General features: G+C 47.3%; 2 long non-coding RNA genes across 2 annotated transcripts; one reads left to right on the top strand and one right to left on the bottom strand.

Moving 5' to 3' along the window:
• Window positions 1–9,786: 9,786 nt before the first annotated feature.
• On the top strand, window positions 9,787–26,051 carry LOC115031082. The gene is made up of 3 exons (XR_003836649.1): window positions 9,787–10,166; window positions 25,312–25,406; window positions 25,638–26,051. It is a non-coding gene; the product is annotated as an uncharacterized LOC115031082 (long non-coding RNA).
• On the bottom strand, window positions 12,876–18,595 carry LOC110295203. Its single transcript, XR_002378024.2, has 3 exons — window positions 18,249–18,595; window positions 13,941–14,074; window positions 12,876–13,649 (listed from the first exon to the last, which is right to left on the bottom strand). It is a non-coding gene; the product is annotated as an uncharacterized LOC110295203 (long non-coding RNA).
• Window positions 26,052–55,972: the final 29,921 nt, after the last annotated feature.

Raw genomic sequence — 55,972 nt, 5'->3', positions numbered from 1 at the left:
AAGAAGAAGAAGAAGAAGAAGAAGAAGAAGAAGAAGAAGAAGAAGAAGAAGAAGAAGAAGAAGGGGGAGGGGGAGGAGGAGGAGGAGGAGAAGGAAAGAAGGAAGGAAGGAAGGAAGGAAGGAAGGAAAGAAGGAAGGAAGGAAGGAAGGAAGGAAGGAAGGAAGGAAGGAAGGAAGGAAGGAAAAGTCCCTGGTACTCCACCTCCATAGAAGCTCTGTATCTGGCCATGGGTTAGGGATTCATTCAAGAGCCATTTTCACTATCTTGATGTATTCACAGTTGGACTAACAGAACTAGACAATCACTGCCTCTAATCACTAAGACCTGAAATAGTTTTGCAAGTTAAAAACCAGGGAATCAGCCGGGCAGTGGTGGCACACGCCTTTAATCCCAGCTTGGGAGACAGAGGCAGGCGGATTTCTGAGTTCGAGGCCAGCCTGGTCTACAGAGTGAGTTCCAGGACAGTCAGGGATACACAGAGAAACCCTGTCTCGAAAAACCAATCAATCAACCAACCAACCAACCAACCAACCAACCCAGGGAATCATATGTGTATGGGTCATTTTGCTCTCTGTAGTGTAAGGGTCTATATTAGTCAGGGTTTTTTAGAACTTACAGAACAAGTTTATTTATATATCTATATCTACATGCCTATATCTATATATCTACATCTAATTTATCTAGCTATATCATACCCATATCTATATCTCTATGTCTATCTCTACAGGGATTTATTAGAGTGACTTACAGACTACCGCCCAGCCAATCCAACAATGTCTAGTCTAACAATCAAAGGTTCAAGAACCCAGCAGTTGTTTGGTTCACGAGGCTGGATGTCTCAGTTGGTCTTCAGTATATGCCAGAATGCTGAAGAAGCAAGTTCTAATGCTCGTGAAGGAAAGGACTTGCCAGGGAGAGCCATCAGGCCAAGAGAGCAGCTTCCTTCCCCCATGTCTTTCACATGGGTGGCCAGCAGAATGCGCGGCCCCAATCGAAGGTGGATCGTTCACCTCAAAAAGTCCAGATTAAAAGTGGGTCTTCTCAGTAAAATTATTTAATTAAGAAAAAAAAAATCCCCCACAAGTGTATGCAGCCAACTGGATTTTAGTTCATTCCAGACACATAGTCAGGTTGACAACCAGGGATGGCTGTCACAGGTTCTGTATTTACAGACAAACAAAAAAGACGAGGTCTGCAAAGGTGCAAAGCATTCCAGAAGCTGAGGCAAGAAGATTGTGGACCTGAGATTAGCCTGAGTTACATACAGAGTTCCAGACCAGCCCAGGTACATATAGACAGACCTTGTAAAGAAAAGAAAGTGAGTAGAAGAAAGTAGGAAGAAGGAAGGAAGAAATGTTGCTAAATTTCCTCCCACAGGGAGAAGTAAACAATGCCTGCTCATTACCCATAAGTCCCATCGACAAACCAGGGTGCGAGTCCACCTTGTTTGTTTGTGTGTGTGTGTGTGTGTGTGTGTGTATGTACGCGCATGCACTCATACATTTTGGGTAAAAAGGAGATTAACTCATGGTGTTCAAAAGTCTACCATGTCAGCCAAGGCCACAAAGTGAGACCCTGTCTAAAAGAAAAGGAAAGGAAAAAAAAAATCCAAAAAATATTTATTGCCGGGTGTGGTGGCACATGCCTTTAGTCCTAGCACCGGGAGGCAGAGGCAGGAGGACCCAAACTGTTCTTTACTGTAACCCCCATCAGAGACCAGCAAGACAACAGGGACCAAACTTCCAATTGCAAATCAAATTTTGCTAACTAAATTGTTTTGGAACAGAACAATCCCATATATTTTGAATTCTCAGAGGCAGGAGAATTCAAGCAGCTGTGAGAGAGACCCTGTGGCTGTAAGGTGTCTCTCTTTAATGTTGATGTTGTTATCTGAAGACACTTGTGTTGGTATGGTTGAAGGATATCAAAGAGATATCCGTTTGTGGCACTCGAGGTAAACGGTTTCTCTGTTTTCCGTATGCAGGCACGAGAGTAAAATAGTGCACTTTATATTTGTACTTTTGGAGGAACATGAAGCGGTGTAACACCACAATATAAAACACATTTCTCTTTTTTTTTCCAAGATGTATTTATTTTATTTATATGGGTGCACTGTAGCTGTCTTCAGACACACCAGAACAGGGCATCAGATTCCATTACAGATGGTTGTGAGCCATCATGTGGTTGCTGGGATTCGAACTCAGAACCTCTGGGAGAGCAGTCAGTGCTCTTAACTGCTGAGCCATCTCTCCAGCCACCTAAAGCACATTTCTTTTTTCTTCCTTCCTTCCTTCCTTCCTTCCTTCCTTCCTTCCTTCCTTCCTTCCTTCCTTCCTTCCTCCCTCCCTCCCTCCCTCCCCCCCCCTCTCTCTCTCTTTCTTTCTTTTTTCCCCCGAGACAGGGTTTCTCTGTATAGCCCTGGCTGTCCTGGAACTCACTTTGTAGACCAGGCTGGCCTCGAACTCAGAAATCTGCCTGCCTCTGTCTCCCGAGCATCTCTTATGCTGCTAAATGTTTTCTGTCTTCGGGGAATTCTGGGTGAGCAAAGACAAAGGAAATGAACTATCTATCACAAGAAACCTCTCTGCTTGCATGGATGTTGGTCTGATTCTCACCAAGAGAACCCCATTGGGGAGCGCGTGCTTCTGATAGCATCAGAACTAATTGATTGAGCTGTCACTGCCAGAAAAGTTTCCCTTGAGTTTTAGTGAGGCTCCTTTTCTTTTCCTGGTCGCACTACAGATGGTGTATTAGGGTTCTCTAAAGGAGCAAAGCCAGCAGGATGAATATGTATTAACAGGGGACTCACTAGATTGGTGGCAGTGATGCTGAGTAGCTGTCTCATTCTGGAGAGGCTGGGAGCCCAAAAGCTTTACAGCCCGCTAGGCTGGAGGCTCCAGTCGCTCCGGGAGGAGTCCTGTCTCTGGTCCATGGTGGATGTTTGAAGATGCCAGGCCCTAATGACAGCAGCAGCTTCAAGATGCTAACATGGTGTGGATGGACTTAGCGACATTACATGAAGACACAGCAGGCAAAATTAGGTTTTCTTTCTCAGACTTCCTTTTATCAGGACTGCCAGCTGAAGGGGATCCCCTATATTTAGGGGAGGTCTTCCAACTTTAACTGATCAAGAAAATCCTTCATAAATGTTCCCAAAGGCTTTCGAGTTGATTCCAGATGCAGTCAAGCTGACAATCACCATGAAGTATGGCAGGTGGAACTGGGTCTCACTCGCCTCAAAGCCAAAGGAGTTCCTTTTCGTTCAAAGGTGGTGTGGGTGTGGGGCTGCAGAAGCCCCAACCAGATACAAATATGATCAAATGCATCTTCCCTAACCCTAGCAACAGCTATGCCCGCAAGCCAAGACATGTAAGCATTATTTTCCTGCTTCTTTTGAGGAATCAGTTGTTGACATTAAACTTGGAAATAGAAATAAGTGGAAATAACACACACACACACACACACACCATGTGTGATGGTGGCGCATCCCTCTATTCCCAATAGAGTTCTAGGACAACCAGGGCTATTTGAGAGACACTTTCTCAATAAGCAACAAACAAACAAATCTCCTCACGAGGCTGGTGGAAGGCTCAGTGGTTAGAGCACTTGCTGTTCTTGCAGGGTTCAGTTCCCAGGACCCATAAGACTGCTCACAGCTATTTTTAGTTCCAGTTACAGAGGATCTGACCTCTTCTTCTGACATTTATGGTTTCACACAATTACCTAGGCTCGGACACTCACGTGTGCGTATAAAATAAAATTTAAAATATGTTTTAATAAATAAAAAGGAAGTCATCCAGTGTATGGCAAGTCTTTAACCAGCTTTCGTTTGTGGCACGTGTTAAGTGGTTATAATTATTGTAATCTGATTATCTGGGAACACTTGTCTTTAATGACAAGTAGCTCTTATTCTTCAGTGTGCACACATATTAGCAGGTAGAAGCAGAGAAGAGTTTAACTTTCCTAGTTGCTCAAAACAATCTTTGCTTGTGAATAAAGTCACTGCAGTTTGCTGTGCACTCGGTCACCTGCTCAGACAGTTAGGAAGAAGAACACTAGTTAAGGTTTAAAGAGCCTCATTTAATTCAGCTAATTATTAAGCTCCCAGACTCCCCACTGGAATTCTACTCGCAGTATCGAAGCCACTGTAGCCATGCCTGGCATATTTCATCCATCAATGGCCAAAGGAGCACTAGAGAGCCACCAGTGTTGCGGGATGTCAGAGTAGAATGGGAAGGAACCCCAGGCTCCACCCAGACCTTGCCCTCATTAGCCTGAGGAAGCTGGAGTTTGAAGAGGTCAGGCGTGTGCATAGTGCGTTCAGGAACATTAGGTGGGGGATTACAAGATGTGCATTTGTCTTCCTTCCTGGGCCTTGCCCATCTCATTCTCTACAGGGAATCTCCACACTCTATGAACCCCCAAATCTACCTGAGATTTGTGCATTCTGTGCCTTGTGAGCCCCTTGAACACCACCTGTGTGCCCGATGCCCATGCAGGCTACAAGAGGGCCCTGGACTCCCCGGCTTGCCTAGTAAGTGGTGGGAAGTACGGACGGAACATACAACTTGAAAGATCGGTCCTCACGCAGCTGTCTATGGAGACATACCCCCCACCCCCACCTCCCACGTGGTCCAAGCGGAAGGCAGCCCGATGTGCGCGCGCGCATGCGTGCATGCATGCGTGTACTCAGTACCCTTGAGGGGCCATACGAGGACATAAAGTTTGCCTAGTTCATCCACTTGGAAGTTGACAAAAGCCACAGTCAAGGAGCTTTCTAGAAACCCATGATCATAGCTGTGGTTAAAGCTCCCTGCAGTGCGGCTCTCTTCAGAGAGGAGAGCCTGCATCAGTCCGCGCGTTTCTGCCATCCAAACGGGGAAGTCTCTCTCTGATGTACTGACAGTGAGGTAGCTTCGTGTCCACTGTGTTTTCTTTTCTGGAGATGGCAGAACAGAGCAGGACTCACCCTGCCGATGTAAAAAGGCCATGAAATTCCTTCCTTAAAATCGTACGTGGAGTTGCCTTGTCTTTGGCTTCACATACAGAGATAGTTATTTTTGTTTCTGAGCCGAGAAGGCTGTGTGCCTGTGTCTCTTGACAAAGCAACTGCATTTCACAAGAGTCTCTCTCCCTCTTTTTTCAAAACCTATTTTTCCCCCCATGAGACATTTTTAAAAAGTGTGCTTTAACTTTGCAACATCACTTTTTCCTGGTTCCCCCAAGGCACCATCATGAGCTGGGGAAAGGAAAAATACAAGCCCAAGGGAAGGCCAAGCAACCGGACCAGAGCCACTCTGTGACTCCGATTACCGGCTGGGGCGGTTTCTTAGTTTGTTGGAAGGTTAGCCATTTAAAGAGCCGGACACATTCGTTCTTTTTGGAAGTCTCTTAAGTTGTCTCTAATGGCAGAGTGCTCGCTTAAGCATTGTGGGGTCCTCCCCGTTTAATCCTCAGCACTGAAAAGATAAATTAATAAATCCAGTCAGACTAGGGTAGGGGTCCAGCTCTGATGACACAGTGATGGTCCAGCATGCTTGAAGCCCGGGATGTCATTCTCAGTGGCACATCAAGGGGGTGGTGGCTCGAGCCTGTCATCCCAGCGCTGGGGAGATAGATGCAGGAGGATTAGGAGCTGGAGAGCCTCTTGGGCTATAAAGTGAATTCAGTCAATCAATCACCGATCAATCAGTGGTCAACATTGGATCTGAATCAATAAAATGAAGATGTACCTAAGAATTCAGACACGGTATAATCTACGTGTCACCGGAGGACTTAGGAGGTAGATAAGATGATACAAATGATAGGAGGTGAGAGAGATGAGTGTCTTAGAGTTTTACTGCTGTGAACAGACACCACGACCAAGGCAAGCTCTTATCAGGACAACATTTCATTGGGGCTGGCTTACAGGTTCAGAGGTTCAGTCCATTATCATCAAGGTGGGAACATGGCAGCATCCAGGCAGGCATGGTGCAGGAGGAGCTGAGAGATCTACATCTTCATCTGAAGGCAGCTAGCAGAATAACTTCTAGGTACCTAGGCTGAGTGTCTTAAACCCATGCCCACAGTGACACATCTACTTCAATAAGGCTACACCTCCGAATAGATCCACTCCCTGGGTCAAGCATATTCAAACAACCACAATGGAGATATCAAATTCAAGGTCAACTTGGGATAGACCAGTAAGCCCACGGAAACTCACAGTTTTGAGTCCACGAAAGTATTTTAGAAGACGGCTAGTGTCTCGGGCCCTTGTACAGGCATTTGGGTATTAACCTTCCCATGATGAACAATCTTGGATCCTTTAAAATCCTTTATCTTTTCTCATTGTCTTGTGTGTGCGCATGCATGCGTGTGTGTGTGTGTGTGTGTGTGTGTGTGTGTGCGTGTGAGTTGTACGTGCCTTGCAGGTCAGAACAACTTTCAGGGGTCAGTTTTCTCCTTCCTTCTACCATGTATGTTCTGGGGTTTGAACTCAAATCTTCACGATTGGCCTCAAATGCTTTTCCCTCAGTCAGTGTCTTGTAAGCTATGCATTATTAGCACACGTAGTCATGTGCACGCGCATGGGGGTGTGTTCTCCAGCCCACACCCTACAGCGGATTCAGCTCCGAGACACTGGACATTTAATGACCTAACAATTAAACGGTGAGACAAGTGATACGGTAATGAAATAAAAACATGTCTCTCAAGACATGACTGACAGGAAGAAAATTCCCAGGATTCTCGGCAACATGGTGATTTATAATTACATCCTTTGAGAGCTAATGAGCCCTGGCTATCCTGCAACTTGCTCTGTAGACCAGGCTGGCCTCTAATGTAAAGAAATCTGCCTGACTCTGCCTCCCAAATGCTGGGATGAAAGGCATCCATTACTGTTGGGGTCTGGAAATCACCACCCAAACACCAATTTCAGTCAAATGGAGACGGTTTACTGACTGCTATACCTCAAGACTGATCGATCAGGGCCACGTTCCAGGTTTGAGAGCTGAACTGTGACCCTGAGTTAAGGTTCTACAGGGCTTTCTAAGCCTGAGAGCTACAAATATCTGTGCCAAGTTATTTCACTAATCAGGACTCAGGGATGGGGGTTTCCTTAGGAAACATGTCTTTTGTGTACACTTATCCTGCTCCCATAGTTTGAGGGACTCAGCTGTGGCAGGGGTCTTGCCTTGTGGTTGTTTGAATATGCTTGGCCCAGGGAGTGGCATTTTTAGGGGGTGACCTTGTTGTAGGAAGTGTGTCACTGTGGGGGTGGGCTTAGAGAGACCTTCCTCTTTGTTGCCTGGAAACCAATCTTCTCCCTTTTGCCCTCAGAACAAGATGTAGAACTCTCAGCTCCTCCAGCACCAGGCCTCCCTGGATGCTGCCACGCTTCCTGCCTTGATAATGGACTGAGCCTCTGAACCCTTAAGTCAGCCCCAATTAAATGTTGTCCTTTATAAGAGTTGCCTTGGTCATAGTGTCTCTTCACAGCAATGGAGACCCTAACTAAGACACCTTGTCTAACATTCATGTCAAGGTCCACCAGGATAGGACTTGCCTAACATTCATGCCTTAACTTGCCAACCAGGATGTCAGTTATCCACATACATGTCTCTTTCTGCCAAGTAAGATGTCAATTCCTGGGGAGATTTTGGGAGTTTCGACCCCTACTCAAAATGGAAGTCTTATTCAAAATAGTTTCTTATATCACTTATGTTGGGGCATAGAGGCAGCTTATAAAAGATTATACACAGGTGCAGGAAGTGCTGTTGGGTGGTTGGTTCCTGTCCAAGCTTTTTGTGGGCAACTATACAAAGCAGTTCTACTGACTTCTATCTTGATGGGTTTCCAAGGGCGCAGAACATAACAGAATATATAATCAACGTGGGTATGAGAAAGTTTCCTAGTAACAGCAGAAACAACATATGAGAAAGTTTCCTTATAATAGCAGGCTAGCCAGGTGACAGTTACCTAGGCCTTAACATTCCATCTGGACCTTAATATTTTATCTAGACCTTAACAGCCACCACTGCCAGGCTAGATTTCTCTCTCTCTCTCTTTTTTTAAAAATTAGATATTTTCTTTATTTACATTTCAAATGTTATTCCCTTTCCTAGTTTCCCCCCCAAAAATCCCCTACCCCCCACCCCCAGCTAGATTTTTTTAAAAGATTTATTTTTCGATTTTTGTGTGTCTGAATGTTTTGCCTGCATGGGCACCATGTGCCTGCATCAGCCTGTTCCAAGATTCTGATACCCTCTTCTTGTTTCTATGGGTACTGCATGCACATGGTACACAGACACACCAGGAAGGCCAACTAACATAGACCCATACACAGAAGACGACGGCAACGACAACAACAACAATAATTGGGGTTGGGTGTTGTGGTGCTGAAGCAGAGGCAGGTGTATCTTTGTGAGTTCGAGTCTAGCCTGGTCTACAAAGTGATTTCCAAGATAGTCATGGCTACATAGTGAGCTCCTGCCCCAAACCAAACAGACAAACAAATTGGAGGTGTGTGGGTGGGTGCAGTGCTGGAGGGATGACTCAGCGTTTAAGAGCACTTGTGTTGTCCTGTCTACTACGCATAGATTTTGCCTACAGACTCGAAGCCTCCAGTGGCTCGGTAGAGTCCTACTTCAAAGACACCAAGCCCAGCTTTCCCTGATCACAATTTGAAAATTGTCATAACGAAACTCAAAGTTGAAACAAACAATCCTGCAGAGGCAGGTGGATTTCTGAATTCAAGACCAGCCTGGTCTACAGAGTGAGTTCCAGGACAGCCAGGGCTACACAGAGAAACCCTGTCTCAAACAAAACAAAACAAAACAAAACAAAACAAACAAACAAAAAGTCTGGTGTGAAAACAATCCCATTAGACAGTGGATTGGGCCCAGCAATGGGGAGGCAGACACAGGTGAGTCTTAAAACAAACAAACAAACAAACAAACAAACAAACTGGTAAACCAGCAACCCTAGCCAATCCCACCCCTGGGGCTCCTGCAGACAATCTGACAGCGCAGTATCCCAGGGCATCCAGCTTTAAGGCTAATTGGGACATAGCTTAGAGGAGCGCCCATTCCACCTGGAGAGCCCACCTCATGAAGGGCTCACCAGTTGGAACTGGTCATTTAATGAAACACTCATAGCTTTTTTTCAGGTGGGGACCGGATGTGGCATGAAGCACTTTAAAAATGTTTCACTTGATTGAGCCTACTAATTTTCCTTATCATGCAGGCCTGTCTTGTTTTGGAACGGTCTTCGGGCTAATTTTAAGTTTGTGATTATCTGGTCTTTGAGCTAAGTTTAAAGAAAATAATAATAATAATAATAATAGCATTTGAGGATTTAATAATAATAGGGTTAGGCTTGCATGCACTGAAGGGTCAAAGCTGTTTTAGAGCAGAAATGATTGCTCTCATTGCAGGACTTTCATATGCACACGTGAGCACACTAACGTCTACACACAATGTGTGAGAGAGACTTACTACCCCACATGATAATCATTCTAAGGCAAGAAGTTTGCCAGTCTCTGGGTTTCCCCCCTGCTGTGGTTTTCTCACATTGCTCTATGCAGAACGGCTATAGGCTAGCTAGACTTTGTTGTTACTATTTCCAGCATGAACACTCCACTCTGAGAGAATTGGCGTCGCGTTGTGTTCGGGGATGTTGACTTAACTAATTTCCAACAGAGTTAAAGATAACCTCTCCCTCTAAGCCTCTTTTTTTTTTTTTTTTTTTTTTGCAACGTCATCGAGCGAGGTAAGGTTAACCCACCACAAGAAAAAGGGATCACAGTCAGGGAAGAGTCGCGGTTTCACCCGTGGAGCACGCAGGAGGAGAGAAGCTTGCAGTACAGCGGGGTCCGGGGCTCAGACCATGGGAGCCTGCAGGACCCGAGTTGTGCCTCAGAGCCGTGCGAGGTCTGGACTCTGCCTTGGGAACTGGAGTTCTCCCGAGTAAAACCCACGAAGAGCATCACAGGAGGCTGCGGGATCCGGGGAAGCCCTGCTCCCCGGGAGCCCACGAAGAGACTTCCAGGAGCGTGGAATCGATGGACAGACTGACAAGACAGCAAAGGCCAGGCTCTGGGAGGTCTAGGACTCCGTGACCGCCCCGCCTCCCCCAGCCTCCCTCCCCTTCCCCCACTACCTGAGGCTCTGAAGCTTCCCGCTTCCTGGTACAGACTCCTTGGATGCTTGCTTCCTCTCTCTCCCCTCTGACTACAACCCTCGCCTCTGCCCCTTCTCCCTCCCCCTTTCCTCCTTTATCGCCCCTTCCTCTATCCTCTCCCTATTTCATCTCCACTTCTTCCTTCCCCACCCCTTCCATCCTTTCCTCTCCTTTCCCCTCCCTCTCCCTTTCCTCCCCTGTCCCTTTCCTTCCCTCCCACCTCCCTTTATCACCCCTTCCTCACTTTTTCTCCGCCCCCTCCCTCCTTTCCTTTCCTCTTACCCTTTCTCCCTCTCTCCCTCTCTCCCTCTCCCCTCCTGGGACCCTTGGCTGCGCCTGGGTTTCGCTCACACACACTTGGCCCGAATGTGGTTCTTAAGAGTTCGGGTCAGAAAGTCTTAGGGGCAAGTTTGGGCTCGCGGCTCCCCTCCGCGTCCGCGGCTGCAGACCTGTGTCTAGGTCCCAGTCCGCCTGTGTCTGCGTTGTGATGTGGCGCTGGGCAGCCACACGTTGTATTTTGGAGAAAGGCACCAAGGGAGGCGGGAAAGCTGTCTTTACAGCCAAATCTGGTATTTGCATAGCTGTGCAGGAGAAGGTGGGTGTAATGATCAGGTGGCCTCAATAAAAGTCAAGATGAGACCGCCCAGGGAAGAAAGTGGGTGGTATTTCTGCTCTTAAAATTGATAGCGGCTTTTTTGGTCTTCGGCAATCCACCTTCCCAACTTGGGTGCTTGGAGCCTGGCTGTGATGAGGGCGTGTGCCAAAAGCCTGGTTTCCCTTGGGACAGCTGGGTCTCCCAGCCAGCACGCAGTAAAACTGACTGATGTGCCAGGCACCCAGCTAATTGCCTCTCAGACTTTACTGGCACCGATCTTTGTAACAATGTATGTGTCTCCTGTAGTCTCAGTTTGGCTAGATTGACCTGTGGGTAAGCTAAGGGGATTTGGCCATGGCCACACAACTCTTCCTGGTTCTCTGGCTCTCAAATCTGACCCCAAAATCGCTCCTATGACTTTAGTGTTTGGGAGGCTTTGGGCAACCTGGTCCAGCCCCAGACAGGCTGAGCAACAACTAGCTGAGAGTACACAGGCCAAGTAAGAGTTTTGCAAAGGATGTACTCAGCTCCGCTGCCTCTTCAACCCCCAGGGTGTTGCCCCAGCCGAGTCTGTGATTGGCTACAGAACTCAAGGCACCCTGCGGTATCTGAGGGAATTCCCTAGGGCACTAGAGTATCCTTGTGCAAAATGACTGCACTGTCCAACAAGGTTTTAAAAGTTGCCCAAATGCTCACATTCAGCAAAGACAGTACTGGATAATAAGGGGTTGACCCAGCTAAAAGTCTTAAAAGTTTGCAGCCATGCACCCAGTCATCTCTGATGGACTCTAGACAGAAGACATCTTGGAACAAACTGAGATTTCTGGCCCTGAGGCTATTTTTCAAGGTGTTTGCTTTGGAGATGAAAGAGGTAGATGCTTGGCAGGAGACAAGATGATGGGCCGTTGATGGTCCTAGGTTTTTTTTTTTTTTTTTTTTTTTTTTTTTTTTTTATAACCAGCATGTAGAAAACATCTGTGTAGTCGTGCATGCCCTTAGTTCCAGCACTCCAGAGGCAGAGGCAGGCAGATCTCTGAGTTTGAGGTCAGGCTGGTCAACAGAACGAGTTCCAGGACTGCCAGGGCCACACAGAGAAACCCTGTCTCAAAAACAAAACCAAACAAAAAAACAATAAAGAAACCACCTGGTCATGTTTTGCATCTCTGCTGGTTGAAAAGCCAGCACACCCCCCACCCACACACCCCCACACACCCAGAGGAGGTTGTTCTGCCTCTCTGGTTCTGTCTACTACTTAACACCTGCATGTTCCTCTCTGGAACACACCTTCAAACTCCCTCCCCAGCCACCCCCAGATGAGCTGACTTGACTTCCAGTTGGCTAAGGAAGAGAGTGGGAAAGCTGAGCGCACATCCTGTGATGTTCCAACGGAGTGAGCGCAGAGGGAAGTGTTCAGGAAATGATATGATAGCACCCCAGGGTGCAGAATGGTGGCTTATTTATTTTTTTGGAGACAAAAAAAAAAAAATATGTGGTCTTGCTGATACTGGAACTTTCTCTGTAAAACCTGACTGGTCTCAAACTTGCTGGAATTCCCCTGCCTCTTGAGTGGTAGGACTACAGGTGGGACCTGCCATGCCAGGCCTCCCCAGGAATGCTGGGAAATCCTCTTGGCCATTAGACCCTGTCATTATTTTAAGTTAAGAACTGAAGCCATCAATGAGGCCCTTACTATACCTTGATACCCAGAGTCTTGGTAGTGGAGGGCAGGAAGGGTCCTCTGTATTGCTTTACAACAAAATTGGCCATTTCCTCCAGGGGTGGCCAGCTCTTCCTTGATTTCATTATATTTTAAAAATATATATTTATGTGTATGGGATTTTTTTGCCTGCCTGCATGTCTGTGCACTACAGGCATACCTGGTGCCTATGGAGGCAAGAAGGCTTCCTTGGAACTGGAAATTCAGACAGTTGTGAGCCCCATGTGAGTGCTGCAGACTGACCTCTCAGCAAGTGGTCTTAACTGCTGAGCCATCTCTCTAGTGCCCCGTCCTGCCCCCACTGCTTTATAACTGGATTACTCGCCCCTAAATTTAGGACATTCTCTGTCTTAGGGTTTTATTGCTGTGAAGAGACATCATGGCCACAGCAGCTCTTATGAAGGCAAACATTTAATTGAGTCTGGCTTACAGTTTCAGAGGTTCAGTCTATTATCATCATGGCAGGGAACACGGCATCGTTCAGGCAGACATGGTACTGGAGGAACAGCCTCTTGATTGGCAGACAGCCAGGAAGAGCCTCTCCTTTCCACACTAGGCAGAGCTTGAACATAGGCCCTCGAAGCCTGCCTACACAACGACACACTTCCTGCAACAAGACCACCCCCTCTTAATGGCTCCCCTTCCCATGGGCCAAGCATATTCAAACCACCACATTCTCCATTCATGAAGACCTGGTCCTCATGACCCAATCACTTCTTATTAGGCCCGGACTCAGCATTGCTACGTGGGCAGTCAGCTTCTAACATCTGACTTTGAGAAACAGTGCCATGGCAGGGATAAAGTCCTTCCCTCTGCAAGTGCTGAGGCACAAAGCCACATTCCCACCTAGCGCCTGCTGCTCTCTGTGCTGGTAGCTGGCCTGTGTATCTCCATTGATTCCTTAGGTCCATCTTTCACTGTAGAGCCTCACCCCTTGCCTGGTAGGTGGGTGTCTCTCTGGATGCTGTTCTCAGTGTCATTCCCAGGATGCCCAGAGGCTCTGCAAAAACCCCCTGGCCTTGCAGAGACAATGCCTTTGGCGCCTTGTGGGTGTGAGGCAGGGGAGCTACAGGCTGTCTGTGGCAGAGCGCACAGGGAGCTCCTTGAGGTGTTCAGCACCTCTTCCATCATCTCGGGGAGCGTGAACTACTTCTGTATGCACAGGCTGCCACCGGCCCCTGTGGAAGAAGATGAACAATGAATAATAAAATCGAGACTAAGTTCTGCGTAAGTCTTGACAGCTCATGAAGCTGAAGATGGAAGGGATATGAAAGATAATGGCATTTTATCTCTTCATCTCACAGCTGTGAAAACTGAGGCCCAAGAAGGGGGCCTTGTGAAACCTGGCATCCCCCGGCTGCCTAGGTAGAGAGGTCCACCCTTCTCCACGGCCCAAGGCTGTTACACCTGCCATCTTCCCTCCTCCGAAAACAGCTATGGAGCAATATCAGTCCTCGACATCTTCCCACCTGTGGAGCAATATCAGTCCTCCGCGTGTCTTCTTCTCCTCCTATGCTTATTGTTTCCAGCTGTTCAAATTGGTTCTCTTAATAGTTAGTGGCTCCACCAGCCACTGAGGGTCATCACTCCTGGTAGTGCTGATCTAGAGAAGAGGCAGGGGATGCTTAGAAGCAAAATTACCAGTGTCCCCCTTGGTGCCCTGGGGGCTTCTGTGACTCCAGTCCCTGCACAGTGCCCTCACTAAATGCTACCCTGCAGAGTCGCCGTGAACCACGCACGCACTTGCCCTCTGGGGCTGGGAAGCTCTGACAAATGCTGTTTTCTGATTCAGCTGGCCTGGCATAGAGTGTTGTCTGACTGTGGCAGTGTTCTGATGGTGGATACTGTGCGTTTGGATCCTGCAAAGCCCTCCAGAATTCTGTGCACCAGTGGCTAAGAAAAACTCTTGGAACCGTTTTGGTGACACAGGCCTGTAACTCCCAGCACCTTGGGAGGCCATGGCAAAGGACTACAAGTTCAAGGCCCGTGTGGCCGACAGAGAGAGTTCAAGGTCAGCCTGGGAAATTTAGTCCCAAAATACAAAGGAGAAAAGGCCAGGACTCAGGGATCAGGCTCTGGTGTGGTATGTGTGTGGTCCCAAACAAACTCTTTAGTATAGAGAAATGACAACAGAACCCCTCAGAGATGTCTTAGGATGCAGACCAGGCTGGCCTTGAACTCACAGAGATCCACATGCTCTGCCTCCTGAGTGCTGGGATTAAAGGCCTGCTCCGCCACTCTGGTCTGTGTCTTTATATCAGTTACTTTTCTATTGTTAAGATAAAGCACCGTGCCCCGGCTTACACTTCCAGAGGGACAGTGGCAGGTGGGCATGGCAGCAAGGACAGGGAGCGGAGAGCAAACCGGAAGCGGGGTGAAGCTATGGATTCCCAAAGCTCTTCCTCCAGTGACGTACTTCCTCCGCCAAGGCCACACCACCGCAATCAGCACCCAAACTCAGAACCAAGTACTCAAATGTCTAAGCCTACCTGGGACATTTCCCATTCAAACTATCGTAACCTTACAGGTGGCCCAAGTGTGGTGGTCACACCTAATCCCAGCACTTGGCCGACTGAAGCAGGAGACTCCTGAGTTCAAAGCCAGCCAGGACTGCATAGCAGGACCTCTTCTTAAGAGGGCAGAAAACAGCAAAAGGAAAACTAACCCCCAGAACTTCCGTTTGAAAGTGGTTACCTTGGGCTGGTGTAAGCATGGAGGAAAACGTGAAATATATCCTTCCTCTTGAAGCCCCGTGGCTTTGACATAGTCAGGAAGCTTCCAGACAGCTAGGAGCCCTGCCTGAGGTCTACGGAGTGACCACCAGGCCACTCAGGACTACAGAGTGAGACCCTGTCTCTTAATAAACACACAAACAGCAGCAACAACAAATCAGCTCATTATGTTGATGTAGCATTCATCTGCTATTCTAAATAAGTCGATATGCGTATTTGACTTTTGTTTTACTTTCTGTGGTAAGAATTTAACAGTTTGTTATCAACAAATTCTCTTGGGGGATCGCAAAGTTTTTAGTCGTGAGGTATTGAGATCAAAATGTTCAAAAACTGCCAATCAAGACTATTTTCAGATTTAAATATCTCGGTTGCCGCTATAATTTGGATCTTGAAGATCTCTCAGGCCTTGGTTAAGTGCCAACCTGGGGCCATTACAGGGTGATGGGATAGCTCTTAAGAGGGAGGGCCGAGTGGGCAGAAATAAGGGTTGAGGGTGTGCCCTGGAAGGGGATACTGGGATTCCAGACCCTTTCTGCTTCCAGGCAGCTATGATGTGAGCAGCCCTGTCTGTATCCTCTCTGACAGAATGTTTTTGCCTTATCCCAGGCCAAGTGTCACAGGCCAACCAGCAATGGCTCAGGTACACTGTGAGCGGAAGTTGTCTTTTATTAGTAACTCTGTTTATCTCAAGTGTTTGTTACAGTAATGGAAAGCTGATCTTATAGATGGTAGTTCAACCCCTCCCCACAAATTCCCTTCCCAGAAGCCACTGTTGAGACTGTGTTTGCTCTCCTGCACTTGGCTTATGAATCATAGATGAAGCTGCCTTCCTGTACACACACACACACACACACACACACACACACACACACACACACACATTCCATTTCTCAAGCAGAAACTCCTGCTCTACAGAGTATATGTATACTGTGGTTGACTCTGGGCAGAGTGGAGGTGGAGACAAACATGGCTCCTGTCCTCACACAGCTTGCAATCTTGATTGCCAACAGGCAACGCTAATGTCTAAGAATAGCCCCAAATCAATTCACCATTACAAAAGTATTTCAGGACTGTAGAGATGGTTCAGGGGTCAAGAGCACTACCAAAGCAACTTACGGAAGAAAGCTTATTCGGCTTATGGTTCTAGGAGGAGAGGCTATAATGGTGAGGGAAGCCTGGCGGGGGGGATTGATCACACACACACACACACACACACACACACACACACACACACGTCAGCCAGGTACTCTCAAACTGTAGAATCAGCAGGAGACTGAGAGATCATATGTTCCATAGCAAATGTGGAACAAACAGAGCAAACACGAATTGAAGCAAGTCTATAAACCCCGAAAGCCCCTCTACCCTCAGTGACAAACGTCCTCCAGGAAAAGTGCCACAGCCTCAGACAGAGCCACCTATTGGGGCCCAAGTGCTCAAACACAGGAGCCTGTGGGGGGACATTTCTCATTCAAACTACCACACATGCTAAAGAATCAGTGGCTGATATAAAGAGAATATTATATCATCTCTTTAAAAGTTTCGCAGCCTGAGGTCCGGGAGGGTCTTGCTGTGTATGGTCGTCAGGCTGATTTGGAACTGGTGATCTTCCCGCCCGGATTTCAGGAATATGCCATTATACCCAGCTCTAAATTCCTTTAAGAGACAGGAGCAATTTAACAATTTAATGTGATAGGATTTAATAGATTATTATTAAACCATCCCAATGCATTTGTTTAGGGGGGCAAGGATGGGGCAAGAACAGGGAAGACCTTGCCACCCCAAGGCAGCTACCTGGTTTCTAGAAGTTTCCGGATCCTAGCAGGGACAACATGGCTTTGCAATCCTCCTGCCCCAGCCTCTGGCAGGGGTGGGGTTACAGATGTGTAGTAGGATTGAGTTTTTTCAATGAGACAGAACTCTTTTCTTTTTGGAAAGGGTACTAACAAAAACACAGTTCAGAGAACGTCCAATACAGGGCTTTGTATGCTTTTAAAACATGTATTCATTTGTTTATTGTATGTGTGTGTGTAGCTTGTGTGTGTGTGTGTGTGTGGTGTGTAGCTCAGAGGACACAGCTTGTAGGATGAAGTTCTCTTTCACCCTGTGGGTTCGAGTCACTAGGTTTGGCAGGAAGCACCTTTACCTGTGGAGCCAGAGCTGTCTTGCTGGCCTGTATTGTTTTGTTTATCAGATAAAACAGGTTGAGATAAGAGTGCTTATGAAGAACTCTGTTTCCCCATCTAGACAAAAGGGGCCAAACACCAACCTTGAGAGGAGCTAGGCAGCTTTTAGCTCTCATTCCTACCTGCTCTAAACAGACCAAGAGCAGAGATACCCAAAGTGCGTTGTGGGAATTTGTGACAATCTCTCTGGCTTCCTGATTAGATTTTTGCAAGCTACAAACCCCAGATGTTGGAACCACATGTTCTGTTAGCCTAGTGAGGAAAAAAAAAAGTCTTTCCTGGAATTCTGAATTTTTAAAACATTTAAAAAATACAAAGAAAAAAAAAAAAACAACCAACCCCAAAACCAAACATTCAGCGCACACACACCAGTCTGAAACCAAGCAACAGATAACTAAAACCGGGGCTACATAGGACTCTAGTTCCTAACTTCAGCCAGAATCTAGGATACAGTTTCATAGAAGGGAATTTAACTATATAGTAGACAGACAGTGGTTCCTAGGAGCAGTCCAGGGATGGGTTTTGTATGGAAATAGGCTCAGTGCTCAGGGGTTGGAATGTCTCTATCAATTCTGTCCCCGGGTATCACTTAAGTACTTAGGGTGAGTTCCAGTCTCACCCTAGACGCCTGCTTCCCTCGTATGCACAGTGATGGGTGGGGTTAATCCTATCAGACCAACATTAGGTTAGCATATACTTGCTTGCTTATGCGTTCGTCTGCTTTGGGAGCCAAGGTCTTAAAGACTCATTGTGTCTACTGTATCCCCAGCACACGGGGTGGCTAACTCAGACCTCAGCAAGGATTTTAAAACTCACTGTTAAGGAAGGAAGAGGGTTTAAAGAAATGCAAAGCCCCTCTTACCTAGAGACAAAGATCCTTGCTTGGCTTGAGAGCTGGGGGTTTTCTTCCCTTGAGTTTTCAAGCACTGGACACCAGAAATCCTGTTGCTGCCTAAAAAAATCCCTCACTGCTATTGAGGTCAGGGTGACCCGGACAGGACCTGGAGTTCCTGCTCACCCACTCAATCACTCCTGCAGGGCCTGACACCCAGTAAATAACCTGTACGTATTTGATTTAAGAAAAAAAAAGCACCCCACCCCCACCCCACCCCCGAAACAAGAGCCAGGGTGTTTGTAGGCCAGGAAATCCGTTCCTCTGCCTGCGTCCCAGCCTTTTCCATGCGCCTCCATTTGCTGAACTCACAGTGGATTCAGAGGCCAGGAAAGCGACACCTGCCGGCGGATGGCCGAAGTGCGGCTCGCCCGAGCCGGCTTCCTGCAGGCCAGACAGAAACTGGCCCTGGGCCAGGGCGCCTGCACGTGGTTTGCCTGTGCAAGCCCGTTCTTGATTCGGCTGCACTGGGCACAGCACGATCTCCTTCTTTGAAAGATCTTCCAAAAACTTCTCCACCAGGCATGTCTAGGGGAGCCCACAGGTCTTCTGGCTTTGGCCCTGGGTAACATCTTTAGTCAGCCTGCACCCCTCCCCCCAGGCCTACTGTTAAAAGGGTCTGGTGTGCCGTCTCTATATACCGCTCAGTGAATTCATTAATTTTAGCTCTACTAAATGAGTGGAGTCCCCTTTCCTGGCTCATTAGATCCCTCCCTGTGCTTTCTGTTCTGACTTGTAGTAGCAGAGAACACAAGCTTGTTTCTCCGCCATCGCTGGTCGTTTTTTAAAAGGTTCCCAGTCAGCAGGATTGTCCGCTGAAAAGCTAGTGTGTGGTAGCAGTGCCGTTCACAGAGGCTACTACAATTCAGCAAAAACGCATCACTTATAATTTACTACTTGCCTGGGCGAATGCGGGTCTAGCCTCAGCTTTATAATTACCCACTTTCATTGTCACCCAGGGCTGGAAGAGCAGCTCCTTTAAGGCTGGGAGACACCGGCCATCTATCTAGAGCTGCTGGTTTGGGGCTTGTCCCTCTAAGGAAGGAAGAGATTTGCGTTCTTGCAAGGCTGGCAAATGGGCAGGTTCTTCTAGCAGGGACGTTAAGGTGCCACCTACTGTCTAGGTGGATGGGTAGGATAGCCTGGGCTATTCTCTGCAGGTCAGAAAGTAAGTGGAGAGCTAGAAGTTAGTATGTGGGTGGTTGTTCTTCTCCCAGCTGCTGGGAACTTGTTAGAAGTGGGGATATCAAGGCACTGATGGGAAGACCATTGACTCTGCACTGAGCTTGCGTCTGCTCAGTAGGTCCCGCCCTTCTAAAGGCTAAGTGTGAAACCCTGGGAGTTCCTGCAGGTGGTTCTGGTGTTCTGTCAAACGTGACAAGGGGCTGGGTGTAGCTTAGTGGTACCGGACAGCTGCAGAGGCAACCAGCAGGGCTGGGGGGGGGGGGTATTCCTATAATCCCAGCATTCAGAAAGCTGAGGCAGGAGGATCGAAAGTTCAAGGCCAGCCTGGGCTCCATTGTTAGACCCTGTCTCAAACATCTGAAACCCCAAAGAGATAAGTTTACTAGCCTGTGAATTAGAGAAGGAAGCAGGGGGACTAGTGGGCAGACTCCAGGGAAAAGCTGGGCTGAAGCAGTAGAGTGTACCATCACCGTGCATGGGTGTAGAGAAGGGGAACCGGCTTGTGTGAGAGCGTGCTAAGTATACGCTATCTGAGCCACACTGAGTGCCAAAGTACAAAAACCACAATTAACTTAACGAGCTTAATTAGCTTTATTTTAGGTGCTGTGAGTTTAATGTGACTACAGGTAGGACATCCACAGATGGAGGGATCGCGTGAAGCCACTAGAAGTCAAAGCAAGAAGCATAGGTGTGGAGAGGACGCCCCCTCCCCCCACCTCCCCGTCCCCCCACTCCATGGAGGGAAGAGACGAGAGCAGTGTCTGGGTTCCAGTTCACTGGGGATGTCTGTGTTGCCGAGAGGAGGAGAGACAGCTGGGGAAGTCAACTTCTTGACTTCCCCGACAGGCGACCTGGGCGGAGAGGAAGAAAGAAAACCCTGTGTAGCATCACTGAGGCAGAGCGGCAAGACATTCCAGTAAGAGGAGTAGGGGAGAGCTGCCCTGAACTGTGCTTCAAACCAGCTGCCACCCAAACCTGGCTGAGAAAGCAGGCTCTTTTGTTTTGTTTTGTTTTGTTTTTTGTTTGTTTGTTTGTTTGTTTGTTTGTTTTCAAGACAGGGTTTCTCTGTGTAGCCTTGGCTGTCCTGGAACTCACTTTGTAGATCAGGCTGGCCTTGAACTCAGAAATCCACTTACCTCTGCCTCCCCTGCTGGGATTAAAGTCATGTGCCACCATGCCCGGCAGAAAGCAGGCTCTTAAGAGACAATAGAAAGGGTCCTGGAGAGATGGCTCAGTGGTTAAGGGCAGGCACATCGTGCTGCTCTCGAGTGCTGAGTTCTGTTCCCAGAGTCCAAGTGAGAGCCAACTCTAGCTCCACGGGATCTGACAGCCTCTTCTGGGTTCCATGGTCACCTTCACACGCATGCACACACAACCAAAAATCATCTTTGGAGAGCAGAAAATGTCAGAGAATATCTCACAAGGCAAAGACAATTTTCCCAAGACGTGTTGTTGTTGTTTGAGACAGGGTTTCTCTGTGTAGCCCTGGCTGTCCCGGAACTCTCTCTGTGGACCAGGCTGGCCTCAAACTCACAGAGATCCGCCTACCTCTGCCTCCCGAGTGCTGGGGTTGAAGTCATGTGCAACCACCTCCCACACTCAAGGCCTTTCAAAAGGACCATGATTATGAGAAGGAAGGGAGCAGTGAGGAACACTTGGCTCTCTAGGACCCGGGAACTAAAGAGGAACGACATTGGGAAACTGGCAGCTGAAGTTTGATCTGTAACATTGTACAGGTCCTAATTTCCTGATTATAACATAAACTATGTTAGGATTTAGCTGGGTGAGGGATAGATGGAAATTCAGTGTACTATAGTTGCCATTTTGAGATTATAACATAATTACTACATTTCTCCCTTGGAATTTTTGAGTCAAGGTCTTGCTGTGACCCAGGAACTTCCTGTCTTTTGGCTTTAGCCTTGGAATGTCTAGCTTTTTGCTTTATCCATCCCTCCCTCCCTCCCTCCCTCCCTCCCTCCTCCTCCTCCTCTTCTCTCTCTCTCTCTCTCTCTCTCTCTCTCTNTCTTTCTTTCTTTCTTTCTTTCTTTCTTTCTTTCTTTCTTTCTTTCTTTCTTTCTTTCTTTCTTTCTAATAAAGTCAAGTGTAACCCAAGATGGCCTCCAACCTACTCTGTAGACAAGGCTGGCCTTGAACCGCTGATCTTCCTGACTTTACCTCTCAACGGCTGGGTTCTGATTGCAGGTTTGTAGCCACCTTGCTGGGTTTAACCTGGGCTCTTAGTGTGGGTTTTCTATTAAGTCCAAAACACTCAGAAAGAAAAAAAAAATCATTATTTTGTATGTGTGAATGCCTTAGGGTTTGTGATGTAAAATACATTTCTTAGAGTAAACTGTTCACTTTCCTGGACTCTGGGAAGTCTGGTGTTGCCAGCCTGTGCCGGGCAGGGAGGAAGGCTCCTGGTTGGGGTAGGGGTGGGGGGTCTATGTTTTGATGCTGCCAAGAACAGGCTGCTGTCAAGAGATGGTTGCAGCTCTTGTTACCATAGTGTCTGGAGTGCCTCCCCGCAGCTGCTAGGTAGGGCCTCTGGAGTCTATAGTAAAAGGAGCTGGGACCTAGGAAGGCGAAGTACATCCTGGGATAGAGGCTGTCCCGGAACAGAAGCTATCACAGCCACTGTGGGGGATTTGGAAACCCAGAGGAGATAGTTATCTATGAGAGACTGTGGTAGGGAAATTTCTTCAATTTTTGTATGTGTGTGTGTGGGAGGAACCATAGTATCAGTCTTAAAGGCCACAGGCAGTGGCCTCTTTCAGTGTTGAGTTCTTCAAGCAACCCAAAGAATGAATGGGTCTGCTATCCCAGCCTCACCACCACACGCAGCTATGCCAGAGGGTCTCTGCTGGCGTGATACTGCCCCGCCCCCACTCCGGGAGACATCTGGGCATGCCTGGTGATATTTTCAGTTGTTATATTGGAAGGCACATCTGTGTACAGGCATCGAGTGTGACTGTTGAACACCCTGAAGTGGCAAAATAGGACTTCCCCGGCCACCGCTGTTGATATCTTGCCTTCCCGTCCCAAATATCGGTAGCACACAGGCTTAGAAAACCGTAGTTAGAGGAGGTGAAACTTCGAGCTGTCTCTGGTCCAGAAGTTGCCTGGGCGCTTTCACGAAGGCGCGGGTATTAACTTCCTGGCTTGGTTTCAAGTAGGTAATTATAACCTGCCTACCTGAAATTTACACTGAGTTTCAGTATGTGTCTGTCTTCGTGCTTAAACAAGCCAAGCGTGGCTGTATTCTCGACAACAGGGCAATATTCTGCGCCTGGATCGGTTACAGGTCAGCAGTGGGTTAAACAATCGGTCGGCGAAAGTAATTCAAAGCCTTCAGGGATTAAAAACCAGGAAAACAAGAAACCCGGGATATTATTGCCATTATTAATTATTAGCAAATATTACAGCGGTTTTGTTTTTGTTTTTGTTTTTTGACCACTCAGGATTCCCACAGGATTCCTATTGGTACTAAGGTCAAAAGCAGACACGTGACCTTCAGTCAAAATGTATAGAGCCTGGAATTAATAAGTGAGCTGTTAAAAGCAGGGCACTCTCTCCAGTAACCGTCCAGGAGCCCCAGAGCCTGGGAGAAGCTTGGCTCTGGGATGTGGAGCTTCAAAGCAAATCTCCAATCTTTGTTTGTTCTTGCCGTTCCCCCCGTTTAGAAGGGAGAGGCACATACTTGTCTGTTGCTTCCAGGCAAGAGCAGATTCTGAAGGCATTAAATAGAGCCTCACTTCCAGTGAAGCCGAGAACCTGGAACAAGTTAAGGGAAAGGCTCCGGCTCTCTTTTCCTGTCCACCCCAAAGACGACAATCATTTACAGTGGCAAAATTTAAAATCTGAAGTTGTACTTGACACATAGAACAGCTGTCATTCTGAAGCCCCAAGAACTTGTTTGGAAAACTGATTCCCCATCTTTCCCCACACCTAACACCATTTGGATGTTAAACACGCTGAAGGCCCTTAGCATACAAAAGGCAGGTACTTTGTGTTGGTTTATTAATATTCTCTAGGATTTCTATCTTTACAGAAATAGTATCTACTTCATGTCAGTAACATGGAGTTTTGGCAGAGTGCAACTTTGGGAATTTTGAATAGTGGATACCTATTATGTGTCTGTTGGATACATTTTGATTACATAGATTTGGGAGCTAGGGAGCTAGCTTGACAGTTAAGAGCACTGGCTGCTCTGGAAGAGGACCTGGGTTTGGTTCTCAGCACCCACATGGCAGCTCAGAGCCATGTGTAACTCCAGTTCCAGGGGCCCAACAGCCTCTTCTTGCTTCCTCAAACACCAACATGCACATGGTACATAGACATACATGACAGTATATCCATACATGTAAAATAAATGTATGTATTTTACGTATCCCTGCCATCAGACACACCAGAAGAGGGCATCAGATCCCATTACAGATGGTTGTGAGCCACCATGTGGGTGCTGGTTAACCACTGAGCCATCTACACACACACACACACAGGCCCAAATGAATACCTTTTAAAAAGTATTATGAATATGTTTTAAAATATCTCCTGGCACCATTTTTTTTTTGAAATCTGTATTTATTTATTTTTTCTTTCTGGTATAAATGTGGCCTTTTGGGGTGGAGAGATGGCTCAGAGGTTAAGAGCACCGACTGCACTTCCAGAGGTCCTGAGTTCAATTCCTAACAACCACATGGTGGCTCACAACCATCTGTAATGGGATCTGATGCCCTCTTCTGGTGTGTTTGAAGCCAGCTGCAGTGTACTCATTTACCTAAAATAAATAATTCCTTTTTTTTTTTAAAAAGGTGGCCTTTTGTCTACCTGATTCATTCACATGTGTTCTCAACTAAAAACATGTATTTTGAAGTTGCAGTACAGAGAGGCAGAACTTTTAGCCAAGGGGCAGGAGTCTGTTTCCCAAAGCAAACTGATGGTTCTCGGACAGAGCCCCTAAAGCTGGGCTACCCTGGGACCAGGAGTCCGTGTGGACCAGCTCTTCCACAGATGTTGATCTGAGTCCTAAGTGTGTGTGTGGATAACTCTTAGTTTACCATCACTTCTTGGAATGATTAGGCTTGCTGCCCCTACTTTACAGCTGGAGAACCAGAGGCTGGGAGGGATTGGGAAACGTCACCCACAGTCACGGCAGAGAACAGGGCTAGAACTTAGACAGCTAAGTTCCTTTCTTAAACACGAGTCAAATTATCTCTTCACCTGGGAGTCTACTCTTGGCTCTCTAAGCTTAGCAAGGCAATCGTCAAGCCTAAGACTAATGGAGTCCTTGGGAAGCTGGGACCGGAGGATTATGTAGTCAAGTCTAGCCTGGGCTAATGTACTAGAGAGAAAAAGAAAGCCAGATAGTTGTAATTCCAGTGGTAGTTGTAATTCCAGCTCGTGGGGGAGGCATGGTGGGAGGATCATGAACCAGAGGCTAGCTTAGGCTACATAGCAAGATCTTAGCCACCTGTCACCCCTACAGTTTAGTGCCAGTACCTGTCCCCCTTGTCTTCTTGTTCACTGCAGCTGTGGGAGAGGCGTAGGATTGGTTAGCAGATCGACACTTTCAAGTACATGTATTCAGGGTTACCTAGGACCATTTTGCATCAAGTTTAAAACACAGCCATTTGCTAACAGATCGTTCTGGGCTTGTCAGACTCGTGGCAACTTGTTGACCCAGCCCGGGAGGCCCTTTGGATCAATCCCCTGCCTGTATTCTAACCCTCCTGGCATTCTGTCCCCGAAGCTATCCCAGGTGTCCTGTCCCATTCCCTTCCAGTAGGGTTAAAGGCAAGTGGTGGCCTCTGCACAGACAGAGCCCTGAGGCCTGCTTCCTGTGTTCTAGGCTGAAACTCAGATCTGGCAGCTCTGTGCCAATGACTGGCTGAGTAGCTGAACTCAGGCCTCACATGAGAGATGCTTGCTCTCACATCATTCTAGGTAAGATATAGTTCATGTGCTTCAGACTTCTAGACCTTTCCTCTGTGTGGGTCTCTCACCCCTGGACAGGCCTGGGCTACCACTCAGTGATAGAACATGTACCTAGAATGCCCAAAGGCATTGGGGGGTGGGGGAGTGGAGTATTAAAACATTTAAAAGTGGTGGCACCCTGGTGTCCTTTTCCACATTGCCTTCTCTTGCATCTCCTGTCTTCGGTCTTTTGTCTTCCAGGGAGAAGCTTGCCCTGATAGTATCTACCGATTGACATCCCGATATCAACACCTTCCATGCTCACACCGCACCCCCGGGTGCCCCTCACTTCCTCTGCATGGCTGGGCAGCCTCTCACCGCTGTGTTCCCTCATTCCACCTGCGAGTGGGGAAAATCAATATTTTCGAGGAATGAATGGACATGTCTTTCTCTGTCAGGTGAGCCTACTTAAGGAGACAACTCAAGTGAGAAGAAATCTTGGCTACTGAAGCTTAGGATGAGCCAAGTTGGAAACACCTCCAGTCCGTGTGCAAGGCAGCAGAGGGGTCACGTGACCGGCGCATCTCCGCTTCTCCTCGTGCTTCGTTGTGTTTTGTTTTGTTTTTTTCCCCCAAAGCTGTGGGGGTCGAATGACCCTTTCACAGGGGTCACGTAAGATGATCGGAAAACACAGATACTTATGTTACAACTCATAACAGTAGCAAAATTACAGTCATCAAAAAGCAATGAAATAATTTTCTGTGTGTGTGTGTGTGTGGGGGGGATCGCTACAACACGAGGAACGCTATAAAAGCATCACAGCATTAGGAAGGCAGAGAACCCCCCTGGCTTAGAGGTTATAGTCCATTAAGGCAGGAACGGAGGCAGAGCCTGAAGCAGAGACCATGGATAAATGGTGAACCCAGGGCCACCTGCCTAGCAGTGAGCCGGGCCCTCCTTCCTTAAATAGCAAACAAACAAACAAAACAAAACAAAACAACAACAGAACCCTAACCCACAGAGATCCGTGTATCAAGTTGACACCCGATGAAGGTGGAAGCGGGAGACAGATGTGTTGCACAGTAGTAATAGAAGTCTCCCGTATCCGACCTGCCTCTTAGTTTATGAGCGAATCCTGGAGATTGCTCACTGTTAGTAGGGACAGTGCTCCAAGGCCATCCTTATCCTTATCACCAGTCCAACCTCGTCCAGGGAGCCCCGTGGAATGTTTGCGGCTTCCTGTCTTCCCTTTCCCCTTAAGCTTCCTCCGGTCTTCCTCTCTCACATTCCAGCCCAGCTCCCATGCTCACGCTTCTTCCGGATTTTTCAGAACTTCCTACAAAATCTACTAAAAGGTGAGAAAAACATGACCCATGCAGACAGACCAAGACCGGTTCTTCTCAAACCGATGATCCCTCACTGATGGCGGCAGCAAGGAACAGGCCATAGCTGTGGCTGACCTTGTACCTTCCCCCTTACACACTCCCATGTTTTCTTGCCAGCTAATCTCTCTCTCCAGTGGCCAAAAAGCTGAGGAGGGCGGGGATGCACCCACGAAGGCCTCGGGTACCATCAAACCAAAGCTAAAGGACAGGAAGATGGCATTGTGGGCTTTTCATCTCCAAGGACATTGAAGGGGTCATCTTCAAAGAACTTATCGTTCCAAAACAGGCCAAAGACTGAGATTACCAGAGGCTAGTAATATTATGTGGTAGGATATTGTCCATATACAACTTGGTGTGTTGATATTTTATGCAGACACGTGAGTGGCATGGAGAACATTTACACGGCTTCCTGACTGTTGTGTCCACCGGGTCTCCAGAGCCTTTTCGTCTTTCCAGTGAAATTTCTTATCTGCCAAACACCGGTTTCTCTCTGTGCTTTCCCCCTCCTAAGCCTCCAGGCACCGCGTTCTCCTCTAGACCCCTCATAGAGGGAGAACTGTATAACAACCACAGGGAGTGATAGAGTCCATTTGCTTAGCACGGTGTCCAGGTTCTTCTATGCTGCGCCAGAATCTTCTTCCTTGTCAAGGTTTGGTTAGCTACACCTTTCTGTTGATGTGCTACAAACAAACAAACAAACAAACAAACCCATGACCAAAAGCAGCTTATGGAAGAAAGAGGTTTTGGTTGTTGTTTTGTGTTGTGTTTGTTTTGTTTGTTGTTGGTTTTCTTGCTTCTGGTTTCTGGTCCCTGGGGAACCAGAGCCCATCATGGTTAGGAGGCATGGAGATCTTGGACCACCAGCAGAGAGTGGGAGGCAGAAGGAGGGCCAGCCTATAAACTCCGAAACCCCACCCTCGGTGACATGCCCTCTCCAGCAAGCCTGCATGCTTTCTCAAACATCGCCACAGCTGAGGACCAGGTATTCAAATGGCTGAGCCTATTTCACTCAAACCACCACAAGGCCGGATATTTAGCATATTATATTTCCTAGCTCTACCTTGTTTCCTATCCATCCAAGAATGGGCACCAGGGATAACTCAAACGATGCTGCAAAGACCGAGCATACAGATCCTTTATGTCTTTTGAGGCTAGGCCCTGCTGTAGTTTGAATATGAGAAGCTCCTTCCAAAGGTCCTGTTTGGCCCAGCCAAAGCAAGGGTCTCTCTCTACACCTTTCAGCAGTAAATACGAACGGTGTTGAGATCACATCAACCACACCTGAACCCCAGGCACTTTGGGCAGGCCAGTGGGATCCTCCACAGGTGCCTTGCAGGTTGGCTATGGAGGAGCAGGGGTAAGGATGCTTCCTTGGACTCTCAAGCTTGAGGCACAGTTCACGCTAGGACACACCTGTCATTCTCCCAGTCCTGCTGCCAAGAGCAACCAGACCCTTATAAATGAAGGTGCATGACAGCCTCCTGAGGCTGACTTGAAGGGTCCCTAAGAAACGAGGTCACACCTGAGCCTTCCAGAAAAGGTTGAATTCTGGTTCTCCATGTCCTTTCTGTTGCTATGGTAAAAATACCATAAGCAAGGCACCTTAGAGAAGGAAAAAAAAAAAACATATTTGGGCTTCAGATTCAAGAGTCCAATAGAAGGGGGCAGAGCCCCAGGGACAGGAGCAAGAAGCTGTGTGCTCACATCTGGAGGCACAGCACAGAGCAGACAAAGACAGCGTGGAGTCTTTAAACCCTCCAAGCCCCTTCAGAGTGACACACTTACCCCATCCAGGCGGTACCTCCTGAACCTCCCCCAAAGCACCATGACAAATCCATGAGCTTGTGGGGGGGCATTCTTGTTCAAACCACTACACCGTGAGTCAGCTGGCATATCCGTGAGTCTTTTGAGCCAGTAGAGCAGGGCCCTTGGCAATGCTAGGAGAACAGAAAGGGGCCTCTCAGACTGCACGAGCTACTTCAGTCTGGGCCAGGTCAGGCCAGGCCAGGCTGGGCCCTGGAGATCTCTGAAGTAAAACCCCAAGAAGGCAGGCTTGCTCTGTCTGTCTGTCTGTCTGTCTGCCTGCCTGTCTGCCTGCCTGCCTGACTGACTGTCTGTCTGTCTGTCTGTCTCTGGTTGTTACTCCTGCTATCGAGGCTCCTGCAGTAACAGCTAGCAAGCTGTGGAATGAATTCACCACTGAGAACTTCTTGGCCTGGGCTGGAGAAAGGGTCGCCTCAAAGGAAGAGACAGGTATGGGAACCTCCCTCAGCAGTCCCACCTGGGCAGGGCATCTGTCCTGTTCAGTTGTGTGGTTTTTTTTTTTCCTGTCTGCCGGATCTCTTGTAATTGTCAACAAAGAGAAAGCTAAACATTGCAGGGCTCCCTTTGCAGGGGCGTTGGACAGTTCTAAGACGCACACAGTAAAGATATCTTGGTGGGGGGAAAGGCCCTCTGGAGGCTAATCTGCATATATTTTCATTCATATGCATGCATATAATGTCTCCTATGAAGCTTCTTCCAGACGCTGAAAATAAAAATTCAACTGTTAATATTTTACAAATTAAAAGGCAGGAGGAGCCACAAAAGACCTTTTCATTTGCAGTTTAAATTTAAAACTAACCATACAGCCTTTTTCTTTTCCCTCCCTTCCTCCCTCTCTTTCTCTCTCTGGGTTTGATCCTAAGACCTTTAATACATGGAAGCCAAACACTCTTACTATTGTATTAGAACCTTAATACTGGGTGGGGGATAGGTCGTAGGGTGGCGTTGGGGGGTGGGGGACGACGGCGACGACGACACAGGTTCTCATAGTGTAGCCCAGGCTGGCCAGGAACTTGCTATGTAAACTAGGTTGGCCTCAAGATCACAAATTTCTATGTGCCTGTGCTTCCAGGAGTGCTGGGATTAAAAGTATCTGCCTCCAAGTTCTATTATTGTACACTTTTTATAAACGTAAAAAGAACCTATTCGAGGCCTTTTCAGGGAGAAAGAAGAGAAAGGCGTGGTAAAAAAAAAATCGCCTGTTGCACGATAGTTTTATCTTTTTGCCCCATAAGGACTAGTACAGTTTGGCAAGGCTGGGCTTTGCCTTTTGCCAAGATGCTTTTTCTAAAGAGAAAACGAACTCTCACTTTGGAAAACAGCAAGTCCTGTTTGTTTTCTGTTCCTTTAGAAGTCAGCCCCGGAGCGGCTGGCTGGCAGCGGCGAGCACAGCGCTCTGGCGTTGTGTAACCGCCAGGCAATCACGTTGCACCCACCGCTTCCACAGACTTGTAACTGCAATAATAAGCAGGAGCTTATTCAAAGAGGAGAAACCATCCCAGCCGGCTCCAAGTCACGTGTCCAGGTCACGTGGCCTGCCAGACAGCGAAGGCGGCTGGCAATCATTAACTAATGCTTTCTCCCAGGGAGAAAAATGCTGGCTTTAAGGAGGCCCGGACGTCAGAATTGCAATAGAAGGTATCCGGGGTGGGCGGGTGACTTTATTCTCGCTAAGTGCTTTCTAGAGGAGATGGCGGAGCCGGCAAACAGAGCCCCTCGCCCCCTGCTTTCTCTAGAACTTGCAGCCTTGCGCGGCACCGCCTGCTTTTGCAGCCCTGGGTAGCTAGGGCCACAGCATCAGCAGCCTAGGAGCCAGTGCGCCTCCCCAGTGCTGCTGGGACCTCAGAGAAGTTCTGGGTTAAAACTTAAGCGGAGAGCCAGGTTTCTGTGCCTTAGGAAATTGGTGCCAAGGGTTCCCGGAGACGATGAGAGGGAGGAGGCACGTCAGCCTGTGGGAGCTCTGGCAGAGTTTTCATGACACCTAAGTCTTGTGGTTGATGAGACCGACCAGGCAGGCAGGCCTGGCAGGCGGTTTCCTCTTTCTCCTTCTCTAGGCTGGGTACTGTTCCTGGGTGCTTCTAAAATCTGTGACGTAGAGTTGAGTTTGATGTTAGCGTAGAAGTGAAAAATAGCGAGTGGGATGGAAAGTGACCAAGCTTTGTTGGAGGGAGTGGGTACAGCACAGAGAAAGGGACTTTAGGGAATAAACAAACAAAGGAAGAAGCACGGGCTTTTAAAACCTCACATTTCTACTTTTCACATTGTGCAAACAGACCTTTCCCCAATCACTGTGTAATGAAGATTCAGTCTTATGCAGATGGATCTCTGTGAGTCTGAGGCCAGCCCTGTCTATACAGCAAATTCCAGGACAGCCAGGGCTACCTAGTGAGAGCCTATCTCAAAAATAAATAAAAAGATGACCGGAGGTATCCGGTTACCTCTATAGCCCACCAGTTTTAAATCTACTTAGTTTACTCAATGGTTCTCGGATCCCATGAGAATACTTTTGCAACAATGTTCTTCTAATTCCTTTTCCTTTGGGTTTGTACTCAGTAAGGAGACTTAATTATAAAAATTGATTATTCTTGAGTTCTATTTGTTGTTCCATACATGCAGTAAAATGCCATGTTTCCTTTATTTCATTTTATTTTTTTTAATTAGGTATTTATTTCAGTTACATTTCCAATGCTATCCCAAAAGTCCCCCACACCCTCCCCCACCCACTAAATGCCATGTTTCTTAAATTCCCCAAAAGTCCGAGATGCATCTTACAAGAATGGGCTTTAATTCAATCTGTTGATTTAGACTGGTTTTAATAAAGTCATCTTAGTATGCTTTCAATTGCTTGGATAAAACACCATGACCAAAACCTACTTGTGGAGAAGAGCGTTTGTTTCGGTTTACAGCTCCCTGGTCACATCATCACTGAGGGAAGTCAGGTCAGGAACCTGAAGACAGGAAGCAGAGGCCATGGAGGGATGTTTCTGACTGGCTTGCTCCCATGGCTTGTGCAACCTGCTTTCTTATATCTCCTGGACCTACCTGCCTAGGAGTGGCGCTGCCCACAGTGGGCTGTACCCTTCCACTTCAGTTACTAATCAAGGAAATCCCCCAAAAGGCTTGCTGATAGGCCAGTCTGATGGGGGCATTTTCTCAACTGAGCTTCTCATATTCCAGATGACCTGAGCTATGTCAACCTTGATGTAACAACTAGCCAGTGCACCCAAACCACTGTAGGATTCTAAGATAATATTGAAATATTGTGGCTTTAATTGATGATACTGCGTGGGCAAAACTGAGGTCATGATTTTATTTTATTTTATTTATTTTATTCTAGATAAGAGTCTCATGTGATCCAGGCTGATCTCTCTGTAACTTCCAATGCTCTTCCCTCTATTTCCCAAACTCTGGGGTCATGGGCACGCATCCTTGCATCCTTATACCTGACTAGTGTCTCATCTTAGCTGCCATTGCTGGATTATTGAGGGAATGAAAGAGGATGAAAGGAAGATTCTAGTGAAAAGAGAGTATGCCATGGAAATGTGATCCAATATTTTGTATTCCTTCAGTGAGTTGAAGCATAAAAAAAACCAAAAACAAAAACAACAACAGAAAATCTAGAAAGCCAAAGCCTGGCGTGAAGGAAATAGAGGCCAGAGAGGACCAGGAGTCTTCCAGGCCTGGTGGAGAACAGCTTTAATCAAGCACTCACAAGGCAGGGGCATGTAGACCTCTGTGATCTCAAGACCGTCTGGTCTGTGTAGCTAATTCCAGCTCAGCCAGGGCCACACAGAGAGACCCTGTCTTCAAAACAAAGCAAAACAAAAACCATGACAAAGGAAAACAAAAATCCCCACAAACACCAACAAAAAGAGGGTCGGGAATTTAGTGCCAGCTTCAAGTCAGTTTTAGGCTAGCCTGGGCTACCTGAAACCAGGCGTCGACAAAACAAAACAACCCATCTGTTAATCCCAATAACAAGCTATCTGTGACAAAGGTAGACTCAGAAGCTTGTCATTCGGAGGAGCGCTGTGTATCCATCCAGGTATGACTGAACTCCATCCACATGCAGGGTGTGGGTACCTCGTACGTCAGCCTCACATCCCCCAGTGCATCACCGTCTTGTATACAACAGTTTGCTGTTTCGCTTGGCCTCAGACCTGGACTCCTTAATGAGCCCACAATAAGAACAGCTGCAGTTTTCTTGTTGTGGTCTTTACAGGAGGGTTGAGTGCTGAGACGGAGTGCTTAGGTCCCCGGAGTGTGGACAAGTGTCCACACTTAGTCTCTACCTGACTTCCGTGTCTTCTACTCTGTCACCACTGGTCACAGTAAGAGCCCAAAGCACCTCACTGACAGAGGCTTCTTTTTGTTGTTGATAACCATCTCCGTGCAGTCCTGGCTGTACTGAAACTCACACCGTAGACCAGGCTGGCCTCGAACTCACAGAGCTCTGCCTGCTCTGCCTCCTGAGTGCTGGGATTAAAGGCTTGTGAGCTACCACGGCTCAGCAGAGGGTTCTATCTATAGTTGCTTCACTCAGCCTGCTTGGGCAGAAGAACATCATTGCAGAAGGGAGCCACTCACCGTGTGGCCAACCAGGAAGCAGGAGAAAGGAGGCAGCCATCTTAGGTGATTAAGAATCATCAAGGGCTAAGAGGCGGCTCGGTGGTGTAGAGCACTTGTTGCTCTTTGCAGAGACCCGGATTTGATACCCAGCACATGCGTGCCGGCTCACAAACACCCATAATTCCAGTTCCAGAGGACCTGATGCCTTCTTCTGACTTCTGTGGGTACCAGGTACATGATGCACATACATATATATTCATGAAAAGCATCCGTGCACATCAATAAATAGACTAAAAACAAAAATCTCACCAATGACGAATTGATAGTGGTGGACGGTCATATATATGAACCTGCGGCCGGGCCTGTGCACACGCCTCTGGGTGGCCCTGCAGTGCGCGGGTCTGAAGTTCAGGTTTGAATAGCTTCATGGCAGATCTCTTCTAGGCACTCAATGTGTATCTTAGGGTTATTCTCAAGGGCTGGGGCTGGAGCTTGATGAGAGAGTCATGGCCTAGTTTGTGCAAAGCACTGCGTTCATTCCTGAGACACGTCCTCCCAAAATCTGGGGTTCAAACAACTTAAAGGTACTTGCGGTAAGCTCACCTGGACATCATATATGGGATAATTGTCCGTTATAAATTTCAAACAGTAAAAAAAAGTCTCTTCCGGGATTGCAGGACTCAATCCCGGGAAGACTCCTACCTCCAGACTAACACTTGAAAGATAAAGAATGAGGGAGCTACAACCTCTTGCAGAATTCTGCCCAGCACTGACAGCCTCAACGCCCACCCTCTGCTTCTCAGGATGACCCTGGGAGCGCCTGAGTTTTCCTTTGCTCAGTGAGGGAACCCCTGGGTTTCAGAGTATCTCCTGCTGGCACACTGGGGAAGACTTTTAAAGCTGTATTTAAAAAACCAAACCAAACCAAACCAAACCAAACCAAACCAAACTAAAACAAAAAGAAAAACAAACCATTCATCTGATCCATGGCGCTGTTGCCTGGCTAGGGCAAGCCTGCGTGCGGGGGCGGGGCGGGGCGGGGCGGGGCGGGGCGGGGCGGGGTGGAGTGAGGGGGAATCAGAGGAGGTCAGACCTTCAGTTTCTCAATCCAAGAGTGTGGAATGATTCTTGTTTCAGTTTTACCTAGTGTAGCTCACTGTTTGCAAGTCAGGGAACCGGCCCCAGGCTCTGGGCCCAGATTGAAAGCCTTGCTCCTTTCCGAAATGCAAAAGTCTCTCTGGGTTTTATCTCCTTGCACTCTGACCTTATCAACACCACACTCCATTCTTCCAGGCCTCCCCAGAGACGGCCTCTTAAATATGCCACTGGCCTTCGCCCTGATGTCTCACCCACCAGAAGCACTCATTCTGTTAAATCACTCACTCAGCTTGTCGGGACAGCATTTTAGACTTTAGCAAGACCAACCGTTTGTGGGGAGCCTGTGAGCCCAGACACTCTGTAAATGCACTAATTAGCTCAGTGGAAAGAGCCCAAGAGCAGGCAGCAACATCTCCTTCCCAGAGGGAAGCTCACTGCCCAGATTCTCCAAGATTCCAGTTCAGGGAAAGGGATGGTCAAGCAGTGGGAACTGATTTCCCAGATCGGGGCTTTTTAGCCCCAACACCACTGATGTCTGGGGTCTGAGTGCGTGGGCAAAAGGAGCTGTCTGAGCCCCATAGGCTATTTTTGCAGCCTCTCTGGATACAGCCTAGTCATCTGCTTTCCTCCCCAAAGCTGTAATAAGCAAAAATGTCCATGGGGCTGGGAACATGGCTCCGGTGGCGTGCTAACCTAGTATGTGAGTGAAGTTTGAATCCTGGCCTGCCTTTTAATCAGCTGTGTGACCTTGGAGAAGTTACTTTGCCTATCTGTTCCCTGGTCTTCTTACTTGTAATGTGGGATAATAGCATGGATACTGCTCTTCTGTAAAAGAAGTGTTTAAAATGGGACAACAAGAAATAAGCTACAGGGCTGGTGAGATGGCTCAGTGGTTAAGAGCACTGACTGTTCTTCCAGAGGTTCTGAGTTCAATTCCCAGCAACCACATGATGGCTCACAACCATCTGTAATGGGATCTGATTCCCCCCTCTTCTGGTGTGTCTGAAGACAATGACAGTGTACTCACATACATAAAATAAATAAGATTTAAGAAAAAAAACCCAACATATTAAACGAGGGGCTGGCAACTCATTTTCAAAACCTTTGGGCAGATCATATTTTATGAAATAGAAAACAATAGTTCTGACCAAACTCTCCATATTGTGTCAACCTTGATCTATCACCTGGAAGTAGCTCCACTTTATTTGGGATTTTTCTTTTCTTTGTTGTTGTTTTTCACAGTGTCTTGGGTTACAGGTTGGCCTCAACTTTTCTAGCCGAGGACAGATTGTATTGTTTCGTGAGACAGGGTTTCTTTGTGTAGGCTCGGATGTTCTGGAACTTGCTCTGTAGATCAGGCTGGCCTCGAACTCACAGAGACCTGCCTGCCTCTGCCTGCCAGATGCTGGGATTAAAGGCATGCGCCACCACATCTTCCACTTATGGGTGTGTATGGGTGTTTTGCCTGAATGTATGTCTGTGTACTATATGCATGCAGTATCTGTGGAGGCCAGAAGAGGGCGACAGATCTTCCTGAAACTGAATTACAGTTGTGAGCTGCCATGTGGGTGCAGGGAACAGAACCCAAGTCTTCAGCAAGAGCTGCCAGTGCTCTTAACTGCAGAAGCATCTCTCCAGTTCTCCCTTTGTTGTTTGAGACAGGATTTCACACCCGCAGGCCAGACTGGCTTCAGATTCACTAAGTAGTCAAGTTTGGCCTTGAACTCACGGTAATTCCCCTGCCTCAGCATCCTTGAGTGAATGCTCGTGGATTACAAGAGTAAATTATCATGCCAAGCTAAAACTCAACTCTATCATTTCTTCGTGTGTGTGTGTGTGTGTGTGTGTGTGTGTTGTTGAGGCTAGAACTGGAGGCCTTGTGGATATTAGGTAAATATTCTACCCCTGAACCAACATCCCCACCCCCCAGCCTTTCCCATTGGCTTCTCTGGGAGGGAGAAATGGCTTCTCCTTAAGAAACGTCAGTTATTCATAAAGCTCTTCTGAGAATGCGCTGCATACCACCAGCAACCACTGCACTACATGGGTGGTGTGTGTGTGTAGGTGGGGTGGGGTGTGGGGGGTTGGCCATTGGCTTCTGGGTCTGCCAATCCTGATCCCTGAGATGTAACTCCACCATGCCCATGAAAGGGCTTACTTCTACAAAGGGGAAATAATTTTATCTCACTACGTAGCCCATGCTGGCCTTCTTACTGCAGATCCTCTAGGGTGTGGAAATTATAGGCGTGTCCAAACTTTATTATTAATTTTTTCCAAGACAGGGTTTTTTCTATCACCTGTTTTAAGGGCAGGATTTTGCTATGTAGCCTGAGGGAGGGGAGAAGGCTCAAAGTTGTGGCAATACTCCTACCCGAGCCTCTGGAGAGGTAGGATAAAAGAATTTAAAAAGGAAAGAGGTTTGGAAGGAGGGAGGAAATCAGAGAACAAACAGTCTTGGGATAGAGGAGTCAGTTGGGATTCGGTTTCTTCTGCAGGACTAAGGGCTACTAGCATGTGATAGGGAAAGCGAACTCGGCTAAGTGGGCAATGACTGCCCAGAGGCAGGAAAACTTAGGATTCTTGCCATCTGGAAGATCTGGGTATTTTAGGTTGGATTTGCCAGAGCTCAGACAATAGTGGATACGAAACAATGTTGCAGATGTCATTTTCTACAGGGGGATTTCTTTTTTCTTAAAAGTGTTTTATAACATTTACTTATGTATAGGAGTGTGTGCGTGGGTGGAGGGGGCACACATGCCTCTCGTGGCGCAGGTGGTCAGAGGACAACTTTGTGAAGTGGTTTCTAGGGATTAAATTTAGGTCTCTATTTTCTGAGTCATCTCTCTAGCCCTTGGGTTTCTTTTTTTGTTTTGTTTTTTTGTTTTGTTTTTTTTTTCTATTTTTAAGATTTATTTCCTTCTATGTGTTTGAATGTTCTGCCTGCATGTGTACATATGCACCACATGTGTATCTGGTGGCCTTGGAAGCCAGAAGATGGCATCAGATTCCCTGTAATCGGAGTTACAGGCAGTTGTAAGCTGCCGTGTGGGTCCTGGGAACGGAATCCGGGTCCTCTGCAAGAGCAGCCAGTGCTCTCAACCATCCCCCCAGGCCCTCTGGGATTTTCAGTACAGACAAATCCTGATTTGTTGGTGGGAAAACCCACCCACGAGTGTGACACGCACTAAGTCAGAACATCTGCCTTAGCTTCCGGATGCTTCCGTTTGGTGGAAGAAGATCTGAGAGCTGTAAGCTTGAACGTCTCCCTGGTAACAGGAATGAGAGCACTTAGTAAGTACTGTCTTGCAACCTGCCTCCTAGCCAAGGCTCTCCCTCATGAACAATCTGTTAGCCAAAGCTCTCCCTTCATGAATAGTCTCTTAGCCAAGGCTCTTCCACATGAATAGTCTCTTAGCCAAGGCTCTCCCCCATGAACAGTCCCTTAACCAAGGCTCTCCATTCATGAACAATCTGTTAGCCAAGGCTCTCCCCATCCATGAACAGTCTCTTATCCCAGGCTCTCCCCCATGAACAGTCTCTTAGCCAAGGCTCTCCCCTGCATGAACAGTCTTACCAAGGCCTGGAAGCTTCTTAGCTATTTCCCCCATAGGTGTGACATAGGAAACTCGGATTTGTAAACACTGGGATCATTTTGTAAACTTCCAAGGGCACGAACAGTTGGTGTGGTTCCAACTGTTGGCTATATCATTCTGGAATCTTCTGTGGGCAATAAAAGGGTAATTTTCTCAAGGGTGCTCAAGAAATACCAGGGCTCAGAGCTCTACAGCTGGAGTCAGACGTGGCTGGCTGTGGACAGCACAGGAAAGCAGGCTTGACCCTATACATCCAAGGTCATGGAATTCTATACATCCAAGGTCATGGAATTCTAGCTAAATCTATTGGCTGATAGGGAAGAGTGAGGAAGTGGAGGTTGTAGATGATTTATTTCACTGTTAAAGATGTATTTATCTTGACTTTATGTATATGAATGTTTGCCTGAATGTATGTATACTCACCACATGCATGCAGTTCCCATCTCGGATAGAAGAGTAATTACAGACAGTTGTCAGCCACCGTGTGGGTGCTGAGAATTGAACTCAGGCCCTCTGCAAGAGCAGCCAGTGCTCCTAACCACTGAGCCATCTCTCCAGCCCCAAGGTGACTTACTTGAATATGTTAAGTGCGTTTATAAAAGTCTCTGGCACAGTCAAGACAACCACTCTACTATGGAGGCACTTGTCCAGCCCTTTCAACATTTTGAGACCACGTCAATGTGTAGCCCAGGCTGTCCCAGAACTCACCATCCTACTATTCTTTTCTCAAGAGCGCCACATGCCCAGCTTAATTTTTTATTTTGAAATAATATTTGTAATATGTTTTCTCTGCTGACAAAATAAGCCAATTAAAGCTGAACTGAGAGTAAAAAGGCAGGTTTATTTGGGTGCAGCAACTTGGTGGGTTCACCGGTCCCAAGGAACGGGACCAGGGAAGCTGCCATGCAGATGGGAAGGGGTGGAGGAGATGCTTACACACAGGGAGAGAAAGAGGGAGAGGAAGGAGAGGGAGGGAGAGGGAGAAGGAGGGAGGGGGAGAGAGGGAAAGAGAGAGCACAGAATGTCTGGATTATATAGGGAGGAGCCTTTAGGGGAGGGGAAGCCCAGCCCTGAGCTGGAAAGTTCAGGGCAGAGGGTGGGGTATGCCAGTCACAGCTTGTAGTGGGCTAAATCGCGCGGTGCTAGCTGATAAGAACTATAGGTTATTATCGCCATCATCTCCATCTTCTCTTGATAGTCTCTTATTTTTCTACACTTCCCAAACACATTCTCTACCTGGTTTAATTTCCCTGCTCCTCTGATTATTTCTGCTAGGAAGCTTTCCTCTCGGGATAGACCAATGATGACTGGCGTGCCAAGATAACGCACAAGGATCTGAAGACCGTGCTTGAAAGGGCAAACTCACATTTGCCCTTTAAATCTCCTCTTTAACCTTTTTATTTTTGTGTATGTTATGATATAAAGATTTGAAATATAGTCCACGCTTGCTGTTTAACAATTTTTCAATTGATGAGCAACCGTATACAAGATGCTGGTTCGATAAGGTTATCATAGAGCTACCTGGGCATGGTGGTGCTCGCTCTTAATCCTCCTGCTGAGTCCTCTGGAGGTAAAGGCAGACAGATCTCTCCGAGTTCCTGGTCAGTGGTGGCTACGTAGTGAGATGTCTCAAACCCAAACCCACACCAAACCAAACCAGTTTATAGCACGATCCATACAGTAAATAACACTGCGTGGTGATTATGACACACAATGGCAACTGGCTCATGCACGTGCTACATTTTATTGATTTATTGATGATTGATGGATGGATGGATGGATGGATGGATGGATGGATGGATTTTCTTCAAGACGGCATTTCTCTGTGTAGCCCTGACTGTCCAGGAACTCGCTCTGTAGACCAGGCTGGCCTTAAACTCAGAGATCCACTTGCCTCTGCCTCCAGAGTGCTGGGATTAAAGACACACACCACCACTGCCTGGCTAATATGTTTTCTTAATTTAAAAAAAAAAGATTAATTTTTAAAAAATTGTGTGTATATGTGTATGGGTTATGTGAGTGCAGTAACAATGGAGGCCAGAAGAGGGTGCTAGATCCTCCAGAGTGGGACTTAACAGGTTGTGAGCCATCTGGTATGGGTAATGGGAACTGAACTCACCTTCTGCAAAGGCAGTGAGTGCTCTTAGCTATTGAGCCATCCTTTCGGCCTCATTATACATTACTATTATTATTATTATTATTATTATTATTATTATTATTATTATTATTTTAAGGAATGGGCCCCCAAGGCCTGTCTCATGTTAAGTGTATGCTTTAAGCTAAGCTATACCTCATCCTTACTATTATTTTGGGGCTGTTTCTATTTATTAAAAATAATATTAATGGGCTGGGGAGATGGCTCAGCGGTTAAGAGTACTTGCTGCTCTTGAAGAATTCTGTTTCCCAAAACCCACCTTGGGTGGCTCACAGCCACCTGCAACTGCATTTTCAGGGGATCCAGCGCCCTCTTCTGGCATACATGGGTACCTGCATGCATGAGGAAGCCCCCCNCCCNCNCCCCCCCCCCCCAAATAACTGTAAAAAATAAACCACGAACCGCACGACCAACTTCTCTTGCACAGCCTGGAACACCTGCTGCTGATTACTGCTGCACTGCATCAGAAGGTCACATGGGGTGGTCGCCAGGGCAACCGGGTCTATGATGTTTACGTGGCAGTCAGGCTGACCACGGATGCTTCTTACAGTGTGTCCCCATCTAACCATTGAAAGACAATTAGGACTGGGGAGAGGGCCGCGGTTCCCGTCACCTCTTGCATACCATGCTGTTTTGGCAGAATATCTTTCCACAGCCAACCTGAGGATGGCTGTGATTCTGTCAGTGGTAAGTTGCTGACCGCCAGATCTACGCAGGTTGACTGTGAACATGCGAGATGAGGAGGTGACAGGACAACAGACCCTCAGAAGCAATAAGGCATCCCCAAGCTGTCTCTGTCTGGGACACACATGGGGTACAAACCTCTGTGTTTCCCTCAGAAATGTTCCTGCTTCCTTCTCTGTCTCCCCAGATACTGGAGCCCAGGGGCACCATCTTGGTTAGCCTAGACAATCAGAGATGGAATCCACTCCTAGAAAGAGACCTGAGGTCCTACAGAAAATAAGGTGGGAAGGGGGTCAAGAGGGAGGTTGGCAGGTCTCAAGACAGGTTCCAGCACATACCCCCAGCCAGCACATTGGAGCGGTCCCTCTGTCTTCCTGTTGCCACACTACGTGAGAGCAAGTGCCAGCATCAGAGGATGGCCTCAGGCTTCCTATGAGACTGGCAGCACGGGTGTTTGGGAAATACTTCACATGGCGTAAATCCAGTTCTCCTTCAGGCCACCATCATCACCGCAGTTCTTGGTGGACTCTGACAAAGCAAACTGTTCTAAGGGTTTCACTGTATTTACAGAGCCAAGTGTGTGAGCAGGTTTGAATCCTTGTTATCTGTTTACCAGTTGGCTGAGTCCAGGCAGCATATCTTCTCCTCCTGCCTACTCCATCTCATGCTCCATTTACCAATCTGAAGGTGGCTGAACCTGGGACAACGGAGCCTCAAAATGAGGCAGACTAAAGTCTCGTGCGATAGCTAACCTTATTAGAGCATCGGACAATTTGCCTTCTGAAGTTTAAGAAGAATCACAAGCGTAAATAAATGTAAAATCACAAGGACATGCTTCACATGGCAAAACATGTATTTCCATAGAAGAATATAAACAAGTAATGAGGGCTAGAGAGATGGCTCAGTGGTTAAGACCACTGACCGCTCTTCCAGAGGTCCTGAGTTCAATTCCCAGCAACCACATGGTGACTCACAACCATCTGTAATGGGATCTGATGCACACTGCTGGTGTGTGTCTGAAGACAGCTACAGTGTACTTTTATAAATAAAATAAATAAATCTTAAAACAAAACAAATTAAAAAAAAAGTAACGCTAGCTAGTGGTAATGAAGAATCTGAAGTAAACCCACTCTGGTCCACTCCACGTAGGAGCGGTGCTAAAACACACTCCAAGAACAGTTTCCGGTTTTTGAAGAAACTGAGGTCACAGCTCTTGTCTTGTTTTCTAGGCGTTTTCTCACAAGCACTCAGAATTGCCCTCCACGCAGCTCACTTCTTGTACCACGTTTCCTCAGTTCACATCTTCCTTTCAGACTTGTTATCTTTGAAGTCACCATCATCCTGCTCCAACCCTATAGTGCTGGGATTACACGTATGTGCCCCAATGCTGGGACACACTGTGTAGGGCAAGATGACCTCGGATTAATAGAGATCTGCGGCCTCTGCTCCTGAGTGCTGGGATTGAAGGTGTGTGCCACCACACCTGGCCAGTAGGTTTACTTTACTTTTTTAATAATTATGTGTATCTGTGTTGTAGAAAAAAATTTAATGTTAATGGGTGGGTGGGGGGTGTTTCTAACCCATCTTTGATCATTCAGTTTCCAGATAAAAAACACACAACCTTTATATTTATAATAAATAAGCCTTTAATGCACTACAGCTGGACAGATATCTACCCTCTAAGCTATTAGAATCTACTTCCTCATCAACAACTCTGAGGTATAACGCACCATGTTCCATCTGAGCAGCCCTCATGGCCATGTTTTTATGACTCATTACCCCATGGCATCTTTTCTTCTTTCTACCTTCTCTCTTTCCTCCTGGTCTCACCTCCGACCCCAAGCCCAGGAACCCAAACGTTGCCTATCTCTCCTCTGCCCAGCTAAAGGTTGTAGGCATCTTTTGTTGTTACTTCATAGCTGTAATTTTTCTACTGTTATAAATTATAATGTGAACACTGGACACGGATGATATCTGATATGCGACCCCCAAACAGGTCCTGATCCAAGGGTTGAGAAGCACTTCCATAGAGACTTCCGGGCTTGAGAAAGGTATTTGGTGTCTACTCTCCCTCGTGGTTGTTGATAATTAGTAGGGAGACCATTGGTCATGATGACATCCCTGAAGCCCCGATGAAAGTCTTCAAAGGTGGGAGGTGAGCCAGTGTTATGCCTGGATGCTAGGGCCCGTAAGAGGGCGTGTTCAGTAGGAGGTGGGGCTAGGGTCGGTAAGAGGGCGTGTTCAGTAGGAGGTGGGGTGAGAGGGAGTGTCCAGTAGAAGGTGGGGCTAGGGTCGGTAAGAGGGCGTGTCCAGTAGGAGGTGGGGCTAGAGCTGGTAAGAGGGCGTGTCCAGTAGAAGGTGGGGTTAGGGCTGGTGAGAGGGCGTGTCCACTAGGAGGTGGGGCTTCCTGGGTGTCCAGGGAGGCCAGCATGTGTTAACTTCTGGGTTTGTGACTCACGTGGTCATGTTTTCAGCTACACTAGCTTTGACCATAACAACACATTGACGCACTATTCTTAGTGGCTTCCACTGGATCACTCCTGCACTAGTTATTTAATTATCCTATCTTATTTTTTTCTATTAAAATTCTTTCCTACAGCCAGCAGGAGCTGTGCTAGGAGCAGGAGAAGAGCAGGCGTCTTCATTTTTTTATATTTAATTAAAAAATTTAATAACAGGAGGTCATTTGAGCTCACTTATTTTCGAATCCTGATAGCCTGCTGGAGACTGGATGGACAAGGGTCCTACTTTCCTGTCCCCAGGTCCAGTATTCAGACACAATGCCAGGCACAACCTCAGGCTTCTGAAATATTTAGCGTTGTATTTTGTGGGAAGTCGAGAATAAGAGAACGGGGGTGGGGTGGGGAAGTGTATTGTCAAGTTGTTCTGGGGCTAGGGAGCTGCCTTAGTGGTTCGAGCACTTGATGCTCCTGTAGAGAACCTGAGTTCAGTTCCCAGCACTGAAGTCAGTCAGCTTACAACTGCTGGTAACCACCTCTAGGGGATCTGCATTTCCAAGCACAGACTAACACACGGACTGACACACGTATACAAAATTTAAAATAATTTTATAAATTAAATCGTCCGGGGGGGGGGGTCAGTAAGATGGCTTGTTGGGTCAAAGCATTTGCCTACTGAACTGATTCAACTTCTGGAATCCACGTGGTAGAGAGAAGTGAGTGATTTATGCAACTTGCCCCTCAGCCCCCAACATGCATGCTGTAGCAGAAACACCCTCCCTCTCCAAAATAAATATATAAAAATAAAGAGTTCTGAGCAGTCATTGCTCCTTTACCTCTCTGTATGTCACCTCCATGACTACTGCATCTGAGGAGAGGAGAGGAGAGGAGAGGAGAGGAGAGACAGACAGACAGAGGGGAGGGGAGGGAACAGGAAAGGAAAGTCGATAGAGACAGAGCGAAATTGAGAGACAAAAACAAAGACAGAGACAAAGATGGGGGGGGGGGAGAAGGGAAGGGAGAGGAGAAAAGAAAGGCCCATCCCTGTAGTCCTAGCACACAAGAGAGCAGCAAGTTCAAAGCCAACCTGGGTTACACATAGTCTCAGAATAATATACATGATAAATGATATCATTTATATAAGATATATGTTAAATTTTGAGGTAGAAATTAATTATAAAGAACCCCGAGTGCACTAAAAGTCTACAGCCATGCATTTTAGAAAATCAGTGGATTTGAAGAAGAGGGGGGCTGGGGGAGATTGAGACTGACGACTTGGGTGTCTTTTATATTACTGGGCTGCGGAGCACACATTTGTTTAGGCTTGTGAGCCTGTGCATCTTACACCAAAGACTGATGTCTCAAAGAAGCTCCAGTAGCAGGTGCGATGTTCGTGCCAGCCTGCTGTGGGTTCTGGCATGGTGGTCTTCCCTGCCAGCCTACCTTCCAACGCTCTCTTCCTGAAAGCAAAGACGTTGATACTGGATTCTCAAATGTGCCATGAAGTCTCTCCAAACACAAAACCACGCACTCCCGCTTTCAAAAATAATAGCCCGGATGGCTTGTCTGTGTGGCGGGTCTAACAGGCATTCACGAATAAGCGATGTCCAAACAGGGAAGTCAGAACAGAACCTGCCAGTCCCAGAGCTTGGTGTGCAACGAGGGCAGGAATTACTGCAGAGAACTGAAGGCCTGGTTAACCTGCAACCACACGGAACACGAGGCAAAGGCGTGTGTGTGGCTCAGTGCTCTGTGGTATACTTGGAACTACATAGCTGAGGGATTAGAGGTTGTTTGCTGGCTCGGTGCAAAGCAAGAGGCTTAGAGGAACTTCAATGACCACCGAAAGTTGATTCCTGTAACCAACTGTCTATGCTTGACAAGCCCAGTAAGTTGATAACCTTTTAGAGCTAAAAGGTCCCAGAGTCTCACTAAGCACCGACCTGTAACATTCCTGCCTAAGCCTGCTGCTGTTTGGCACCATGGAACCTAAATAAAGGAAAACTTTTCCTGCCCAAGTATTTTTTTTTTTCCGGGCATTGATTACCTCTTGAGGCGTCCCCAGGGGTTGCAGCTGGTGTTTCCCACGGTTCCTAGGGTTGTAACTATAGAGGCATAACGTGGCAGTTACAACACATGGCCCAGGAAACTGTCACATACTGACAAGCTTCCTGCCACAGGATCTTTTTTAGCCGATGGCGCCATTGCTCATCTGCAGCCACCCTCTCTGCAAGAATACCTTTGTTATATACTCAGGGCACAAGAGAGGTGTATGCCGACGCTAAGGCTTCCCCAGGCGTCTCTCTGCAATGCTGTCCTTAACAGAGTAGCTGGGCCAGGTTCTAACTGGTGGAACTTTGTATTTGCTTATTTTTTATGGAAGGGGCTATTTTTAAGTGTGAGACACTTCCTATCTTTGAGTTAACTCAAACCCATTTCCTACGAACAAAGCAGGCAGTGGGGCTGCTAGGATTCAGAGGCTCGCTCGGATTACAGTCTGAAAGTCCCCTGGATGACACAAAGAGGGTGGCCTTGCAGGAAGGCTGGGGTTTATGACAAGAGGATTTCCTGAGCTCTGCTAACATCTGTTCCTTGGGAAGCCTGGCTTCTAGGAGAGGGGATTTGGGTTGAGCTCTGCCCTTGGGGTGGAGGGCGTGTAAGACAGACAGTTAGAGCTGCCTGCTCTGCCAGATTCTGTTTCCTGTTGTTAAGCAGTTTCTCGTCAGGGGCTTGTGAGGTGCTGATGAGGAATACTGCTGACCTTCCCTGTGCCATCTTGCCCCATCCCTCCTGCGACCTTTCTTCTTTCTTTCTTTCTTTCTTTCTTTCTTTCTTTCTTTCTTTCTTTCTTTCTTTCTTTCTTTCTTTCTTTCTTTCTTTCCTCCCTCCTTTCTTCCTTTCTTCCTTTCTTTCTTTCTTTCCTCCCTCCTTCCTTCCTTCCTTCCTTTCTTTCTTTCTTCCTTTCTTTTTTCCTCTCTCTCTCTCCTCCTCCTCCTTCTCCTTTTCCTCTTCTTTTTGCCAAGACAGGTTCTCTCTATGTAGCTCTGCTTGTACTGGAATTCACTATGTGGACCAGGCTGGCCTCAAACTCAAGGAGATCCCTTTATCTCCCAAGTCCTGGAATTAAAAGTATATATATATGGCACTACATCCTGCTGTCTAGTACTTTGTCTTAACCCATTGATGCCCACAAGCAGTCCTGTATGCCCAGGTTCTATTGGTCTGCTCATGTGCCCAAAGTCATCCATCTTCTACGGGTCACCCCTGGGTTAACACTCCTATTGTTGCTCATGATGACAAACCGAGACGGATCAGGTTTGTAGGTGGCACTCGGTCAGGAAGTACCCCATGCATATCAGAGCGTAAAGCAGATGTTGCCCAGGCCGGAAACACGGTGTCAGCTGGGTTAGCTACACTGAGCCACAGGTGGCCCTTTAATGTGGCCTGATACTACAGTTGTGCCTGGAGCTTTGTGGCGGGAGAGTCGTTGCAGGTCCCCATGGATATCAGAATCTACAGGGGTCTCTACCTTTTCTGTAAGACTTCATGGTGTTTGTATAGAACCTATGTGTGCTTCCTGTATACGCCAATCATCTCTATGTGTTTTTTTTCCCTTTTGGAGTAAAATCTTACTATCCTAGGCTGGCCTTGAACTCACAATCCCTTTGCCTTAGCCTTTTATGTTTGTGGATAAGAGGTATGCACTACCACATTTACTCTCTAGATGACTTTTCAGTCTTAATACAATGGACACACTCTCTGGGCATTTTTGTATGTTACCTATGGATCTATATAGGTAATTTTTACTGTGCATGCTTTTAATTAGTGGCTTTTGAATGCATAGATGTGGAAGGAGTGGGCAGGGAGGGTCAGCTATGACTGTGTAGCAAAAGCTCAGCTCCTTCACAATTATGGCTATGGGGGACTCGAACACCCAGCGATGTGGGAGCCGTCAAGCCAAAGTCAAGTGGGGTGGTGAGCTGCCGCCATGCTGTTGGTAAATTAACTCCATCTAGTGGTGTGTGCCTGCATGCTGGAGGGTGCATGCTGTGGAGGGTGGCTGCTCGGACCACTGGGAGAATGAGAAGGCTGAGGGAGGGGAGAGAGGCAAGATTGTACATATGTGTTTAGGGAGACAGGTGAAAACCTTTGGGTCCTGGGGGGAAGCTGTGGGCAGGTTATATCTACCAGTGTTTCAGATCCATTCACTTTTAGAGACTTAGAAGGATAATTAAGTCTGAATTTGAGAAAGTGTACTGGCTGGTTTTGTGTGTCAACTTGACACAAGCTGGAGTTATCACAGAGAAAGGAGTCTCCCTTGAGGAAATGCCTCCATGAGATTCAGCTGTGGGGCATTTTCTCAATTAGTGATCAAGTGGGGAGGGCCCCTTGTTGGTGGGGCCATTCCTGGGCTGGTAGTCTTGGCTCTATAATCGAGCAGGCTGAGCAAGCCAGGGCAAGCAAGCCAGTAAGTACCATCCCTCCATGGCCTCTGCATCAGCTCCTGCTTCCTGACCTGCTTGAGTTCCAGTCCTGACTTCCTTTGGTGATGAACAGCAATGTGGAAGTGTAAGCTGAACAAACCCTTTCCTCCCCAACTTGCTTCTTGGTCATGATGTTTGTGCAGGAAGAGAAACCCTGACTAAGAAAGTAATGTGGGTCTTCCCACACTCCACACCTTTGTTTTAGGAGAGATGGGGAATGTTTTAACAGTAGACAGGTTCCTGTCAGAGGAGACACCATGGGCGTGTCTTCATGTGGCCATGTTTCTGACCCCTCTCCAGGCTCTTCTAGGCTTGAGCTTGCTTTGGGCTCCTTCCCTTCCCTGTGATTTCCTTTTGTGACTGGCCCAGCACTATTCTAGGGAATGATGATTCCAAGAGGGTAGAAATCAGCATCCCTGCCCCAAGTAGCTTTCATTTATTGGAAGTTTCATTTATGGGGTAAGATCAAAACATGGCTGGTGAGATGGCTCAGTGAACAGAGGCACTTAGGCCAAGCCAAGCCAGATAACCTGGTCCCTACAAGTCGTCCTCTCGCTTCCACATGCATTCCGTGGTACCCGCATATGTACTCAAATAAAATAAATAAATGTGGGTCTCCATTTTCTTTGAGGGTCATTGGCCACTGGTCCACGAGGGCGGATGAAGCACAAGCCCTGAGCAGGGTTTGGACGAACTCTGAGTATGATGGACGGAGGATCTTCTGGAGATAGGTGCAGTGAGTCAGCTCTGCTTTACCGTTCCAGGGATAGGGTGTACGAGGGCTCTTGGAAATCTGGGTTGAAAAGGCTGATTTGTCATAATACAGCACCCAATTATCATATGGGTAGGAAGGTAGAGTGGGTCTTGTGTGCGTAGTCAGAGCGCTCTGCACAGGGTCATCCTCCAACCAAGGTTGGGAAGAAAAGGAAGCCCCACTAAGAAGTGGAGCCTTTCATTTTGTGCTGAGCCCAGAGAGCTATCAGGACATGGTGAACTTTGACCTTAATAGCAAGGTTCTCCAACGAGTATATATATCAAGTGTATATCAAAGACTAATTTGGCTGGTGTGTGACACATGCCTGCCATCCCAGAATGTGGGTGCTGAGGCAGGAAGATGATAAATTTGAGTCCCATATCAACAAAAGAGTAATTCTTTGTTAAGTCATGGAAGGTCATAGAGACTGGGTAAGAGCACTGCATTCTGGGAGATGGGATGAGAGATGACTGGGAACATCAGCCTTCAGGACAACAGGAAGGAGAACTGTGGGCAGACAGGAAACAGGGAGACAAGAGAAAGAGCTGGTGGGGCTTAAAGTCTCAGGCAATTGAGAGGTAGAGAAGCATGGGAGGTCAGGCCAGGTGTGGCATCGAAAGCAACTCTTATAAGGGACAACATTTAACTGGGCTGGCTTACAGGTTCAGTCCATGATCATCATAGCAGGAAATATGGCAGCATCCAGGCAGTCACGGTGCTGGAGAAGGAGCCAAGAGTTCTACATCTTCATCTGAAGACAGAAGACTGGCTCTTCTCCCTGGGCGGAGCTTAATCATAGGACCTCAAAGCCCCAACCCCACTGTGATGCACATCCTCCAACAAGGCCACACCCACCCCAACAAGGCCACACCCACCCCAACAAGGCCTCACCTAATAGTGCCACTTCTCATGGGCCAAGCATATTCAAACCACCCCACCATTATACCCCACATTGTTACACCAGGGATCAAGTTATGAACACAGGAGCTTTGAGAAGTGCATGTCAACCATAGTGTCAGCTAAGTAAAACAAGAAGGATCTGATGCCTGGTTGGTTACATTGAGGGGTGTAAGAGAAAGAACTGAGAATGCACGGAAGTGCACAGGTTTCTCTCTCGAGTGGATAGGTGGATAGAGATGCCACTCACTGGTTCAGAATTACAGGATTGGGGGCAAAAGATGGGTAGGAGGAGTGAATTCTAATATCCTATATAGCACAGTAGGATAATATAATTTACATTTCAAAATGGCTAATAGAGCATTAAATATTTGCAACACAAAGAAATGATGGCTGGCTGAGGTGATGGTTATGCTAATTACCCAAATCCTATCATTTACATAATCTAGATATTTATTGAAATATCACACTGTATTCTATGAATATGTGCAATTATTATATATCAGTTGAAAATTGAGAAAATGATAAGAGCCAGATGTAGTGACTTATGCCTGTAATCCCAGCTCTTGACAGTCGAGGCAAGAGAATTGCTGTGGGTTCAAGGCATCCTGGTCTATACTGAGTTTCAGGCTACCCTGCACTATAGACTGAGTTCCTGTCTTAATAAAGTAATGAATGAATGAATGAATGAATGAATGGGATGCTAGAATGATACAGGGACAGCTATGTTTGAGGTTCCCAGTGAGTATTTAGGTAGGAGGTCCAGAAGGCCCTGGACATTACAACAGTATTGGTGGAGGGGGAGGCTCTACTGCAGAGGAGGCAGCCTGGAGGGGGGGGGGGGGGAGGGGGGGGGGGGAGGAAAGGAAGGCAGCAAAAGTCTGGCTTCAGCTCAAAGCACTGGTATTTAACTGATTCCAGTGAGGTGACTCTCCCGCCAACCCCCTCTCCCTCCCACACACACTGGCTTTTCAGGGTCTCAGCATCCTTATTCAAGGCTGGGGACGCTGTGTTCTGATGCCAGTTGTGTCAGAGTTTCAGGGGGACGCTGTGTTCTGATGCCAGTTGTGTCAGAGTTTCAGAGAAGGAGGGGCTTGAGGAAGAGCAGGAGGCACAGAAACCCTTGTTCACCCGGGTTCACGCAATCACTCCTGTCAGGGCTTCTCTAGACTGCATCCCTTCCTCCTCTCAGGCTGTCAGAAGTGTGGAGCTGATTTTGGAAAAGCCAAAAATGAGCCTTCCAATCGCCACCTGGTGGGAGCCACTGCCTTGGAGCCATCCTTTAAAAAAAAAAAATTACAACACCATTTCCATCAGGGTTTCAAAGTGCCTCCTGCCAGTCCCTCCGGGTTGCACCTCTACATTTTCATCCCCTTTACTCTAGACTGAGGTTAACCAGGACTGTAATCATCACAGCGTCCTATAGCATAGTAGAGAACCCGAGACAGCACCTAAAACTGGGGGGGTGGGGGCCGGCTTTGGAGAACGGCATGAAATATTACAGTATTTGTTTTCTATTAAATGATCTAAGAACAACTTTATGAGGGGAAAGCAGACCTCATAAAAACAAAAACGTATATATGGATACAATTTAAAACTACCACCAGCTGTCCTCGAAAGAAACATTGAGCTGTCGCACACACCAAGCCAATTTCTGCTAATCTTTGCAGCCACTCTTGAGAGTGTCTTAGTGTGTCTGTGTTTGCTGGCAGACAATAGCGTAAGCGCCAAAACGCTAAGAACATTTTCCATGGAATGTTCTGAAGTACGGACAGCTTCCGAACCCTGAGAGGTGATATGATAGTTTTGTTTTTTTGTTTTTGTTTTTATTTTTGTTTTCCTGTCAACTTGACAGCAACTAGAGCTGCCATGAAAGAGGGACCAACAATTGAGAAAATGCTTCCAACAGATTGGTCAGTAGGCAAGTCTGTGTGGGCATTTTCTTGATTAATGATTAACATGGGAGGACCCAGCTCATGGTGGGCAGTGCCACCCCTGTGCAGGTGGGTCTGGGTTGTATAACAAAGCAGGTTGAATAGGCAAAGGGAACAATATTCTCCTACAACCTCTGCATCAGCTCCTGCCTCCAGGTTCCTGACTTGGCGTCCCTTAGTGACGGGCCACAAGTTGATTTTGGAGTTAGTCTTCATCACAGCAGTAAAGAGTGGATTAGAACAGGAGATAAGAGCCACCATAATTTCATTTGACTTCTGGATCTGCGGCCCTCACTACCTGTACTGGCTGTATTCCTGGTTGTCAGCTGGACTATATCTGGAATGAACTACAATGTGCAGAATTGGAAGGCTCACCTGTGATCCTGATCTTGAGGCTGGGAGATACAAGTTTCTCTCCTGGATCTTGCCATGGAGATCTTGAGGCATAGTGGCTATGAATCCCAGAAGATTAAGACAGGGAGATCTCTGAGTTCAAGGTCATCTGGGATTAAAGGCATGGTGGCACACATCTTTGATTTGGGCTACACCTTCTGCTGGAGACCTACATAAGGACATTAGAAAATTTGCTCTCTCTCTCTCTCTCTTCTTTGCCTGCTTGCCGTGTGGGACTGAGCAACTGCTAGATCCTTGGACTTCCATTCACAGCTGCTACTGACCATTGTTGGGAGTTGGACTGCAGACTGTAAGTCATCAACAAATCCCCTTACTATACAGAGACTACCCATCAGTTCTGTGACTCTAGAGAACTGTGACTAGTACACCACTCAAGTCCGTCTTGTAAACCGGACTGTTTCAACCCACCAGCTCCCCATAATGACACGGAGACTTTTTATTATTTATAAAAGCTTAGGCCTTATAGCTTATGCTTGATCCCCACCGGCTTGCATATCTTAACCCTTTCTAGTCCACTTTTGCCATGTGACCTGTTACCTCTCACTATGTCCTGGTACATCTGACTTCCTCCGTGTCTGCCTGGCGAATCCAGACCAGCACCTCTGAGTTCTTCTCACAGTTCCTATCTCTGCTCAGAGGCCCCACCTTTCCTCCCCTGCCTCAGGTATAGGCCATCAGCTCTTTATTTAACCAATCAGAAGGTGAGGGAGAAGAACGTTTGCAAGATGCTCCGGCAGGTGATGAGCCACTAAAGACAACAATGCCAAGGTCCTGACAGACAGTACTCAGCTCTTTCCTGGCACCGAAATCAACATTTGACTAATACAGTGACATCCTTAACACAGTGCACAGAAAGATTATCCCAACATAGGGGCACAATTTGAGAACCACTGTCAGGGAGAGAGAGCGAGAGAGAGAGCGAGAGAGAGAGAGAGAGAGAGAGAGAGAGAGAATATGAGAATCAATGTCTCAAGGCTCATGTCATTTTGCTTTTTAACTGTTAAGAAATGGCTACATTCTTATCAGCTGAGTGTCTCTTAGGACAGGCTGTACTGTGAGAAGTGTGTCTTTAAGTGACAGGGTGTGACAAACACCACAGAACACGTTTATGTGAACCCCACCATACACCTGGACAGTATGACGTCTCCTGGTTCTGTGCAGTGGTCACTAGACAGTGACTGTAATCATTAAAATTCCCAGCGCTGGGTTTCTTCCCCACCCTTGACCATTTATGTTCCTGGATGAAAGACACACACGGCCTTTATAATGTTATTATGCCCACTCTCCATGCTGTTAGAATCTACGTTCTTATTGATAGTCCCAACTTATCACTCACTTTTTACTATGTTCCATCTGGGCTGCTCTTAGCTCCGATTGGCCAGCCCTCTGGGTCATGGTCTCTTGGTCCTTAGCCCTCGGTGGCTCTCCTCCCTCCCCTACATCCTTTTCTTCTGCTCCTTCCCTCCTCCTGGTCCTCTCTTCCGCAAGCCTAGGTAGGAGGGTAAATATTTTTTGAATGAGACAGAAGAGAGACTGTGAAAATACTAGCTACACGTAACAGGGCATTTTCAGTTCAACTAAAATCCTTGGGTCTATCCTATAGAATGTGCCAGTGCTAACCAAAACTCCGTTGTTGACCAAAATGTCTTCACGTGGTGCATTAATGTCCGTATTCCTAACCCAAGTGGTGGTTGAACTTTGTGGCAGATAAGGATTCTGCTCTGGGGATTTGGTCCTTGGTTCCTACTATTGTCCCCCCCCCCCCCACCCCCCGTCTCGAAAACCAAAACCAAACCAAACCAAACCAAACCAAACCAAACCAAATGTAAAGCCAAGGTTCCCACATAGGAAATGGGTACCGCAGAAAATAAGTCACAGTATAGCACGCCAAGAGCAAGCGAGGGGGCCAGGAGTTGCCACGGGCGATGGAAAAAAGATGGGAGAGATTCGGGTCAAGTTCTGGAAGGAAGAAGGTGAGGAAGTAGGATGCGGACTTCTAAAGGGAGGGAAAGAGCCAAGTGTGAAGCAGCCAGCTGTGGGGCTGAACCAGCGCAGGCATGCTCATTAGAAAGCCATGCAACCCTGTTCCTGCACAACCCACTTCGAGCCCTTCTTCCTGCTCTCTTGGCTCTGCTGCTGAGGGTCACATGGCAGCTGCTCCACCAGCGCTTGCTCCCAGCTCCCAAGATGCTTCCAGTCTCTTCCTTCCTGGTTGTGGATGCAGAGCTGGAAACCGGAAGTGAGTTTTGTTTTGGGGCTGTGTGTGTGTGTGTGTGTGTTCTGCAATTGGTCTATTGAGAGAGAAATCAAATAAACTTCCCAAAGCACGCTGCTAGACACATGCGCAGTCCAGCTATTCATGGAGCTCAGACAAGAAAGGCTGAGGGTTGCAAATGCTGACTCTGCACTGAAGACGCTGGGAATTCTCAGTCTGGCTCCGTGTGAAGGCTGCTCTTCAAAGGGACTTGGAACAGCTTTCCTTGGAATCCTTGCTAACAGAGGTGGTCTGGGAAAGCTGGCTGAGGGGACTGCCATCCACAAATCACCCTTACTCCAGGTCAGAGGTCTGGCTCCTCTGCTGCCTCTGGGGAGGTGAGGTGCTAGATTAAATCAAAGTCACTCAAGTTGGAAGGGCACCGGAAATAGTCACAGAGGCAGCCCCTCAAATCTGATCTCCGAAGACATCTTGGAATTCTTTTTAAAAATCTAAGGCCTTTTCCCTCCTGGACAATTAGCAGTTAAATATTTACCAGCCGCCACTGTGTGTAAACAAGATCCAAGAGGAAGCAGTTTTATTTTGCAAGACTCAACGTAGAGTTCAGATAAAGCTGGGCAGATAGAATCACAGATAAGATTGTGTTGTGGCCACCCCTCAACCCCCAACGGGGTTTCTCTGTATTTCCCTGGACGACCTGGAACTCAATTTGTAGACCAGGCTGGCTTTGGACTCAAAGATTCGCCTGCCTCTGCCTCCAGAGTGCTGGGATTAAAGGCGTGCACCACCACAACCCGGCTTTTCCCTAATGGAAGGTTCTAGAAGGCCTGATTATCATGACTTCATGAGGAATGACCCACACATCCCGGAACAGCAACACGATAGGCTTTTCTTCTTATTATTATTATTTTATTTTATTTTTTTTAAAATTTTTCAGCCCTAAATGGAGATATTGGTTACAAAGCTTCTGGGTATTGAATCTAGGTACCTAATGGGTATCAGGAGTCTACAAAAGTGAATTTTCTGATATGAAAATTCAGGGATTTATTTATTTATTTATTTACCCGTAGCCTTAGATCCTTGTGTCGCTAGTTGAAGGTAAGCCAGAAGGTTCTAGAAAGGGTGAGGCCAAAACTTGGTGATTATATTAGTTACTTGTGACCAGAATTGCTGATGAAAAAACTTGAGGGAGTAAAACTTGAGGTTTAGTGTGACTCGGGGTCTAAGAGCGATTTTGGTCTGTGGTGTCAGGGAACACTTCTCTTAGAGGTGCTGGGAGCGCATGGTGGCTGTTTGCCCACCACAGTGATCAGCAGGAAGCAAGGAACGCAGCGGCAGCGGGGAGCCAACTGTTACGTTGTTGACAGTCACTGTGTCTGATGTGTTCTCCAGCCAGGTCCCACTTTATAAAGGCTCTGAAATAGATTTAAATCTTAACAATGACTTGTGTGTGTGTGTGTGTGTGTGTGTGTGTGTGTGTGTGTCTAGAAGTGTTTTGTAAACTCCGTGTATGTAGGTGCACGGCAGAACTGCAGTTCACAGAAGGGGACATTAGATTCCCCGGAAACTGGAATTGCAAGGGTAGTGGAACTGAACCCTGGTTCTCCACAAAAGTACTGGTTAGCATTCCTTCTAGGCTCCGCCTTGCAGTTACCTAGCAACAGCCAGGTAGATCGAGCTTGCTATAAAAAGGACCCTTTGGTCTCTCTTCATTCTCTCTGACCCTTTCCTCTCTCTGACTTTCTTCTCTGACCACTTTCTCTCTCTCTCCCCTTCCCCCCCTCGTTCTCCGTATGTTCCTGCAAGCAGCCTCGTCTCTTCCTCTTCCTCTTTTTCTTTCTCTCTTTCTCTCCTCACCTTCCCTTCTACCTCACCCTCTCCCCCTCCCCCCCCCTCTCTCTGCCTCTACTCCCCTCTCAATCCCAATTCCCATGCTCCCACATAAACTCTATTCTATACTAGACCCGTCATATGGATGGTACCTTGGGGGAAGGGATGTCTCAGCGATGGGCCCACCGAGGCACCCCTCCCATGGGACCATACCGAGCTTTACAAAACATACCCTTGGCTTTACAAAATGTATCAGTGCCCACCCTACACTCTTTTTTTTTTTTTTTTTTTTTTGGTTTTT

This window comes from Mus caroli, chromosome 5 (genome assembly GCF_900094665.2).
Source record: "Mus caroli chromosome 5, CAROLI_EIJ_v1.1, whole genome shotgun sequence".
NCBI lineage: Eukaryota > Metazoa > Chordata > Mammalia > Rodentia > Muridae > Mus > Mus caroli.
Note: the sequence above shows the minus strand (reverse complement) of the source record. Positions and strands in the feature narration are given on the sequence as shown.